Source organism: Sminthopsis crassicaudata, chromosome 2, assembly GCF_048593235.1.
Source record: "Sminthopsis crassicaudata isolate SCR6 chromosome 2, ASM4859323v1, whole genome shotgun sequence".
Classification (NCBI taxonomy): domain Eukaryota; kingdom Metazoa; phylum Chordata; class Mammalia; order Dasyuromorphia; family Dasyuridae; genus Sminthopsis; species Sminthopsis crassicaudata.
This window is the reverse complement of record NC_133618.1, coordinates 261,028,932-261,100,643: the sequence shown is the minus strand read 5'-3', so window position 1 is coordinate 261,100,643 and position 71,712 is coordinate 261,028,932. Positions and strand designations below refer to the sequence as shown.

General features: G+C 33.5%; 3 protein-coding genes and 1 pseudogene across 3 annotated transcripts in view; all 4 read left to right on the top strand.

Annotated features, from left to right (window-relative positions):
- Nucleotides 1-32,003: 32,003 nt before the first annotated feature.
- Nucleotides 32,004-32,945, top strand: LOC141553425 (olfactory receptor 4K13-like). The gene has a single exon (XM_074285090.1). The coding sequence runs from the start codon at nt 32,004-32,006 to the stop codon at nt 32,943-32,945; it is 942 nt and encodes a 313-aa protein (XP_074141191.1).
- Nucleotides 32,946-39,683: 6,738 nt separating this feature from the next.
- LOC141552781 (olfactory receptor 4L1-like) lies at nt 39,684-40,633 on the top strand (annotated as a pseudogene).
- Nucleotides 40,634-49,344: 8,711 nt separating this feature from the next.
- LOC141553424 (olfactory receptor 4K13-like) lies at nt 49,345-50,280 on the top strand. Its single transcript, XM_074285089.1, has one exon. The coding sequence runs from the start codon at nt 49,345-49,347 to the stop codon at nt 50,278-50,280; it is 936 nt and encodes a 311-aa protein (XP_074141190.1).
- Nucleotides 50,281-71,470: 21,190 nt separating this feature from the next.
- LOC141553423 (olfactory receptor 4L1-like) overlaps nt 71,471-71,712 on the top strand; it is a 930-nt gene continuing 688 nt past the window's right edge. The window contains exon 1 of the mRNA XM_074285088.1: nt 71,471-71,712. This exon is cut by the window's right edge and continues 688 nt beyond it. Coding sequence (XP_074141189.1) covers nt 71,471-71,712 — 242 coding nt within the window.

Genomic DNA, 71,712 nt, shown 5'->3' with positions numbered 1-71,712 from the left:
ACTTTTTCCATTTCACTATGTCTATTTTGTGTTGCTTTTTCCAAACTCTCTTACAAGGCTTTCATTTCTTTTTGACTCTAGCTCTCTTTTAAGATTCTTTCTAAATTCTTCTAGGAGAGCCTTGTGTGATGGGGACCAGATTATCTCACCCCTTAGAACTTCATCTGGAGACAATCTGCCTTTAGTCTCCTCAAGGTTTGAAATATGTTGTTCTCTTTCATCATAAAAGCTGTCATTTGCTGTGGGAAAACTGGGACACTGATGCATTGTTGGTGGAGTTCTGAAAGAATCCAACCATTCTGGAGAGCAATCTGGAATTATGCCCAAAAAGTTATCAAAATGTGCATACCCTTTAACCCAGCAGTGCTACTACTGGGCTTATATCCAAAGGAAATACTAAAGAAGGGAAAGGGACCTGTAGGTGCCAAAATGTTTGTGGCAGCCCTTTTTGTGGTGGCTAGAAAGTGGAACATGAATGGATGTCCATCAATTGGAGAATGATTGGGTAAATTATGATATATTAATGTTATGGAATATTATTGTTCTATAAGAAATGACCAACAGGAGGAATACAGAGCATCTTGGAGAGACTTACATCAACTGATGCTGAGTGAAATGAGCAGAACTAGGAGATCATTGTACACTTCAACAATGATACTGTATGAGGATGTATTCTGATGGAAGTGGATATCTTCAACATAGAGAAGAGCTAATCCAATTCCAATTGATCAATGATAGATAGAATCAGCTACACACAGAAAAGGAACACTGGGAAATTGTGAACTGTGAGCATTTTTTTTTGTTTGTTTTGTTTTTCTTTACAGATTATTTTTACCTTCAGAATACAAATCTTCCTTTGTAACAACAACAACAACAAAATTTGGTTCTGCCCATATATATTGTACCAAGCATATACTATAAGATATTTAATATGTACGGGAATGCCTGCCATCTAGGAGAGGGGGTGGAGGGAAGGAGGGGAAAAATTCAGAACAGAAGGGAGTACAAGGGATAATGTTGTAAAAAAAAATTACCTATGCATATGTACTGTCAAAAAAAAATGTTATAATTAAAAAAAAACTATCATTTGTTAGAGTCTTCTTTACTTTTTTACTCATTTTTTTTAAGTTAAGTTAATGTCTGCCTTTAGGGCAGTAGAGGTTTTCCAAGTGAATATAGCTGCACTGGGTTAATGCTGATTCACATCTTTTGGTTGGTCTGCCACATGGAATTGTTAGCAATGCTCCGGGCTCTGTGCTGTCCTCCCTGGTGTTTGTGGTTGGAATCTGCTCAGCCATCCTGAGACTGCACTGGTCTCAGACTCTGAGTTGTCTGTGCCCATGTTTGTGGTCAGCTGTCTAGGGCCTTTCTGTTTCTCTCCCACTTCTGATTTAAACAGACCTTCTTTGGTCTGCTTCCTCCAACAAACTCTCTGCCCTATGGAAGTCATGCTGCCACACTTGAGACTACTCTGTTCCTGGGCTCTGCTCTGTCTGTGCTGGCATTTGTGGTCAGCTTTTTGTGCTTCATTGCCTTTCTCCCACTTCTGACCAAAACAGAACAAAGAAACCATTGTACACAGACACAGCAAGATTGTGGGATGATCAGCTGTGATAGACTTAGTTTTTCTCAATAGTTCAGTAATCCAAGGCAATTCTAAAAATGTTAGATAGAAAATGCCATCTGCATCTAGAAAAAGAGCTGTGGAGATGGAATGTAAATCAAAATATGCAATGTTCACTTATTTCTTTTTTTTTTCCTTGTGCTTTTCTTATTTTGTTCTGATTTTTCTCTTCTGATATGGTATACACGGAACTATGTAAAAAATGTATGTATAATTATAATGGCAAGAAGAACAACACATTATTCCTCATATATTTTTCTAGGTGATTTGTTTTTCTGATAATATATTTCATATATTTTTCCTTCTTTTTGTTTCATAGTTTCTTTTTTTTAATTAAAAACAAAGTCACTTTATTATAAAAAATTTTTGACAGTATATATGCATGTAATTTTTTTATGACATTATCCCTTGTAATCATTTTCCCAAATTATCCCCTCTCTCCCTCTACTCCCTCCCCTAGATGATAGACAATCCCATACATTTTACATGTATTACCGTATAACCTAGATACAATATATGAGTGTAAATCCAATTTTCTTGTTTCACGTTAAGTATTAGATTCCGAAGGTATAAGTAACTTGGGTAGATAGACAGTAATGCTAACAATTTACATTCACTTCCCAGTGTTCCTTCTCTGGGTGTAGTTGTTTCTGTCCATCATTGATCAACTGGAAGTGAGTTGGATCTTCTTTATGTTGAAGATATCCACTTCCATCAGAATGACATCTTCATACAGCATTGAAGTGTACAGCAGTCTTCTGGTTCTATTCATTTCACTCAGCATCACTTGATGTAAGTCTTTCCAAACCTCTCTGTATTTGTTCTGCTGGTCATTTCTTACAGAGCAGTAAAATTCCATAACATTCATATACCATAATTTATCCAACCATTCTCCATTTGATGGACATCTATTCATCTTCCACTTTCTAGCCACTATGAAAGAGCTGCCACAAACATTTTGGCACATACAGGTCGCTTTCCCCTCTTTAGTATTTCTTTGGGATGTAAGCCCAATAGCAGCAATGCTGGATCAAAGGGTATACACAGTTTGATAACTTTTTGGGCACAGTTCCAAATTGCTCTCCAGAAAGGTTGGATTCTTTCACAACTCCACCAACAATGTATTAGTGTCCCAGTTTTCCCACATCCCATCCAACATTCATCATTATTTGTTCCTGTCATCTTAGCCAATCTGACAGGTGTGTAGTGGTATCTCAGAGTTGTCTTAATTTGCATTTCTCTGATCAGTAGTGATTTGGAACACTCTTTCATATGAGTGGATATAGTTTCAATTTCATCATCTGAGAATTGTCTGTTCGTATCCTTTGACCATTTATCAATTGGAGAATGGTTTGGTTTCCTATAAATTAGGATCAGTTCTCTATATATTTTGGAAATGAGACCTTTACCAGAACCTTTAACTGTAAAAATATTTTCCCAATTTGTTACTTCCCTTCTAAACTTGTTTGCATTAGTATTGTTTGTAAAGAAACTTTTTAGTTTGATGTAATCAAAATCTTCTATTTTGTGATCAATAATGATCTCTAGTTCTCCTCTGGTCATAAATTCCTTCCTCCTCCACAGGTCTGAGACGTAGACTATCCTCTGTTCCTCTAATCTGTTTATGATGTCATTCTTTATGCCTAAATCATGGATTCATTTTGATCTTATCTTGGTATATGGTGTTAAGTGTGGATCCATATTTAATTTCTGCCGTACTAATTTCTAGTTTTCCCAACAGTTTCTTCCAAATAATGAATTTTTGTCCCTAATGTTGGTATCTTTGGGTTTGTCAAAGATTAGATTGCTATAGATGTACCCTTTTTTGTCCTTTGTATCTAATCTGTTCCACTGATCTACTGTTCTATTTCTTAGCCAATACCAAATGTTTTTGGTGATTGCTGCTATATAATATAGCTTTAGATCAGGTACACCTAGACCACCTTCATCTGACTTTTTTTTCATTAGTTCCCTTGCAATTCTCGACCTTTTATTCTTCCATATGAATTTTGTTGTTATTTTTATAGGTCATTAAAATAGTTTCTTGGGAGTCTGATTGGTATAGCACTAAATACATAGAGTAGTTTGGGGAGTATTGTCATCTTTATTATATTTGCTTGGCCTATCCAAGAGCACTGAATATCTTTCCAATTATTTAAATCTGACTTTATTTATGTGGCAAGTGTTTCATAATTTTGCTCATATAATTCCTGACTTTTCATTGGTAGATGGATTCCCAAATATTTTATACAGTCAACATTTGTTTGGAATGGAATTTCTCTTTGTATCTCTTGCTGTTGCATTTTGTTGGTGATATATAAAAATGCTGAGGATTCATGTGGATTTATTTTGTATCCTGCAACTTTGCTAAAATTCTGAATTATTTCTAATAGCTTTTTAGCAGAGTCTTTGGGTTTCTCTAAGTATACCATCATGATATCTGCAAAGAGTGATAGTTTGATTTGCTCATTTCCTACTCTAATTCCTTGAATCTCTTTCTTGGCTCTTATTGCCGAGGCTAGTGTTTCTAGTACTATATTGAATAGTAATGGTTATAGTGGGCAACCTTTTCACTCCTGATCTTACTGGAAAAGGTTCCAGTTTATTTCTGTTGCATATTATGCTTACTGACGATTGTAAATATATGCTCCTGATTATTCTAAGGAATAGTCCATTTATTCCTATAATCTCAAGCGTTTTTAGTAGGAATGGATGTTGGATTTTATCAAATGCTTTTTCTGCATCTATTGAGATGGTCATATGGTTTTTATTAATTTGATTATTAATATGGTCAATTATACTAATAGTTTTCCTAATATTAAACCAGCCCTGCATTCCTGGTATAAATCCTACTTGATCATAGTGTATGATCCTGGGGATGATTTTCTGATGTCTTTTTGCTAATATCTTATTTAAGATTTTAGCATCAAAATTCATTAAGGAAAACTGGTCTATAGTTTTCTTTCTCAGTTTTTGATCTACCTGATTTAGGTATCAGTACCATGTCTGTGTCATAAAACGAGTTTGATAAGACTCCTTCATCCCCTATTTTTTCAAATAGTTTATATAACATTGGGGATAATTGTTCTTTAAATGTTTGGTAGAATTCACATGTAAATCCATCTGGTCCAGGGGATTTTTTCCTGGGGAGTTGGTTAATAGCTTGTTCTATTTCTTTTTTCTGAAATGGGACTATTTAAGCAATTTTTCTCCTCCTCTGTTAATCTAGGAAGCCTATATTTTTAGAGGAAGTCATCCATTTCATTTAAGTTATCAAATTTATTGGCATAAAGTTGGGAAAAGTAACTCCTTATTATTTCTCTAATTTCCTCTTCATTGGTGGAAAGATCCCCCTTTTCATTTGTAAGACTAACAATTTGATTTTCCTCTTTCCTTTTTCTGATCAGATATATCAAAGGTTTATCTATTTTATTGGCTTTTTCATAAAACCAATTCTTGGTTTTATTTATTAATTCAATAGCTTTTTTTTACTTTCAATATTATTGATTTCTCCTTTTAACTTTTGTATTTCAAGTTTGATTTTTGGTTGGGGTTTTTAAATTTGTTCTTTTTCTAGCTTTTTAAGCTGCAGGCCCAATTCGTTAATCTTCTCTTTCTCTATTTTGTTCAAATAAGCCTCTAAAGATATAAAATTTCCCCTTATTTCCACTTTAGCTGCATCCCACAGATTTTGGTATAATGTCTCATCATTGTCATTATCTTGGGTGAAATTATTAATTGTTTCTATAATTTGCTGTTTCACCCAGTCATTCTTCAATATGAGATTATTCAGTTTCCAATTACTTTTTTGTCTATTTACCCCTAACTTCTTATTGAATGTAGTTTTTATTGCATTGTGGTATGAGAATAAGGCATTTATTATTTCTGCCTTCCTACATTTAATTTTGAGATCTTTATGTCCTAATACATGGTCAATTTTTGTATAGGTTCCATGAATTTCTTAAAGAAAGTATATTCCTTTCTATCACCATTCAGTTTTCTCCAAATGTCTATCATATCTAGTTTTTCTAATGTTCTATTTACTTTTTAAATTTCTTTCTTATTTGTTTTGTGGTTTGATTTGTCTAAATCTGAGAGTGCAAAGTTGAGATCTCCCACTATTATAGTTTTACTGTCTATTTCTTCTTGCAGTTCTCTTAACTTTTCCTTTAGAAAGTTAGATGCTATACCACTTGGTGCATATATGTTTAGTATTGATATGGCTTCATTGTTTATGCTACCTTTTAGCAGCATACAGTTTCCTTCCTTATCTCTTTTAATTAGGTCAACTTCTGCTTTTGCTTGATCTGAGATAAGGATGGCTACCCCTGCTTTTTTGGCTTTACCTGAAGCATAATAGATTCTGCTCCAACCTTTTATCTTTACTCTGTATGTATCTCTCTGCTTTAGTGTGTTTCCTGTAAACAACATATTGTAGGGTTCTTACTTGATCCAGTCTGCTATCCGTCTCCATTTGATGGGAGAGTTCATCCCATTCATATTTACAGTTAAAATTATTAATTCTGTATTTCCTGCCATCATATTACACCCAGATTATGCTTTTTCCCTTTACACCCAGAACCCCTTCCCCAATATGTAATTTATACACCGCACTTGTGAGGTGCAGCCCTCCCTTTTTAGTATCCCTCCCCCCTCCTTCCAAATCCCTTCCCTTTTCTTGTACCTTTCCCTTATTCCCCTTTTCCTTTTTCCTTTTCCTCTCCCCCCTTTTAATGAGGTGAGAGAGAATTCTTTGAAAAACAAATATGTCAATTATTTACTCTTTAAGCCTAGTCTGATGAGAGTAAGATTCACACAATATTTCACACCCTCTCTAAATTCCCTCAGATGTGGTATAATTTTCTATGCCTCTTCCTGGGATGTAGTTTCCCTCTTTTTATCACTCCTTCCCCTTTTTCTGATATTACCCCCTTCCCTTTACTATTCCCCCCTTTTTATATCAGTAAAATCAAATTATCCATGTGGACTTTCTGTATATCCACAGCAGAGATACAGTTCTCAAGAGTTCTTTTTACCTTTTTCTGTTTCTCTTCAGTCTTGTGGATGTAGATCAATTTTTTTGTTTAAGTCTGTTTTTTTTTTCTTTCTTAGAAACAAATGGAATTCCTCTGTTTTATCTTCTTCCATGGAAGAAAAATGCTAGATTTAGCTGGATAGTTTATTCTTGGTTGTAATCCTTGATCTTTTGCCTTTTGGAATATCAGGTTCCAGGCCCTTCAATCTTTTAATGTAGAGGCAGCCAGATCTTGAGTGACCCTTATCATGGCCCTTTGATATTTGAATTGCTTTTTTCTAGCTGCTTGCAATATTTTTTCTTTTGTTTGGTAGTTCTGCAGCTTAGCCACAATATTCTGTGGAGGTCTTTTTTTAGGGTCTTTTTCAGAAGGAGTTCGATGAATTCTTTCAATGCCTATTTTCCCTTCTGTTTCTATTATCTCTGGACAGTTCTCTTTGATGATTTCCTGTAAAATAGAATCTAGGCTCTTTTTTTGGTCATAGTTTTCAGGAAGTCCAATGATCCTCAGATTTTCTCTCCTAGATCTATTTTCCAGGTCTATAGATTTTCCCAGTAAGTATTTGACGTTATTCTCCAGCTTTTCTTTTTTTTTGTTGTTTTTGGTTTTGTTTTGTTTTTTGGTTTTTTTTTTTTTTGTTTTTTGGTTTTTTTTTTTTTTTTTTTTTGTTTTGTTTTGTTTGACTGATTTTTGGGTTCTCAGTGAATCATTCATTTCTATTTGTTCCATCCTGATTTTCAATGAGTTATTTTCTTCCTTCACATTTTTTAGTTCTTTTTGTATATGCCCAATTGAGTTTTTAAATGAATTATTTTGCTCTACTGAATTTTTTTCCATTTCCCTAATTTTTTTAGAGAATTATTTTCTTTTTCTAATTCAGAAATCCTACTTTCTTGAGACTTTTTTTTATCCATTCCAATTCAAAAATCCTACTTTCTTGAGAATTTTTTATCTTTTCCAATTCAGAAATCCTACTTTCTTGTGATTTTTTTACCTTTTTAAATTCATAAATTTTGTTTCCCTGCATCTTCTGTGAATTCTTTATTTTTTTCCCACTCAAATTTCAGAACGTTGTTATTCTCTATCATAGCTTCTCTTTCCTTTCCTCATTTTTCTTCAAACTGTCTTAACTTTTTATTAGTCTCTTCTAAGAGAGAGTTATGTGATGGGGGGGCAGGTATCGTTCCCCTTTAGAGTGTTATCTGCTGACTCTCTGCTGTTAACTTTCTCAGGGTTGGATACTCACTCTTTCTCTGTGTAGAAGGAATCAATAGTTCTCTTCAGCTTTTTACTCATGGTTAAAAATCTTTTGGAGTCTGTCCTTGGGGTAAGAAGTTTATTCATTTATTTCTTTACCCGCTTCCTCCCAGACCAGATGGATGCAGCGGCTCCTATGTCTGAGCTAAGAGATAGCTCTGGGAGAGAGTTCCCCTCCCCTTCCCTGGAAGTGCCTCAGAGGTGATTAGTATGACTGCGCTGTGAGTGTTGCCCAGTGAAGGAACCTGCTGTGTGTCCTAGCAACTTCCCAGAGTGTAGCGAGCTGTCGTCTCTAGAAGCTGCCGGATCACTCTCTGGGAAGAGATCTGCTCTGTCTTCTACTCAAATCTCTCCAACAGATTCTTCTTCCTGTACCGAACCGTTGTCTCCAGGAAGTTGCTGTTAACTCTTGTCCAGAGAAGTGACTTCCCTTCCTGCAGAGAGCCCCGTCAAGCCTGATGCAATGCAGAGTCTTCTTCTATCTCTGGGTGTCCTCTCTTTTATTCTCCCAGAGAATGGGCATAGGATAATGCAAGGGCTTCTGGGAAGAACCACTTCAGCCAATGAGCTTGCTCCTTCTATCAAGTCAACCTGAGTTCTCACCTTGTAATTGTCCAACCTGAATTCTCACCTTGTCACTATCCAGACAACCTGAGTTCTCACCTAGTAATCCTAACATCTCCCCCTTTCTTTTGATTTAGAACATAGGACAGTCATGATCTTGAAACATAAATCCATCAATATGGGAAGTATTACAGATAATTACATAAATGACCTTGAAACATAAATCCATCAATATGGGAAGTATTATAGATAATTACATAAATTACATAAGCACATAGTAACATAACACATGCTAGAAGTATATAACATAATCAAATAATCATAAATTGAAAATTTATAAATGTCCATAAGTCCATTGTCCATTAGTTTCATCTTGTGTGAGGAAGTCCAATGATTCCTGCTGGTTTTTAAAGTTCTTTAACAGTCTTCTTATCCATGCTCTTTCAGTGTCAGATGTTTCTTAGATCTTCTCCTTTATTTTGAGGTCTTTCTCTTTTTCTGTCTCTCTCTGATGTACAAGACGAATATGACTCATTGGCACCCATCTGATTCCTTCTCCTGCTGAAGAAATACAAGCAAACCCTCTCCCCCAGGCAGTTAACCTATCTGGTCCCTTCCATTCACCACTTTCTGGATCTCTCCACATCACCTGGCGATTATCTAAGGACAGTGGAGATGCTCGCACTGGACACTGCCCTTCTGTTGGGTTATAAAACCTGTCTGCCGGAGCCAGTGCATCTTTGTCAAAAATTAGAAAATTAATGGTATAGAGAACTAAATTTAGAAGTTCCCTAGGGCTACCTGTGGCTCCCCGTTTCTTTTGTTTTTGGAGGAGTGTCTTAATATCTCTGTTTCTTCTCTCTACTATTGCCTGCCCTTGAGGATTAAAGGGTATGCCCGTGGTATGTAAAATCTTATACTATGCACAAAAGTGTGTAAAATGTTTGGACGTATATGCAGGTCCATTGTCTGTTTTTATTGCTTGTGGCACACCCATAATTGCAAAAGCTTGTATAAGGAATTCAGTGACCACTTGGGCTGTCTCTTTTGCTGCTGGCATTGCAAATGTGAATCCTGAAAAGGTGTCTACCACGACATGAATAAAAGATAGACGACCAAAAGATTTATAATGGGTCACATCCATTTGCCAAATTTCATTGGGTCTCAAACCACGAGGATTCTTCCCTGGAGGGAGTGTAGGAACTGGGGCCATGATTAAGAGGGACGGCCGGGGGCATTCGTATTGTGCTGCTAGAGGTGAAATTCTTGGACCGGCGCAAGACGGACCAGAGCGAAAGCATTTGCCAAGAATGTTTTCATTAATCAAGAACGAAAGTCGGAGGTTCGAAGACGATCAGATACCATCGTAGTTCCGACCATAAACGATGCCGACTAGTGATCCGGCGGCGTTATTCCCATGACCCGCCAGGCAGCTTCCGGGAAACCAAAGTCTTTGGGTTCCGGGGGGAGTATGGTTGCAAAGCTGAAACTTAAAGGAATTGACGGAAGGGCACTACCAGGAGTGGAGCCTGTCTTTCCACATTCATCATTGTCTGGGTGTAAAAAGCATTTGTTCCCACTGTAGCACAGCGTCTTATGATCTCCTCTAAAGGAGCATCTTTGTCTAATCCCCATATAATTCTTTTGCAAATCTCATTGGCATTTTCCTTAGCCAGATGTCTGGTCATTATTTCTGTAGCTGAATTTTCTCCAATAGTTCTTTTGACAGCAGTTTGCAAACGTCCCACAAAATCTGCAAAAGGTTCATTGGGACCTTGCTGTATTTTAGTGAAAGCCTCTCCACGATCTTTCTGTCCAGGAAGGACACCCCAAGCTTTTATTGCAGCCTTAGCAATTTGTTCATATATTGTCATGGTATAATTAATCTGTTCCGAATTCTCTCCATACTGACCTTCACCAGCTAAGTGCTCAAAAGTGAATTGTGTGTTAATTCCTATTTCCAAATTGCATCTGACTTGAATTTTACATAATTCATGAGTCAATCTCTTCAATCACAGGATATGCATGTATAAAATCACTTATATCCTGTCCTTCTCTCTTAGCTTTAACCAATGCTTTTTCTAATCTTGTCATAGGCTTAGGCTGCTTCACAGGCAATTCTGTTTGTGTTTCTGCCTCTTCCCCTCTTTCTTCCTCCATCTCTGAAGGTGGGGTTGATGTGGGCCTGTCAATAATCTGTTCTCTAGGCAGGGTTGAAGCTTCTTCAAGAGAATCATACCATAATTCCTCATTTAAATCCTCTTGCTCTAGGGAAAGATCTTGATCTTTCCTTTTTTCCTCACACTTCCTCCTCTGTTCATTTTTAGAACTTTTCCTTCTCCTACAACTTGCTTGATAGTTTAAGGCTAATTGAACTATGTTGTAGATATAAAATACTTCTGCAGAAATTGAACGAGGCCCATTTTTTGCCTGAAATTTTTTCATTTCATATCCCACTAGCTTCCATTTATCTACATCTATCTTTTCTTCCTCTAAGAACCAAGGGGATGTGCGTCTTAATGCAGCCAAGAGTTTAGCAATCTGTACCCAGGTTACAAGTAAACTTTGCTCCTCAATTATGTTGATTATACTCTCTATAGTACCACTCCTGAATGGGGGTGGAGCTGAGGTTGCTTCTGGGGCTGGAGTTGAGTCAGCTGAGGTCCAGGGATTGAATTTAGCTAACATCTGCCCCATTTCAGCTATAAGAGATTCCTGGTTTTGCCCTTAACAAGTTAAGTTCCTTATTTATCTATTAGCACGCTCACTTAATCTTTAACAAAGTTTCCTCGTTACTCACGGTTCTGGGTTAGAGAGACTGAGATCTGGATGGGAGGCTTTTCCACTGGAATCAGGACCGTGTCTGTCCCTGTTCGGGCGCCAAATTGCAAAGGTCTGGTCTAGCTCCTCTTGTCAGGATAAGCAAAAGTCCTTGCCCCACGTTGGGCGCCAAATGTAGCGAGCTGTCGTCTCTAGAAGCTGCCGGATCACTCTCTGGGAAGAGATCTGCTGTGTCTTCTACTCAAATCTCTCCAACAGATTCTTCTTCCTGTAACGAACCGTTGTCTCCAGGCAGTTGCTGTTAACTCTTGTCCAGAGAAGTGACTTCCCTTCCTGCAGAGAGCCCCGTCAAGCCTGATGCAATGCAGAGTCTTCTTCTATCTCTGGGTGTCCTCTCTTTTATTCTCCCAGAGAATGGGCGTGGGATAATGCAAGGGCTTCTGGGAAGAACCACTTCAGCCAATGAGCTTGCTCCTTCTATCAAGTCAACCTGAGTTCTCACCTTGTAATTGTCCAACCTGAATTCTCACCTTGTCACTATCCAGACAACCTGAGTTCTCACCTAGTAATCCTAACACCAGAGGTTTAAGACTGAACAGTAAAGTCGACACAAAGCTCAGCCAATGCGTCCCGTTGGAGCGTGGATATCAGCAGCTGACATGAAAAGCCCCTGCGCTCAAACTGTAAGTGTCTGCCCGGAAACCGTGGTTCCTATTTCAAAGGTTCCACTTCTCTGGGACTTCTGAGGCTGAGTTCTACAGCCTTGGCCAAGGCCAGCACTATGTGGATTAGATATTGCCTCAGGCTGTGTCCCTGTTGTTCAGGCTCTTAACTGCCCCAAGGTGAAGCCTGGACAGCAGAAAGTGGCTGCACAGCCATGCCGAGATCTGTTAGGTCACTTCCGGATTGGGGTGGTTCTAGTATCTGGCTTTATATCTTAAAGTGGCTTGATTCCTCTTCTGAACTGCTGTTTTATAAGCAGAGAAGAGCTAACTAACAGCCTGTGCCAAATTCCACTATCTCAGTGGCTTCTCTTATCCCAGAGTTCTCTCCAGCCTGATCAGCACAATGTGCTAGCAACTAACCCTATCTGTGCTGGCCTTTTTTCTTCCTCCCCTTGGCACTTTTCTGTTGAAATTCCAGATTCTCTTCAGCTGGTACATTGTGCTTCCAATCCTTGTGGTTTCTATCAGTTCAGTGTTATTTTTGAGGCTGATTTAACTAATTGCTAATGAAGGAAGAAGGGAGCTTACAGATTTGCGTGTATCTTCTCCGCCATCTTGGCTCCACCCCCCCCCCATTGTTTCTTGATATAATTAGGAAAGTAGGTTGCATTTGACTCATTCTAATTTTTAAGGAATTATTTTCTTTGCTTCGCTTTTGTACTTCTTTTCCCACCAGGCTAATTCTAATTTTAAGAAGTTATTTTATTTATTTTTTTTAATTAAAGTTTTTTTTTATTTTCAAAACATATACATATTCAACATTCACCCTTGAAAAATCCTGTGTTCCAATTTTTTTCTTGCTCTTCCTTCCATCCCCTCTCTTAGATAGAAAATAATCAAATATATGTTAACATGTTCAGTTCTTCTATACATATTTCAACAAATATGCTGCACAAGAAAAGTGAGATCATAAAGAAAAAAAATGAGAAAGAAAACAAGTTGCAAAGCAAACAACAACAAAAATAGTGAAAATACTATATTGTCATCAGTTTTCAAAGTTCTCTCTCTCTGGGTGCAGATGGCTCTCTTCATTACAAGACCATTGGAATTGGCCTGAATCATCTCATTGTTGAAGAAAGCCACTTCCATCAGAATTAATCATCATATAATCTTGCTGTTGATGTATATAATGATCTGGTTCTACTCATTTCATTTTTTATCAGTTCATGTAAGTCTCTCCAAACTTCTTTGAAATCATCCTACTAATATTTCTTATAGTGTAAAAATATTCCATAACATTCACATGCCAAAACTTATTCTACCATTCTCTAATTGATGGGCTTCTACTCAGTTTCCACTAAGGAGTTCTTTCTTTTCTTTGGTGAATTTTATACATTTTTATTCCCTTTTTTTGTGCTTCCTTTACTAAAGTGCTGACTCTTTTATGATCCTTGGATATATTCTTAATTATTTTCTCACTTTTTCTTCTACTACTCTTATTTGATTTTGAAGGGTTTTTTGGTGCTCTTCCAGTTATTTTTGGATTTCACAACAATTCATATTTTTCTTTGAAGCTTTACATGTAGCTATTTTGATATGTTTGTCCTCTTCTGAGGTTGCATTTTGAACTTCCCTGTCACCACAGTAACTTTCTCCAGTCAAATTTTCTTCCTCCTCCTCTTTGTTCTTGTTCTTCTTTTCCTCCTCTTCCTCCTTCTTCTCCTCCTCCTTCTTTTTTCTCCCTATTTATTGACTTTCAATTTTGTGCTGAAATAGGGATATATTTCTCTCATTTGTAAATTAATTCAAGTCAAAATGTGTTTAAGAAACATTTCTTAAGTTTCTCTTCTAGTCTGTAGTAGTTGAAACAAAATGAATAATAACATAAAGGGAAAGGATAAGGAAAATAGGTCTTTAGCACATAAAAATATTCCATATTTTCTATTAGCACCCTAAATTGCCGTGCCTCTGTACTTTTGCTCGGGTCTTTATTAATGACAAAAAGTACTTCCATTTACATATAACAACTGATAATCAGGCTATCTTTTCAGCTTCTTTGACTGGGAAACACAGTTATAATTCTGGTACATTCTGATTCTTTTTGACTGCCTTTCCTAGATTTAATTCAATTAGGTACCAATTTCAGGTGGTTCTCCTTTCTCAACATCACTCCAAACTTATCCCTTCTCTCCATTCCCTCAGCCACTAACTTAATTCATACCCTATTCACCTTTCCTTTTTTTGTGAATTGTGAATTTATGAATCAAACTGAATTGAATGAAAATGAACTATAGCAGACATAATTTCTCTTATTTATTGTACTTATTCACATCTCCAATCCAGACAATAACCACAAACTTGCTAAAATCACCTCAATTAATAATAATTATGGGCAAGTCATTCCATGGCTCACCATCCTCTAATATTTTCTTGTTGAAAATTCCAAATCAAATTCCAAACTCTATGTTAGAAACCAAAGAGGTAATCATTTGCTGACTGATTGATCTTAATTTCTGTCTGTTAGCCTTTACACAGGCTATTGTCATATCTGAGTCATACTGGTCACACTCATTCATCATTCCTATCTCTTAAGCCAATCCTAGTGCCACTTCTTCCATAAAGCTTGTCCTGATCCAACCACTGGAAAATGATTTCTCCCTCCTCATATTTTATTCTACTATATTGTATTCTTTCCATGCTGTAAATTTTCTACTTGAATCTTATTTATTTGTGCAAATAGGAAACAGCCTGTTATAATATAAATAGCCTTTATGTAGTGTCATGAAAAGTTTTTGAATTAAATGTACTTCTGTCATTTTTAAGAATTGAGTAATTATGGTTAAGTTGTAAAACTGTGTCCCAATTTACATTTGAAAAATTCAAATAATAATAGTTATAGTGATTGCTTCATAGAATTTTAAGAAATCATAAAATACAATGACAGTTGCAACCATTATTCTTATGGAAGTTCAATAACCCTGCCCTCTGTCATTGTTAACTCTTCTAGAACCCAATCCATAAAAGTTTCCTTCTTGGTGCTCTCAGTGACAAAAATGAAGTTAAGAACAAATAATAAGACTAATAAGTACTTGCAGAGTTGAACATAAATTTGATATTTTGATCAGAAAAAGAGTACATAAACACATTAGTTCTTCTAATTGTGTGGTACAGGGGATAATCACTCAGGTACTGGCAAAAATTATCCTGACTCCATAAATTATTAGGCCATTGAAGTGAAACTGGAATGAACCTCTGAGGCAATCTAGGACCAACCACTTGTTTTATAGCTGAGAAAATTGAGGCCCAAAGAGATTAAACTATATTTATGCCTCCAGTAGAAAGATAGTATATTTCTTCATTTTATTTTATTTTTTCAATTTCATTTCATTACAACATATATTTAGAAATCTGTTGAGGAGTTATTTCATAGGAATTCCAGCATATTAGTATTGCCCATCCAGGAACCAAGATGTCAGAGTAAAGTCAGGAAGTTTCTTGAACTCTCCCAACTTTCCATCAAAAACCACATAATATCAAGTCTCTTAACAGTCTGATTGAATGAAATCACTCTTCATCTCAAGATAGACTGAAAAAACTTCAAGAAGTTCATTCTCACTGGGGTGAAAAAGATGGGAAAGCTGGTGAGAGGGTCTTTATCATAGCAAATCAGCAACTAAGACCCTCAATCTTGCATCAGTAGTGGAGCAAATCAGTGGGACATCTTCCAGTCTTAGTTCAAAAGGCAAATTTTGGGAAACCAGGCTGTTTCCTGAAAAGAACATGCAAAATTTCCCCCTTTCAAACACAAAGGGTCTCTGTGCTCAAAGCCAAAGCTCAGAGTTACACAAGGAGCTTGGGACAGTGCCCCTTTTTCCCCATGAGCAGAGCTAAAACTTAAAAATTTTAAAAAAAAGCAAATACTAAAAGAAAATGAGTAAGAAACAGAAAAGAAACTTGACAATAGAAAGCTATTACAGTGACAGGGTAGACTAGAATACAGACTCATATGAAGACAGAATTTCCACAAAAGAAATCTCAAAGAGTGATATAAATTGGTCTCAAGTCCAAAGAGGCTTTGTGAAAATTCACATAAAAGACTTTAAAGGGCAAATAAGAGAGGTAGAAAAAAAATGAGAAAGGAAATGAAAGGTATGCATGAGAAAGTCAACAGCTTAGAAAAGGAAAGAAAGAAAATTGTCTGAAGAAAGCAATTCCTTAAACAGTATAATTAATCAAATCGGAAAAAGATATACAAAAGCTAACAGAAGAATATTACTTATTAAAAATTAGAACAGGGCAAATGAAAGCTAATGACTTTGTGAGATAGCAAGAATCAGTCAATCAAACTAAATAAATAAATAAATGGTAGAAAGTGTGAAATACTTCATTGGCTAAACAGCCAACCTGAAATATAGATCCAGAAGAGACAATTTAAACATTATTGGCCTACCCAAAGGCCATTACCAAAAAAAAAAAAAAAAAAAAAAAAATATTTCTATAAGAGATCATTAAGGAAAACAGTATTCTGGAAACAGAGAGAGAAATACTCACTAAAAAAATCCATCAATCAATCTCATTTGGAAAGAGATCCCACAAAGAAAACCCTAAGAAACATCATTGCAAAACTCCAAAACTATAATCTCAAGGTAAAAATACTGCAAGCTGCTAGATGAAAACAATTCAGATGCTAAAGAGCAAAAGTCAGGATTACCTAGGATTTGGCACTTCTTCAATTAAGGTTCAAAGGCCCTGAAACACCATATTCTGGAAGGCAAATGACCTGGTGTTACAACCGAGAATTAACTACCCAGTGAGAATCAGCATCATCTTTCAGGGGAGGTAATAGAGCTTTCCATCATTTCTAGTGAAAAAAATACAGAACTAAACAGAAAATTTAATCTACAATCACAGGGCTCAAGAAAAGCATAGAAACACAAACAGGGGAAAATATATATTATTTAAAGGTTTAACTGTTTACATCCTGAGATGGGAAAACAATATCTGTAACTCTTGAGAACTGTATCTTTCACTGAAGGGGGCATCACATAGACTGAAGGGGGCATCACATGTGATTGTGAATGGACTCTGATATAATGACATCAAAAATTTAAAAAAATAAAGACATTAAAACATGGATTAAGGTCTATATTGGAAAAAGAGGAAAGGAGATGTGTAATGGAAAAATTAGCTCACATGAAGAGGTGCAAAAGACCTATTACAAAAAAAAAAAAAAAAAAAAAAAAAAAAAAAAGAAAAGAAAAAGAAAAGAAAAGAAGGGAGGGGAACCAACATTGTCTGAAGCTTGATCTAATTAGTTTTGGCTCCAAAAGGGAATAACTTAATTATTCATTTGGGTATTGAAATTTAGTTAACTCTGTAAAGAAGTAGGAGAAAGAGGAAAAGAAAAGGGAGGGACATGATAGAAAGAAGAGCAGAAATACTAGAGAAAGGGTAAAAGAAGGGTGGAAAGGCTAATAGAAGATAATGTAATGGATATAGTGGGTTAAATGTTACTAAGAAAAGGGGATAGAGGTAATAGGAGATAAGGTAGTGGGTGGGGTGGGTAAAAAAACACATGACTGAGGATAGCATAGAAAGAGATAACAAAAGTGTATAAGGGGAGAGAATATGATGGAGGGAAATTTAGAATGGTAATCATAACTATTACCATAATTAACCATATCAATAACAAAATCCAACAGAAACTATATGATAATCTCAATAGATGCAAAAAAAGCCCATTCCTACTAAAAACACTAGAAAGCATAGGAGCTTTCCTTAAAGTATCTTTTTTAAAACTTTATAGCAAGCATTGTTTGTAATGGAGAGAAGCTGGATACATTCCCAATAAGGGCTGAAACAACGATGTTCATTATCACCACTATTATTTAACATTGTAATAGAAATGCTGGCTTTAGCAAGAAGAAAAGAAAAAGAAATTAAATGAATTAAAATAGGCAGTGAGAAAATAAAACTATTTTTGAAGATGATATGATGCTATACTTAGAGAATCCTAATAATTATCCAAAAACCTCCTGGAAATAATTCATAGTTTAGCAAAGTTGTAAGATATGAAATAAACCCAAAGAAATCACCAGCATTTCTCTATATTACTGAAAAAGCCCATCAGCAAGAGATAGAAAGAGAAAGTTCATCTAAAATTATGTTAGATAAAATTAATACTTGAGGGTCTATCTGCCAAGACAAACCCAAGAACTATATGAACACAATTACAAAACACTTGTTACATAAATAAAATCAAATCTGAACAGATCTAGACCAATATCCATTGTTTAAGGCTGGGCCCAGTTAATAAAATAAAAATGGCAATTCTGACTAAATTGATCTACTTGTTCTGTTCCTTATGCACATCATCCCACTCTAATGTGGGCACTCAACATTAGAAAGGAAAACAGTCCAGCATCATCTGGAGACAGCTTTGCTCATTTTAGAGCCATTGTCAACCATGAGATCAGCAATATAATTTATTCATGGTGAACTTTGAAATGGCAAGCTTAAACCTTTAAGCGAGAAAGGAAGTGCTGCCACATCTGGAGGCAGGGGGAGGCAAATGTACACTGGATAGAAGAGCTCACAGGAACATCTAAATTTTCCAAATACATGGAAACATAATTATTTTAGAGCATTGCTTATTTTGGTTCTTTCAAAGATGTTCCATCAAGATTATTCTCTTAGAAAATTATTTTTTTAATTTTACTTATAAATTTTTTGGCAGTATATATGTGTGAGTAATTTTTTAAAAAAACATTATCCCTTGTATTCATTTTTCCACATTATCCCCTCCCTCCCTCTACTCCCTCCCCTTGATGGCAATCTCATACATTTTACATGTGTTACAATATAACCTAGATACAATATATGTGTGCAAATACCATTTTTTTATTGCACATTAAGTATTAGATTCTGAAGGTATAAGTAACCTGGGTAGAGAGACAGTAATACTAACAATTTACATTCACTTCCCAGTGTTCCTTCTCTGGGTATAGTTGTTTCTGTCCATCATTGATCAACTGGAAGTGAGTTGGATCTTTTTTATGTTGAAGATATCCACTTCCAACAGAATATATCTTCATACAGCATTGTTGTTGAAGTGTACAGTGATCTTCTGGTTCTGCTCATTTCACTCAGCAACAGTTGATGTAAGTCTCTCCAAGCCTCTCTGTATTCCTTCTGCTGGTCATTTCTTACAGAGCAGTAATATTCCATAACCTTCATATACCATAATTTACCCAACCATTCTCCAATTGATGGACATCCATTCATCTTCCACTTTCTAGCCACTACGAAAAGAGCTGCCACAAATGAATGCCACAAATGTGCCATTTTTTTTTGGGCACATACACGTTCCTTTCTCCTCTTTAGTATTTCTTTGGGATGTAAGCCCAATAGCAGCAATGCTGGATCAAAGGGTATGCACAGTTGATAACTTTTTGGGCATAGTTCCAAATTGCTCTCCAGAATGGTTGGATTCTTTCACAACTCCACCAACAATGTATTAGTGTCCCAGTTTTCCCACATCCCCTCCAACATTCATCATTATTTGTTCCTGTCATCTTAGCCAATCTGACAGGTGTGTAGTGGTATCTCAGAGTTGTCTTAATTTGCATTTCTCTGATCAGTAGTGATTTGGAACACTCTTTCATATGAGTGGAAATAGTTTCAATTTCATCATCTGAGAATTGTCTGTTCGTATCCTTTGACCATTTATCAATTGGAGAATGGTTTGATTTCTTATAAATTAGGATCAGTTCTCTATATATTTTGGAAATGAGATCTTTATCAGAACCTTTAACTATAAAAATATTTTCCCAATTTGTTACTTCCTTTCTAATCTTGTTTGCATTAGTATTGTTTGTACAGAAACTTTTTAGTTTGATGAAATCAAAATCTTCTATTTTGTGATCAATAATGATCTCTAGTTCTCCTCTGGTCATAAATTCCTTCCTCCTCCACAGGTCTGGGAGGTAGACTATCAGCTGTTTCTCTAATCTATTTATGATCTCATTCTTTATGCCTAAATCATGGACCCATTTTGATCTTATCTTGGTGTATGGTGTTAAGTGTGGATCCATATTTAATTTCTGCCATACTAATTTCCAGTTTTCCCAACAGTTTTTTCAAGATATTGAATTTTTATCCCTAATGTTGGTATCTTTGGGTTTGTCAAAGACTAGATTGTTATAGATGTACCCATTTCATTTAAGTTATCAAATTTCTTGGCATAAAGTTGGGCAGAGTAACTCATTATTATTAACTCTAATTTCCTCTTCATTGGTGGAAAGATCCCCCTTTTCATTTGTAAGACTAACAACTAATTTTTCTAATGTTCTATTTACTTTTTAAAATTTATTTCTTTTTTTTTGTGGTTTGATTTGTCTAAATCTGAGAGTGCAAGGTTGAGATCTCCCACTATTATAGTTTTACTGTCTATTTCTTCTCATCCCATTCACATTTACAGTTAAAATGACCAATTCTGTATTTCCTGCCATCATATCAGATTATGCTTTTTCCCTTGACCCCCCTGAACCCCTTCACCCTGTCTGTGTTGGCCTTTTTTTTTCCTCCCCTTGGAACCGACCTTTTCTGTTGAAACTCCAGATTCTCTTCAGCTGGTAAGTCGTGCTTCCAGTTCTTGTGGTTTCTATCAGTCCAGCGTTATTTTTGAGGCTGATTTAACTAATTGGTAATGAGGGAAGAATGGAGCTCACAAAATCGAGTGTATCTTCTCCTCCATCTTGGTTCTGCCCTATAACCTCTCTTAGAAAATTTAATATGCTCTGAATCCACATGCATATATTACAGTGGACAAAGAGTAGAAATTTATCTAGATTCTTATCCTTTCTATACTTCTCTTGAGCACTGTGTTTGAAGATTAGATTTTTTTGTCTTCTGTTTTTTTATTCAATAGAAATGATTTAAAGTCCCTTACTTCATTGAAGATCCATCACCTCCTCTGAAAGATGATGCTCAGTCTCTCTGGGTTTTTAATTCTTGGTTGTAACCCCAGGTCTTTTGTCTTCTGGAATTTAGTCTTGGAGGCCCTCTAATTCTTTCTCGTAGAAGCTGCCAGATCTTGGATAATCCTGACTGTTCCTCCTTGATAATTTAATTTTTTTTTTCTGGAAGTTTGTAGTATTTGTTTCTTTTGGATTATAATTCTGAAGTTTTACAACAATGTTCCTTGAGATTTTCTTTCTGAGATGTCTTTCTGAAGGTGATCAGTGGATTCTTTCAGTAACTATTTCTCCCCTCTGTTTCTAGAAGGTAGGGGCAGTTTTCCTTGATGATCTCTTGAAAAAATGCTATCCAGGCTCTTTTTTGTTTGATCACGACCTTCAGGCAGACCAATAAGGTAATTATTTTCTTTGTGTCATTAATCTTAATTTATGCTTGGTCAGTTAGTAGATATTCATTAGACAAATTCCTTTCCATATTTTATTCAGTTATCACTCCTCTCTTATTTATTTTTTTTCTTTTCTGAGGCTGGGGTTAAGTGACTTGCCCAGGGTCACACAGCTAGGAAGTGTTAAGTGTCTGAGACCAGATTTGAACTCTGGTTCTCTTGAATTCAGGGGTGGTGCTCTATCCACTGCACCACCCAGCCCCCATCACTCCTCTCTTAAATCCAAGAGTCTATAGCTTGAGGAATAAGCAAATGAAAACAGCCATTGTTAGACTGAGAAGCCAGTATATCTTCAAAACAAATTCCTAAATGATGATAAAATTTATGATTATAGAAAAGAGAATAATTCTTAAAATGGCCAATTATACACATGCACACACATATGTTTGTTTGTGTATGTATTTTACAAGTAAAAATAATTCTTATTTGCAAAACAATTTATAAACAGTATTCAAGAAATTTGTTGGTATTTCTGCTTTGTATATCTCTGAGTTTCTCTTAATTTTCAGACTCTTATATCTAGAATTAAATACATTTGTGGAATTATAAGTTGGAGATGACTTCAGGAAAGATCTGTATAAAAAAATTATCAATCAATTAGATTATTACTAGCAATGGAATGTGTGTGCCTAGCAATGGAATCTCTAGGATCCCAGGACATGGATATTTTAGTTGCATTGTCTACATTGTTACAAAATAGTTTCCATAACATTTGCCCTAACATACATTTCTACAAATATATGAAGTCAAAAAGCATTTATTTTTATTTTGTATTCTTTTTATTTATTTATTTTAACACATATTGCTTTATGAATCATCTTGGGAGAGAAAATTCACAGTAAAAGACAAAAACCATGGAAGAAATAAATAAAAAATAAGAAATGAATATAGTATGTGTTGAATTACATTCAGACTTGTTGGTCCTTTTTCTGGAATCAATTGGCATTTTCTGTTGAAAGACTCTTGGCATTGCTTTAGAACATTGAACTACTGAGAAAAAAAACAAGTCTTTCATGCCTGATCATTGCACATTCTTCCTTTAATTGTGTACAATGTATTCCTGGTTCTGCTTGTTTCACTTAGCATCAGTTCATTTAAACTTTCCATGCCTTTCTAAAATCAGCTTGTTCATTATTTTGATAGAACAATAATATTCCATTACCTTCATATACCATAACTCGTATAGCCATTCCCCAATCGATGGATATCTACTCATTTTCCAATCCCTTACTACCACAAGAAGAGCTGCTACAAGCATTTTTGCACATGTGGGTCTTTTTCCCTTCTTTATGATTTCCTGGAGATACAGTCCAGTAATGGCACTGATGGGGTCAAAGGATAGCACAGTTTGATAGATCTTTGGGCATAGTTCCAGATTGCTCTTTAGAATGGTTGGATCATTTCACAACTCCACCAACAATTCATTAGTGTCCAAGTTTTCCACATCCTCTTCAATATTGATCATTATCTTTTTCTGTCAGCTTAGTCAGTCTGAAAGATGTGAGATAGTACCTCAGAGTTGTATTAATTTGTATTTCTCTAATCAATAAAGATTTAGAGCATTTTTTTCATATAACTATAGATGAATTTACTTTTGTCATTTGAAAATTATTTCTTCATATCCTTTGACCATTTATCAATTGAGAATGTGTATTATTCCTATAAATTTAATACAATTCTTTATGTATTTTGGAAATGAGACCTTTATCAGAAACACGGGCTGGAAAATTTTCAATAAGCTTTGTACTTCCCTTTTAATCTTGTTTCTGTTGGCTTTTGCTAACACTTTTAAATTTAATGTAATCAAAGTTGTCTATTTTATCTTTCATAATCTTCTCTAATTCTTCTTTAGTCATAAATTCCTCCCTTCTCCAGAGATCTGATAATTAAAATTGTCCCTTGTCCTACTAAATTGTTTATGGTATCATCATTTATGCCAAATTCATGTATTCATTTTGATATTATTTTGGTATGGTATATAAAATGTAGGTCTACATCGAGTTTTTGACATATTCAAATATTGAGTTCATATTCCAAAAACTAAAATTGAGGGTTTATCAAATATGAGATTATAATGGGTCTTGATTATTGTATCATGCATATCTAATCTATTTTGCTGATCTATCCCTCTATCTTTTAACCAGTACCAAATGGTTTTGATGACTGCTGCTTTATAATATAATTTTAGATGTGGTGCTGCTAAGCTACCATCTTTTGTAATTTTTTTCCATTAATTCCATTGATATTCTTGATTATTTGTTCTTCCAGATGAATGTTGTTATTATTATTTTAGTTTTATAAAATAATGTTTTGGTAGTTTGATTGCTATTGCACTGAACAAGTAGACCAATTTAGGCAAAATTGTCATTTTTCTTATATTAACTTGGCCCAAGCCTTGAACAATTTATATTTTCCAAATTATTTAGATCTGACTTTATTTGTGTGAGAAGTATTTTGTACTTTTGTTCATAGTTTGGTTTCTCTTGGCAGGTAGACAACCAAGCATTTTATTTTGTCTATCAAAATTTCTAATGGAATTACTCTTTCTAAATCTTGCTGCTGGGCTTTGTCAGTAATATATAGAAAGGATGATTATTTGTGTGTTTATTTAATATCCTTAAATTTGCTAAACCTGTGAATTATTTTTAGTAGATTATTGAATGATTTTATAGAATTATCTAAGTATATCATCCTATCATCTACAAAGTGATAATTTTATTTCCTCAATGCCTATTCTTATTCCTTTATTTTTTTCTTATTAGCAAAGCCAAAATTTCTAGTACAATGTTGAATAATATTGGTGATAATGGGCATCCTTGTTTCATTCCTGATCTTATTGGATATACTCAATTCTCTTCATTACAAATAATATTTGCTATAGATTTTAGATTGGTATTGCTTATTATCTTAAGAAAAGTTCCTTTTATCCCTATGCTCTATAATGTTTTTAATCTGAATAGATGTTTTATTTTTTCAAAATCTTTTTGTGCACCTATTGAGATTATCATATGATTTCTATTGATTTTATTATTGGTATGGTTGATTGTGGTAATAGTTTTCCTGATATCAAACCGCCCTGCATTCCTGGTATAAATTCCCACTTGGTTATTGTCTATTATCCTGCTAATAAGTTGCTGCAATATCTTTGCTAATATTTTATTTTTTAAAAATTTGCATCAATATTCATTAGGGAGATTGGGCTATAATATTCTTTTTATGTTTTTGCTCTTCCAGGTTTAGGCGTCAGTGCCATATTTGTATCATAGAAGGAATTTGGCAATACTGCTCCTTTATCTATTTTTCCAAATAGTTTACAGAGTATTGGAATTATTTGTTATTTAAATGTTTGGTAGAATTCACTTGTGAATCCATCTGGTCCTGGAGATTTTTTCTTAGGGAGTTCATTAATGACTTGTTCAATTTATTTTGCTTAAATGATACTATTTAAGTATTCCTCTTTTGTTAACTTGGTTATTTTATATTTTTGTAAATATTCATCCATTTCAGTCACATTGTGTTAGGATTACTAGGTGAGAACTCAGGTTGTCTGGACGGTGACAAGGTGAGAATTCAGGTTGTCTGGACAATTACAAGGTGAGAACTCAGGTTGACTTGATAGAAGGAGCAAGCTCATTGGCTGAAGTGGTTCTTCCCAGAAGCCCTTGCATTATCTGACGCCCATTCTCTGGGAGGATAAAAGAGACAACATTGGGCCCAGAGAACAGATTGGACTGGAGAAGGACAAGAGTTAAAGAGGAGAAGATTGCACTACATCTGGCTTGACGCAGCTCTCTGCAGGAAGGGAAGTCACTTCTCTGGACAAGAGTTAACAGCAACTGCCTGGAGACAACGGTTCACTACAGGAAGAAGAATCTGTCTGAAAGATTTGAGTAGACACAGCAGATCTCTTCCCAGAGAGCGATCTGGCAGCTTCTGGAGACAACAGCTCGCTACAACATTGTTAGACTTTCTGCCATACACTTGGGTTAAATAGCTCCTAATTATTGCTTTTGATTTCTTTGTCATTGGTGGTATGTTCATTTTTTTCATTTTTGATGCTGATGATTTTTTTTCTTTTCTTTTTTCTGATAAAATTAACCAAAGATTTACCTATTTATTGCTTTTTTCATAAAACCAATTCTTAGTTTTAGTTATTAATTCAAAGATTAGTTTTCTTAGTTTCTATTTTATGAATCTCTCCTTTGAGTTTCAGAATTTTCAATTTGGTATTTAATTGAGGGTTTTTAATTTGTTTTTTTTTTTCTGATTTTTTAATTGCACACCTAATTAATTGATATGCTCTTTCTCTATTTTATTCATGTAGCTATTTAGAAAATTTCCCCTAACAACTTCTTTGACTGCATCCCATAGGTTTTGGTATCTTGTCTCATTGTTGTCATTTTCTTGAATGAAATTATAGATTGTTTCTGTGATTAGTTGTTTGACCCGCTTATTATTTAAACTTAGATTATTTCATTTCCAAATGGTTTTTAGTCTATCTTTCCTTTCTCCTTTATTTAATATAATTTTATTGCATTGTAATCTCAAAAGGAAGTATTTACTATTTCTGCCTTTCTGAACTTGATTGTGAGGTTTTTATGCCCAAATATATGGTAAATTTTTTGTAAGTGCAATGCATTGCAGAGAAAAAGGTGCATTCCTTTCTCTCCCTACTCAATTTTCTCCAAAGGTTTATTAGATCTAGGTTTTCTAGGATCCTATTAACCTCCCTAGATTCTTATTTATTTTGTGGTTAGATTTATCTGATTCTGAAAGAAGAAGATTGAGGTCCCCCACTAGAATAGTTTTGCCATCTATTTCTTCTTGTAACTAGCTTGAAATCTTCTCTAGGAATTTTCCTGCTCTACCATTTGGTGCATATATATTGAATATCATTGCTACTTTATTAGTTGTGGTATCCTTTATCAAGATATACTTTCCTTCCTTGTTACTTTTATAAAGATCTATTTTTACTTTTGCTTTATCTAGGATCAGAATTGCTACCCCTTTTTTTTTTCTTCAGCTGAAGCATAATAAATTCTGTTCCAGCCTTTTGTCTTTGTTTTGTCTTTATTTTATTCCAGTGGCTGCTGGAGATCCAAACCAGACCTGCAGAATAAATCTCCTAGTGTGAGAGGATGATCCAAGGAGACTGAGAGGCAGTTGCTGTTCTCTGACCTCTCTGACTGAGAGGCCGTTGCGTTGTCTGACTTCTCTCCTCTTCCCTCTGCCTCCAATTTATTTCATTCCCAGTCTGTAACACCTGTGTCAGTAAAGGCTGCCCTGCAACTCCTTCAGATGTTATGATCCACAGCTGTGGAGGCTCTCAGAGAATTGACCTGCACCTTAATAATTTTGTATGTGTCTCTCTGTGTCAAATATTTTTCTTATAAACAATATATTGTAGGATTCTTTTTTTTTAAATCCATTCTGCTATTCACTATTCACTTTTTATGGGAGAGTTCATCCCATTTACATTCACAGTTATGATTACCAGTTCTGTGTTTCCCCCCATCATATTTTCTCCTCTGTATATACTTTTGTTCTCTCCATCCTATTCGCAGTCATGTGTTTTTTTCCTTGAGATTATAGTTGTTACAAATGTTTTCCTTGGGGTTTTCCTTGTGAGAGATCTCTATCTGAAGGTGATCACTGGATTCTTTCATTCAATAATTCCCTCTCTTTTATAGAATTGTGGGGAAATTTCCTAATGATTTCTTGTAGAATGCCATCTAGGCTCTTTTTTTTTTGGCCATGGTCTTCAGCTACTCCAATAAATTTTAAATTGTCTCTTCGGAATCTATTTTTCAGATCAACTGTTTTTTTTTTTTTTTTTTTTCCCAATGAGGTATTTCACATTTTCTTCTATGTTAGAGTAAAGGGCAGATCTCAAGGGTAGAGTATAAGAGGCATTCAGAGGCTTATTCTGCCTGAGCCTGACAAACAAGGCAATGATAGTATTGAGTAAACCTCATTAACAAGGGAAAGCCTCCTCACTCTCATTGATCATGCACCTGACTCTTACACTCTCAGCTGGGGACTATAAAAAGGGGGTTGAAGAAGATCAAGGGAGGAAACTTCAAAAAGAGGAGGGAACTCCGGAAGGGGAACTCCAGAAGGGAAGAACTCTGAAGGGAACACTAGAGGGAACATCAGGGAATACTATGTAAAGTATAGAATAAAGACCTACTGCTGCATACTTGAGTGACTTGGATGTTCTGTGGGGAACCTCTAAAGAGGTAGCTTTCTAATTGAGACAATTAAAGCTGAAGACATCCAAAGACGTGGGAAAGATAAGAAACCAGTCGGCCCTTGCTGAGGTGAGCAGCAGGGAGTTAACACTTCAATTTTTAAATTATTTTTAGTTTGTTTGACTGATTCTTGCAGTCTCACAATATCATTATCTTCCATTTGCTCAGTTCTAGTTTTTAATGTGTGATTTTCTTTAATAGCCTTTTGTATGTCTTTTTCCGATTAGTTACTTCTACTGTTTAAAGAGTTGTTTTCTTCAAACAATGTTTTTCTTTTCTTTTCTAAGCAGTTGACTCTGTCATACATACTTCTCATTTTCTTTCTCATTTTTCTTATTTGCCTTTTATAGTGTTTTATGAGCACTTCCAAGAAGCCTCTTTTGGCTTGAGAGCAATGCATATAACTTTTTAAGATTTTTTCTGTGGACATTCTGTCCTCATTTGAGTTTGTGTTTTCATTTGGCAGCCTTCTATGATCAAGATTCTTTTCTGTTTCTTGCTCATTTTCTTTCCTTTTGGAATTTCCTTTTTTGTTACTTTTTAGCTCGGGCTCTTCTCCTAGGAAAAAGGGGGAACTGATCCAAGCTTCCCGTACAGCTCTAAACCTTGGCTTTGAACACCAGGGTCTCTTGTGTTTGCAAGGGCTAGCTTTGTCTACTCTGTTCAAGAAGAAACAGCCTGGTTTTACAGAGTTTGCCTTCTGAACTGGGACTGGAAGCTGCCCCATTGATTTGCTTCTCTACTGAGGCAGGACTGAAAATCTTTATAGAGGGCTGCAGATAGGGGGAACTCAGTGTGAGGTATAAGACCCTTTAGCCCAAAGGGACCTGCTGACAGTCAATGTCTGGTTTTGTTCTTTATCTCCCTTTCCTTCCTCTCACCCTTCTGGAGAAGTCAAGGAGGGCATGACCACCTGTGTTCTACTTGAAGCAAGGGATACTTACTGTAAAGAAGAATTTGCATATCAATTGCAGCAGGGTGCTTATATTAACATTTGCCCAGTATGCTGTGGTGGATGTGGTGATATAATAGTTCTATATTTGGCACATGCTCAGTGTGCTGTAGTGATGTAATAGTTCTAAGGTATTTAGGGGCTGAAATAAATGGACTCCTTCTTTGACCATCTTAGTGGGTCCCCTGCCTTCATCACTCTTCCACTAAGACCAAGGACTTGGGCTGGTCCAGAGATCTTCCAGAGAGGTGGTCAGGATGGAATATTTTGGCACCCCAGCATAAAGACTCTAGAAATCATAGTACATTTTGGCACCCCAATTTAGGGGCTCTAGAAAGCACACTACAATCTTAATTGCTTCTTTTAAGACCTTATCATCATCTTTCCTAGAGTCCATGTGAGTAGGGTTGAACAATCTTTTCACCTCGGGATAATGATGTTTCTTGAAGTTTTTTCACTCTGTTTGGAGTTGGAAAGTGGTTTCTTTCCATCACACTCGGCTCAGAGGCTTGGTTTCATGTGGTTTTTAAAGGGAAAATGGGAGAGCTCAAGAACCTTCCTGATTTTACTCTGCCATCTTGGCCTACCTCTTTAAAGTTCAAAAAGCATTTATTAAGCACTTTGTTCAATACTGATGATCTGGAATATGATAAAAACAATCACTCTGTCACTCTTCTCTTGGACTTCACTGAAAAAATATGGAGAAAATGTATAAGCAATTATGTATAAATATACTATATTAAGTTGAATAATATTGAAGATATTATGAGAAAAAGATATTAACATTAAGCAAGCTCAAGAAAGGTTTTTTATTTCTTTTGAATGGAGTTTAAAATGAAACTTGAAGGAAAATCAAGGCAACTAGGAGAAGATGATGATAAGGAAAAAATTTCCAGATATTGAACATAAGCAGTGAAAATTCCTGATGTTGGAAAATGGATTGTACTCTTCAAGGAGCAGCAAGGAGGCCAGTGTCACTGTATCATAGTGAAAAGCTTCTTAAACTATGACCCATGACACTATAGGTAATTGTATAACTGAATATGGAGGTTATGCAATTATGACTTATTATCAGTAAATATTTGAGTTGTATATCTAATTTATATAAATATATGCCCATGGTTGTGTAAAAATTTATTGGTAAAAGAGGTCACAGGTGGAAAAAGTTGAAGAAGAAGACCTGTGATAGAGTACATGGTGGGCAGTAAGGTAACCTAACAATCAATAAAGATTTGTAAATGCCTGCTGCATGCTGTGTGCTTTGAAAGGTACTGGAGATACTCCTCAAAAGACAAATGACAGCCCACCTTTAAAGAACCCCAAATCTAGTAGCAGAGACAATATATGAACACCTATGTACATGCAAAGTTTCTTCTATTTGGAGGATAATATACAGGAATATAAATACATGCAAAATTGACAGATAAAAATGGGTATGGATTGAAAAAGGTTTTATTTTTTGAAAAAATTAATGAAAAAGAGTCTGAATTATTTTTCATTTCCTAAGTATTTATTGCTCCAATAGAAATTTATTGGTGTTGAATTTCTCTCTTACAACTTTTATAACTGAACCAGGACCTTGTATTTGGTATTTAAAAAGATGTTGGGGAAGAAGACAAATTCTGGCAGAGAGACAGGAAGAGAAGAGTCTTCAGTGACTATATATGTACTTAGACTCTTAGTTGATGCTCCATCAGTAGTTTTTCTCTTCTTTCATGTGACATACAGGAGAATATTTTTAAAAGCAAGTTTAAATGTGCAATTTCTGCCCTTTTGCAAAATTCACCAAAGACCTTAATGACAAGGGAACTAATCTTTCTCATGTGGCTTAAGGGAAAATATGGCTCTCTAAAACTCCCATGGGATTTTGCTCTTCTGATTTTTACCTCATTATTACATAAAAGTTTTTTTCATAATTCCCACACATACACACACCTGACTATGTATATAAAGCTTTTCCCATGAATGCAGAGAAAAATATTCAGGAGGATCAAAGTCTCAATATGTTGATATCTCTTTGAAAACTTTGTCCAGTGATGGTAAGTTGAATTACCAATGCTAATATATTGGGATTTTTATGTAACAACTATCTAATAGACTTAAGAAAAAATGTATGGTGACTTCTGAGTATGGATTGAATGCAGGTCATTTTGACTCCATGACAAGATCTCTATCCATCATGCTAACTAGTTGGTTATTTATGAGCAATAAAAACAGGAAACTTTAGTGAAGGGCATTTTAACCATTGAAGATAACACGAGTAAAAGTATAGAGACAAACTATTCAGGATGAGATTAGATTATAGAGAATCATTTTTATGTGCTCTGTACAGGTACCTTGACCTTTTCCTGTAGTTTAGCTTCTAAACTTCTTATAAGGACATTGTTATTTTTCATCTTGGCAACTGCCTCATTTAATATAGCACATACAGAGTGTACAAATTGCTTATTTAATGTTTTTTTTTTTTACTTGATCAGAAATTCATCACCATCAACAAGAAGACAAGTGATAGAAATTGATCCATGACATGTCTTTGAACAAGTTGAGTTTCAGGAACTTAACAGATTATTCTGGTAGAAATCATCAGTTTTTTAGATAGACTTATTAGGACATTAGAACCAACAGGAATTTGCAAGAGATTAGTCAGGGATAAAGTAAGTCAATGGTTTAGGAAAACACACAAGACAAAAATGTTTTAAACTATTATAAAGGAAAATCTTAAAGCTGAAGGGGGAATCCAAGAGAGTAATCCTGATAACTAGAGTATGCAAATTTTTTAAAAAATGATTTATCATGTCATATCTGGATTCAATCTAATAAATACCAGAGCTTTTAAATAGGAAGAAAAGCAGGAACAATATGGAGCTACTCATTAAACCAGGATTATTTTTCATTTTTGTTTCTACTTCTGGTAGTTTAATTCTGATCCGAAAAGGTTTATTGAATACACAGTGAACTTTTTGGTGGCCTGATTCTTCATGATATCCAAATCATAATGGTCATTCCTGTTTGGGAAATTTTATTTCCCATTGGTCAGTGTTATAGGGCCTATCTAATGTTTTCCTGTTTTTGTTTCTAAATTGTATCCTTTGTCATAGATGGATAACCTCACCTAGAACATATTTATAGTAGATATAGAAATTTGCTACATATGTCTCACATTACATTATTCAGTAAAATCTTTTATTTATTGGTAAATAATTTCATGACAACTCTTTGTATTCTATCTATGATTAGGATATGTAAGGATATTTCTGAGGAAACAGTAGTTGTTAAAAATTAAATAATTTACACAAGAGTTTCACAGAGGTTTTTGTATTCAATATCAGGTTTTTGATGTGTATTTTTTTCCTTTTCCAGATACCTAAGGAAACTTACCTAAAATTGTGACTCATTTCAAATTGTCTTTCCTACAAAGATTTTCTGGATGCTTGATATATAATGAGTTGATGAAGATGAAGAACAATTCTGTGCTAAATGAATTCATTTTGTTAGGTCTTTCCAATTCTTGGGAGCTTGAGATTTTCTTTTTTGTGATCTTTTTCCTTGCCTATGCATCAATCTTAGCTGGAAATTGTCTCATTATACTTTTGGTATTTCTGGACTCCCACTTGCACTCAACCCCCATGTACTTCCTCCTGGCCAACCTCTCCTTTCTTGACATGACTCTTTCCACTGTTACTGTCCCCAAGATGATTGTTGACTTTTTTAGGGAAAGAAAAACTATTTCTTTGTGGGGCTGCATGGCACAGATGTTTCTGGCTCATCTCTTGGGAGGTAGTGAGATGACTCTTCTCATTGTGATGGCTATTGACAGATATATTGCAATATGTAAGCCCCTCCATTATATGACTATTATGAACCATGGAATTCTGGTAGGAAGTGTGCTGCTTTCATGGACAGTTGGCTTTGTGCATACTATGAGCCAAATGGTCTTTATGGTGAGTCTGCCTTTCTGTGGACCTAATGTGATTGATGATGTTTTTTGTGATCTTCCTCTGGTGTTGAAACTTGCCTGTACTGACACTTATGTCCTAGAGCTGCTTGTGGTTGCATTCAGTGGGCTGCTTTCTCTGATCTCCTTCATTCTTTTGATCATCTCCTATACTGTGATATTAGTTACTGTCCGGCGTCGCTCTCCTTTTGGTCTATCTAAGGCTCTGTCCACATTAACTGCTCATATTACTGTGGTAACACTCTTCTTTGGACCAGTAATCTTAATCTATGCTTGGCCAGTTAGTAGTTATTCATTAGATAAATTTTTCTCAGTGTTTTATTCAGTTATCACTCCTCTCCTAAATCCAATTATCTATAGTTTGAGGAATAAGGAGATGAAAGCAGCCATGATTAGATTGAGAAACCGTCATATCAGCTCCAATCCAACCTTTTAAAATTATGATGTAATTCAACTTTTTATTGGACTCAGAGGATAACTCTCAAAATGGTCAATTATGCACACACATATGCATGCATACACATATTCATATAAATGTAGACTTTATAAATAAAAATTCTTCTTTTTTTTTTTTTTGCAAAATAGTGCATAACTAATTTACCAGAAATGCTTTTCACTTGTATTTCTGCTAATTTTTGTGCATCAGAATTTTTTCCCTTGATTTGGAGATCTTCAAAACTGCAATTAATTTCAATTTTAAAATCAAAATTATAGAAGACTTCAGGAAAATCTATATAGAAAATTGTACTTTGAATTTGATTTTACATTTTTAGTGTGGTGATTTTTTGCTATCCATTGAAACATGACTTAGTTTTAGTTTGATAATCACTTGGGAGAAAGATTTGAAATGTATAATGCTTTAGATTTTCAGTCTCAAATGAATTTATCAAATTCCCATGAATGTTTGAAAAGATTTTAGGTGCTAAAACCAAACACTGCTCAATACTTTTACAAAGAGAAACTGGGTAATAACCAGCCATTGATTCATATTATACAGTTTAAAGATGAATCTACAGGGCATAGCTGGACCCCTATGAGAGGGTTGTTCAGATGGGGACATATTGCACGTATCGACAAGCACTTATTCATGTGAAATACATAAACACATCTACACATTTTATTCTAAAAGAAACAGAAATCCTAAGTATTTAAGGGAAAAATAACCACCTCTGGAGGCAGCTTTCAGGTTATCTTTCCCCTCCACCCCTACAATGCCTGATGTCATTATAGCCAATAGAAAAGGAGGGAAGAAACTCATTCTAAAATGATCATTGAATATATATATCAAAAGCTATATTTTAGAAGTATCAATGGATCTTTATTTCTTTTTTTTCCTTTTTTTTTTAAATTAAAGCTTTTTAGTTAAAAAACATACATGGGTAATTTTTCAACACTGATCCTTACAAAACCTTCTGATCCAAATTTTCTCCTCCTTGCCCTCATCCCCTCCCCTAGATGGCAGGTAGTCTAATACATGTTCAATATGTTAAATATATATGTTAAATCTAATATATGTATGCATATTTATACAGTTATCTTGCAGCACAAGAAAAATCAGATCAAGAAGGCAGAAAAAAAAAACCGTGAAAGAAAACAAAATGCAAGCAAATGACCACAGAGAGAGTGAGAATGCTATGTTGTGTTTTGTATTCAGTTCCCATGGTCCTTTCTCTGTGTGTAGATGGCTCTCTTCATCATTGAAGAAGTGGAACTGGTTTGAATCATCTCATTATTGAAGAAAACCATGTAATGAGTTTTTATTTCTAAATAGATTTTATTCATACTTTTACTTTTACATTGCCTAGATTTTTCCTCTGCATTTTACTTCCATCCCTTCCTAGAGCACTTAAAACAGGAAATGATTTTTAACAGGAAGAAAAAAGGAAATATCATCAGGTGAAAACAATCTGATATTATCTGTAATATACAATACATATCCACCCCATAAAAATGTGGCAGTATATGCCTTCTCATATCTGTTCTTTTCACATCCATCAATTTGGGGAAAAAAATTCACAATACCCAGTTTCATTTCTTTGATGGTTCCAAACAAATTCCATTGACATGTGTCTATTTGCCATGGTTGTCATTAACATGAATATTATATTCCTGGTTCTGCTCATTTTCCTTTGCATTCATTCCTAGAAATTTTACCAAATTTCTGTTTAGTCTTATAACTCATTGTTTCTTATGGTATGTTAATATTTGGTTATATTTATGTACCCCACATTTTTAAATAATTCCTCAATCAATGCTCATATAATTTGTTTGTGGTTCTTTGCTACAAGAGCATCAAAGGAGATACTGCTATAAATATTTTGGTGTACTGATATATGAAATCTCTTTTTAATTAGTGCTCCTCTGAAAGCATATACCTAGCAGAAAAGTCTCTAGTTCAAAGGGCATAGATATTTTAGTCTTTCTTTTTAAATAATTCCAAAATAATTTCCATAATATTTGCAACAATACACATCTCCAAAATTGTCTCAAATTAATCCAACAAAATTTCTAAGAAATTGGAGCATATCTGTATAGAACTACAGCTTTAGTACTGGGTCACTGGTTACTGGTTACAGAAATAACTTTGGCAACTTTGTGGATTATAAACTGGACAAAGAAAAGACTTAAAGGTGATATAAAAGTTAGTAAATGATATAATGCTCTTGTAAATCAATATCTGAACAAGGGTGATAATAGTGTGAATAAGCAGAAAGGAAGAAAGACAACAGTTAGTATAAATAAAGAACCACCTTGTAGTATGAGAGAGAGAGAGAGAGAGAGAGAGAGAGAGAGAGAGAGAGAGAGAGAGAGAGAGAGAAATGAATAAAAAATGAGTTCAAAATCTGGATCCTAGGTGAGAAGGAAAATGGTGTTGCTATTGACAGAAATAGGGCAGTGATGAAGAAGAATTTAGTAGAGATTTATATGCATCTATTAAAACATATTAATTTTACAAGGCATTTACTTTTTTAAATTTCTATTTATTTATTTATGTCATCTATATATATATATATATATATATATCTCAAAGGTTTCACTATATATGTCAATAATAAAAAAAGAATGATTGCCATTTAAAATGAATTTTAGGGTTTAAAAGGAACCACACACACTATCCTATTTGATTTTCCACACAGTCTTGTAAAGTAGATATTGTGCACTTATTCTTGTTTTACAGATGACCAAACTGAGATTTAGAAATGTTTAATTATTTGCCTATCAACACAAGGCTATTAAGGACCAGAAGAAGGTTTTGAATTTAACTCTATCCTGACCTCAAGATTAAAAGCATATAATGAAAACATGTGTAGAAGGTAAAGAAACACAAAAAAGCAATAGGGACAATAAATAGTGAGGAAGGAGAAATTACTTTCAATTGTATAGCTTAAAGGAGGCTTTTGAGTAAAGTAGCACTTGAGTTTTGTAAACATGAATAAAAACAAAGATCTCAACAGGCATTGACAATCAACAACTGTATTGCAAACATCTGGACCATTCCTGAAAATGTGCAGAGGAGAGAGAAGAGTAAACAAGATTAGCAAAAAAGTTCTTTATTCTTTTTGAGTGCAACATAAGGCATTCACAGAGCTTTCAATGCCAAAATAAAGAATTTTCATTTGTTCTTTTTGGGAAGCAAATGAAAAGAATAAGCTGTTAAAAACTATCACTAGCAGTGGGAAAATTATTTTAGCAACTATGTCAGTATTGGATGGGAGATAGGAAAGACTGGAAATAAACCAATTTGGAAGCTATTTTAAAAGTCTCAATTATTGCATTTTAGTTCAGCTCCATTAAAAATTGTCAAAATACACTTCCTAGCTGTGTGACCCTGGGCAAGTCACTTAACCCCAGCCTCAGGAAAAAAAAAATTGTCAAAATAAATAGATTAGCATCTAAAGCCAGGAAAGCAACCATGTGAAAAGAAAGGACCAATTCATAAGATGTTTTGGTAGTATAACTAAAATGATTTGGGAACTGATTTGATTTGAGGATGAAGGTAAGATAGAGTGAGAGAGAGAAGAAAATTCTCCAAGTTTTCTTTCTTTCTAGATGACTGAAAATATGACAGCAATAAAAATATGGTAGTTTAAGGAAGTGACAAATTTTGAGATCAAAGTCCAGAAGGAGATTAAAAAATGGAGAATAAAATTTAAATTTGCTATACATTAATCTCATCATCACTTCTTTTGACTGCACATTACATTGTAGGTTCTTTAAACTCAGGGTCTTTGTTAATCTTTATCCCTGTATTTAAGTCATCTATTAAAGTGCCTAGAATATTGTTGTTATGTGATAATTGTGGATTTAATTGATTGTTTATCATGGTAAACATAGGGAAAAATGGTTAAAATCAGTTAGTGGACATATTATGTGCAGGTAAAGCATCCAGGTAAAATTTTTAAGAAAATACTTAGAAATGTGAAGTTCAGAAGACCCACAGAGGAAATAAACATTTATAATTAGGATTTATCAACATATCAGTGACAATCAGGTATATGAAAGTGAATGATCAGCAAAGGAACAAATGATAGAGATATTAGAAGACTAGTGATAGAATTCTGGGTGTCATGTTCTTTAGCCCACATGGATCACTACCTTCTTAAAACTAATAGTTCTTTTCAATTATTTTCTAAAGTAATAGTTCTTTAACATGTTTCAGTCATTAATTGCTTTTGGTGCTAATATGATATCCTCTTTCATATTACTCTGTCCTTGAGTTCAGAGATCTTGTTATATGCTTTTGTATTACCAACAAATGCTTACCACAGCAATTGGGTACAATGAGATACCCAATAAATGTTTAAGTAATTAAGCTAATTACTAAGCTGACTTATTTGTCAGCTGTTTCAATATTCTCATCATAATTCTTTGTATATTTAGAAATGGTTTTGTGTTATCTTCCTCTGCTGCAGAACATAATTATTAATTCTATATATTTCGAGTAGAGTAGAGGTGAGAAGAGTCAGACTGACAGGTTGTTTGAAAACTAGAGTGGGGAAAATGTTTTTTGATGACAATTTCATCATTTTTCAATGAGTTGCTTTTTTTGTTCAGTGTTTTGGTAAGACAAAAGTTATAATGAAGGCAACAAATACAACAAAAACCTAAATGTTTTAAGCACTTACTCTGTTCCTACATTGAACTGTGGACTCAAGGAGTGAAGAAAGGCAAAACAAGCATTTCTGCTCTCAAGAAACTCACATTTATTTTGCTTTATTTAAAATTTATGGATAAAATAAGCATTTCCCTAACATAATGTAATAAAAAACAAAACAAAAATGAACATTGAACATAAAACTGCAAATTAGTTCTTTTAAATATATAACAAAGTTATCATGTAATTTTTTTCCTTCTCTACCCCCATCTTAGAGATGGCTATCCTTAGACACATTCTTTTAGCATAATAGTATTTTATCACAATCATACACCACAACTTTTTCCACCATTCCTCAACTGATGGGCATCCTGTAATTTCCAGTTCTTTGACACACCACAGAGAGAACTGCTATAAACATTTTAGAACATATTTATTCTTTTTCTTTTTTTTCTAATCATTTTTGGATATAAACTTAATAGTGATATAATATGTTCAAAGAATATAGACTGCTTAATAACTCTTTGGACATAATTTCAGATTGTTTTCCCAAATTGTTTGGTTGGTTCACAATTTCACTAACATTGAATGTGTCCTACTTTTTTCACATGCCATGCAGAATTTGTTGCTTTTCTCTTTTTTTAATTTTAGGCAATTTGACAAGTATGAGATGATATTTTGTTTCAATTCACATTTCTTTAAACAACAGTGATTGAGAGCTTTTAAAATCATATGAAAATTCTTTTTATTTGTATTTTTTTTACCAACAATGAATTCACATTCCAAATTCTTAAGTCTTTACACTTGTCAAATGCAAAATTATTAGGTTTATTCCCTGCTATAAGTTGTATGTCTACTGTAGTCTATTTATCTACCTTTTTATCTATTAAAGATATAGTTTTAATAATTACTGCCTTATAATATAAATTATGATCTGATACTGTTAACCTCCTTCCTTTACATTTTTTTCATTATTTCCCCTGATAGTTTAACTTTTTATTCTTACAAAGGAATTTTATTATTACTTTTTCTAATTTAATAAATTAATGTTTTGGTAATTTAATTAGGAAAGTTTTTGATATGTAAATTAGCTTAAATAGCTCACAGTTTAATGGAGAAGACAATATATAAATAACTATATACCTATAAAATGTATACAGAGTAGATGGTAGATAATAAAGTAAAACACCTAAGAAATGGCTGAAACAATAAGTGTAACATATTCCACTTATACATATTACTATATGAATTCACTTAGCATGTAAGTGCTTTCTAAGTTCTAGAAACCATGAGAGTGCTGAGAATTCAAACAAAAAAAAATGTGAGTAGATAATTATTTGAAATTATATAGAACATTTAAGTAATTAATATAAATTGTCTTTTATTTGATAACTAATTAATAAAATTAGTGATGAGTTTAATTTTGAGCATTGAAAATGAAGTGAAATTGTTATTGGTGCTTTCAGCTCTTTGGTGTAAAAAACCAATATACTAGATACTAGATGTATAGAAAAAATGCTTCTCAACTTTTTAAGCGTGAAGACTCTTTCTGAAGATAAGAATATTGCTCATACTCCATGTGCTAGAGCTGAATTAAGATCAAGCTTATAATGTTTGGTATCCATATTTACTTGAACATTTTGCGTAATAATGCTCAGTGTACCAAAGGAACTATGCAAAACACTTTAAAAAAGCAAATAATTTTTAAGTGATCATTAAGATCAGAAAATCATAGCTCTAGGTCTCAAAGCCATCTTAAATATATCATCTAGTCCAAAGAAATCATGTGACCATATGACTTGTGATTAGTAAGTTCAATCACAATGTATGAAGATATGATTTTACTAAGCAAAAATTTATCTGTTATATTTTTAGGCCAAATTATGTTTTAAAACATAGCACCTTATGTATTTCTTGAATTAATTATCATCTGAGATATATTTCAAAAAATTTTCAACCTTCAGTATTAATCATATGGAATATAAGTTTACTTTTCACTATTTATTCTCAACAACATTCATTTGAAAGTGGAATTTATTTTCCAACTGCCAGATCTGGACATTTAAAGTATGTGAATAAATGAAGACAAATCACTCTGTGATATATGAGTTTATTTTATTAAGACTTACCAGTTCTTGGGAACTTGAAATTTTCTTCTTTGGAATCTTCCTTTTGGCCTATACATCAGTAATGTCAGGAAACATTCTCATTGTAGTTATGGTGATCTTTGACTCACACCTGCATTTCACCCCCATGTATGTCCTCCTTGCTATCTTTTCCTATATTGACATGACTATTTACACTGTCACTGTCCCCAAGAGGATCACAGATTTCTTCAGAGAGAGAAAAAACATTTCTTTATGGGGTTGTATGGTACAGATGTTTCTACTTCATTTCTTAAGGGGAAGTGAAATGACTCTACTCATAATCGTGGCTATTGATAGAGATGTTGCAATATGTAAACCTTTCCACTATACATTTATTATGAATCACCAGATGATTATAGGATAGCTGGTACTCTATTGGGTTGTTGGATTCATCCATAGTGTCAACCAGATGGTTTTTATTGTGAATCTACCCTTCTGTGGTCTCAATGTAATTGATAATATATTTTGTGATATTCCCTTTGTGGTCAAATTTGCCTGCACTGACACCTATGTTCCAGATCTACTGGTTGTGATTTTTCAGTGGGCTACTCATTGACATGCTTCATCCTTTTGCTTGTGTCCTACATTGTCATCTTGGTTACTGTACAACATCATTCCTCTCAAGGGCTCTTTAAAGCTTTGTCTACATTGTCTGCTCACATCACAGTAGTAATTCTCTTCTATGGTCCAATTATCTTTATCTATGCTTGGTCATTTGGCAATTTTTCAGTGAACAAATTTCTCTCAGTTTTTTACTCTATTATCACCCCCCTTCTAAATTCAATCATCTACACTTTGAGGAATCGAGAAATGAAAGCATCTATGATTAAACTCATAAGCATACGCATCAGTTCCAGGCAGTACTTCTACATAAGATTTTAGGTTAGGCTTATATTACAAAAAACAAAATAAAGGTTTCTCAGAATAACAAGTTATTTAGTCAATATATTTTAAATTTTACATTTGTGAATAAATAAAAATATGTATAATACTGTTTATTCTTTATAATGTAGAAAATATTCACATACATTTATTTAAATAAAGAGCAATTATTTTAGTAAATACCAGTAAATAACATTTTGGAGTGGCATAATATTGTGAATTTCAGGAATAATATAAGTGGAAAACAGCCCACTTTGATGTGTATCATGTTTTATGTACAGTGACGTCCACTAGTCCAAGGGGGAATCTTTGTCTTGCATTAAGTGGCATGTACTAATCGGAGTCAAGTCTAAGAATATTGATAAAGAAGCTTCTATGATTTTCTGTTCATAAAGAAGAAATGGGAAAACTCATACTTGCAAACTAACTTTAGGATTATTATTTAGCAAAAATTTTTAAGAATCCACTTTGTACAAGATAATGAAAGGAGATACAAAGGACAAAAAATTAGTCCCTGCTTTCAAAGCCTACATTTCACTGACATAAATAGAGTGTTTACAAAGCTTCTTTTTCATATACCTGTTTCAGCACTTAGTAAAGATTACATGGAATCATGTATCCACAATAATTTGTAAATTGAAGTTTTAAAGGAGCAGAAAGCCTCAAGGTCAGATAGGACTTGAGAGTCATGTTTCTAATAAAGGAACTGCATATGAATGAGGATTTACTTACACATTTGGGCTTAAAGTTAATAAAGCAAAGTTTTTTTTTAATTTCTCTCCTTTTAGTTAAAATATAGATGTAATTTATATATGTATATAATATATATTCTACATGAACAGTCATGAAAGATCTATTACACTGGAGGGAAATGTGGAAGGGTGGGCAAAGAGCATCACTTGAACTTTACTGTCATCTGTATTGGCTCAAAAAGAGAATGATATACAAAATCAATTAAATGTAGAAATCTATTTCACCTGACAGAGAAGTAGGAGGGGAAGATATTAAGTAAAGGGGAAGTGAATAGAGAATATGGATAGTACATCAGGGGAAGTGGTAGACAGAAACAAAACACTGTCAAGGACAGAAAGAATAAAAGGAGAGATAACAAATGGGAAGAAAAATAGTATGAAGGGGAATACACATGTATTAATAATATCTGTGAATGTGAATTAAATGAATTCTCCCATAAAACAGAAGCAGATAACAAAATGGATCAAAACCCAGAATCTTACAATATGTTGTTTACAAGAAACACAATTGAAAGAAAAAAATGAACATAGAGTAAAGCTAAGGGGCTAGAACAGATTTTATTATGCTTCAGCTGAAGAAAACAATAACAATAATAACAACAGCAACAGCAAACCAGGGGTACTCTATCCCTCGCAGACAAACCTCAGTCAGAGCAAAAGCAAAAATAATTCCAATTAAATGAGATAAAGAAGGAAAGTACATCTAATTAAAAGATAACATAGACAATGAAGCAATATAAGTCAGTACTAAACACATACCTACCGAGTAGTATAACATCTAATTCTTAAAGAAGTTAAATGAATTACAGGAAGAAATAGACAACAAAACTATGCTAGTGGTGTATCTCAACTGGCCCCTCTCTAAACTTGCAAAAATCCATCCAAAAAGTACAGAAGAAAGAAACTAAGGAGATAAATTGAATATTAAAAAGTTAGAGATGACAGATCTTTGGAAAAAAATAAATGGGAATAGAAATGAATATAACTTTTTGTCATCAGTACATGGCACCTACATAAAAATCAACCCTGTAAAAGGCCATAAAAACCTCAATGTCAAATGTAAATGGGAAGAAATATTAAATGTATTCGTTTCAAATCATATTGTAATAAAAGTACATTGGAATGGAAAGATAGATTAAAATTAATTGTAAACTAAATAATCTAATTCTAAATAATAAGTGAGACAGATAAAATCATAGAAACAATCAATAAGTTCCTTAAATGGAATGAGAACAATGCTAAAACATACCAAAATTTATATGATGCAGCCAAAGCAGTTCATAGAGGAAACTTTATTTCCCTAAATTCTTATGTCAACAAAATGGGGGGAATCGAATTAAAGAATTATATGTGTAACTAAAAAACTTGAAAAAGAACAAATTAAAAATCCCCATTTGTGCACTAAACTGGAAATTCTGAAAAAGAAAGGTGGGATTACTAAATTTGAAAACAAAAGAGACAAACAAGAAACAACAAAACCATAACAAAGCTGGTCAGCTAATAAGCAAATCTAGGAGCTGGTTTTATGAAAAAAAAAAATCCTAGTAAGACAGATAAGTTATAGGTTACTTCGATTAAGAAGAAAAACAAATATCTAGTACCAAAAATAAAAAGTGTGAAATCATGACCAACAAAGAAGAAATTAAAGCAATCATTAGGAATTATATGCCAATAAATATGACAATGTGATTGAAATCAATGAATAATATGAATATAAAAATTACTTTGGTAAACAGATCAGGTAATCAAACCCCCCAAATAACTCCATCTTTGAAAAAAAAGAAATTGAACAACTCATTAATAAACTCTATAGGAAACATTTTATAAGACTAAAAGCCATTTCCCAGCTGATAAACAGTCAAAAGATATAAACAGGAAATTTTCAGATGAAGAAGTCAAAGCTATCTATAAATCTATGAAGAAATGCTTTAAATCTCTTTCCATCAAGGGATGGAGCCAAGATAGCAGAGAATATACACATGAATTTCTAAGCTTTCTCTTCCCCTCAATACCAACTATTTAATTCAGCCTCAAAAATAACACTGGACTGGTAAAAACCACGTAGATTAGAAACCCAATTTACCAGTCAAAGGGAATCTGGAATTTCATCAGAAAAGGTCTGTACTGACGGGTGGAGAAAAAGACTAGCAGCAGACAGTAATAGACTAAAGGTTAGCATATTGTGCTGATCAGACTGGAGAGGCCTTTGGGGTTAGAAAAGCTACTGAGACAGAGGACTCTGGCATAGGCTGATAGCTCTATTCTGTTTGCAAAACAGCAGATCAGCAGAGAAATCAAGCCACTTAAAAAAAATGCCAGAAACTTCCTATAGCTACCCCAAACTGGAAGTGACTCAGCACAAACCACAGCATGGCTGTGCAGCCACCTTCTGCTGTCCATGGCTTTTCCTTGGGATACTTAAGAACCTGCAAGGCAGTGGGACACAGCCTGGGGCAGCCTCTAATCTCACAGTGCTGGGCTTGGCCCTGTGCTTCCAGAGACACTTCCATTCTGTGTGCCAGGGCTATTAGCTGGTCAGCTGCTAATATCCACACAGCATGGGGGCTTTAGCCTGGGGTTGTGACACTTGCGCTGTTCAGCCTCTAGCCTCAGGGCAGTCACTAGACCACACAGGAGGGGTTCTTCACTGGACACTCCTGCAGCCCAGCTGTGCTAACCAGCTCTGAATCACATTAAGTGCTCTTGGATAGGCTGAGTGAATATAATAAAGATGACAATACTCCGAAAACTAATCTATTTATTTAGTGCTATACCATTCAGACTCCCAAGAAACGATTTTAATGACCTAGAAAAAAATAACAACAAAATTCATGTGGAAGAACAAAAGGTTAAGAATTTCAAGGGAATTAATGGGAAAAAAAATCAAATGAAGGTGGCCTAGCTATACCTGATCTAAAACTATATTATAAAGCAACAGTCATCAAGAAATAAGGCTAAGAAATAGACTACTTGTACTAGTGTACAACTATAGCAGTCTAGTGTATGACAAGTCCAAAGATCTCAATTTTTGGGATAAGAATTCATTATTTGACAAAAACTGCTGGGAAAACTGGAAATTAGTATGGTAGAAACTAGGCATGGACCCACACTTATACCAAGATAAGATCAAAATGGGTCCATGATTTAGGCATAAAAAAATGAGATCATAAATAGATTAGAGGAACAGAGAATAGTCTACCTCTCAGACCTGTGGAGGATGAAGGAATTTATGACCAGAGGAGAACTAGAGATTATTACTGATCACAAAATAGAAGAATGGGATGGTTTACCTCTCAGACTTGTGGAGGAGGAAGGAATTTGTGACCAAAGGAGAATTAGAGATCATTATTGATCACAAAATGGAAAATTTTGATGACATCAAATTAAAAAGCTTTTGTACAGGAAGTGGATATCTTAAATATAGAGAAGAGCTAATACAATTCCAATTGATCAATGATGGACAGAATCAATTACACCCAGAAAAGGAACACTGGGAAATGAGGGTAAACTGTTAGCATTATTTTTGTTTTTCTCCCTAGGTTATTTTTACCTTCTGAATCCAATTCTTCCTTTGCAACAACAACAACAACAACAGAATTCAGTTATGCACACATATATTGTACACAGGATATACTATAACATATTTAATATGTATGGGAATGCCTGCCATCTAGGGGAGGGGGTGGAGGGAAGGAGGGGAAAATTCGGAACAGAAGGAGTACAAGGGATAATGTTGTAAAAAAATTACCTATACATATATATACTGTCAAAAAATGTTATAATTATAAAATTTAAAAAAAAAAGAAAAAAAAAACAAATTAACTACATTGAAAATGAAAAGAAAAAAAAAGCTTTTGCACAAAGCTGATGCAAACAAAATCAGAAGAGAAGTAACAAATTGGGAAAATATTTTTACAGTTAAAGGTTCTGGTAAAGGCCTCATTTCCAAAATATATAGAGAACTGACTCTAATTTACAAGAAATCAAGCCATTCTCCAATTGATAAATGGTCAAAGGATATGAACAGACAATTTTCAGATGATGAAATTGAAACTATTTGCATTCATATGAAAGAGTGTTCCAAATCACTACTGATCAGAAAAATGCAAATTAAGACAATTCTGAGATACCACTACACACCTGTCAGATTGGCTAAGATGACAAGAAAAAAATAATGATGAATGTTGGAGGGGATGTGGGAAAACTGAGACACTGATGCATTGTTGGTGGAGTTGTGAAAGAATCCAACCATTCTGAAGAGCAATTTGGAACTATGCCCAAAAAGTTATCAAACTGTTCCTACCCTTTGATCCAGCAGTGCTACTACTGGGCTTATATACCAAAGAAATATTAAAGAAGGGAAAGGGACCTGTGTGTGCCAAAATGTTTGTGGCAGCCCTTTTTGTAGTGGCTAGAAACTGGAAAATGAATGGATGCCCATCAATTGGAGAATGGTTGGGTAAATTATGGTATGTGAATGTTATGGAATATTATTGCTCTATAAGAAGAAATGACCAGCAGGATGAATACAGAGAGCCTTGGAGAGACCTACATGGACTGATGCTAAGTGAAATGAGCAGAACCAGGAGATCATTATACACTTCAACAATGATACTGTATGAATATGTATTCGGATTGAAGTGGATATCTTCAACATAGAGAAGATCTAATTCAGTTCCAGTTGATCAATGATGGACAGAATCAGTTACACTCAGAGAATGAACTCTTGGAATTGAGTGTAAACTGTTTACACTATTGTCTTTCTACCCAGGTTACTTTTACCTTCTGAATCCAATTCTTACTGTGCAACAAGAAATTTGGTTTTACACACATATATTGTATCTAGGATATACTGTAACACATGTAACATGTATGGGATTGCCTGTCATCTAGGGGAGGGGGTAGAGGGAGGGAGGAGAAAATTCAGAAAAGAAGTGAGTACAAGGCATAATGCTGTAAAAAAAATTACCCATGCATATGTAATGTCAAAAAATTATAATTATAAAATTAATAAAAAAAGAGAGATAGGAGGGAAAGAAACCCATCATGTACATATCCACTGAGAGTAATATGTTAACCTATCCTTTATTGGTGGTCCATTTCTTCTTCTATGTAATTTATAGGAAAATATTTTCTAAAGTTAGCTCAAATAGTTAACTAGTCTGTCCTTTGCTAAAAATTAACCAAAACCTTATTGACCAGGGAATCAAACTTTCTCATGAGCTTAGGGGAAAAACAAAAGTGAATTAAAAAAAAAACCTTTAAAAATGTGGTTCTGTAATAACTCCCATGGGGATTTGCTATTCTGATTTTAAATGCATTACACAATGATTTTTTTTAGTATTTTCCTTTCTTGAAAGTATATATAAATCCTTCTTCCAAAAGTCTAACCAAATAACCGAGAATCAGAATTTCAATGTGTTCATATTTCTTTGAAAAGGTTGCTCCCTGAGATCTTTGTATAGAACTGGTAGGTTGAATAACCAATATTAGTATAATAGGATTCCTGAATAATAATTATCCAGCAAATTTCTATATAGATTTGGTACATAAATTTGAAAAGATGTATTATTTCCACTGAAGAGATGAATATAGCAATTCTACAGAAGTCAGTTTCCTCTTCTATAAAATAAGTGGGTGATACTAGACGATGTTGAATCATGGCATTCCATGCCAAGTTCCATTATTTAGGAAGATTATATTGACAAATGTGTGTATTCTGAATTGGAGATGTTAATGAATAGAATAAATAACTTATGAGGCCACTTAAATCGTCCATTTTTATTTCTTTCAATTAATTTAGCAAGGGGAAAGATGAATTACATTAGAATCTGGGTGAAGAGGAAAAATTAAGATTCAAATAATAATTAGAAGACAGAAGTACCTGGAGTTTCCAAATTATTGAACTGAGGCTGGGTGGAAGAAAAGCAAAAAGTGGCATAGTTTTTTATTCTAGGTAGATGGGGGGAAATGGGGGGGAAAGGAATCAAAGAATAGGTATATATATGGCAATTACTCTATTATGGGACCTTTAGAAATAGATTCTTATTTTTTTCTCAGATAACCACACACGATAGATAGTGTTATTATCTTTATCATGCAGTTGAGAATAGAGACAAACTGAATTCAAGTGACTTGCCATTGATGACATAGCTATTAAGTATCTGAGAATGGATTTGAATGCTGGTCTTCCTGACTCTGTGCCCAGCTCTCTATCCACTGTTTCTTATAGCTGCCTATTTACAAGCCATAAACTTAGGTATATTTAGTTAAAGGGATTTATATCCTAAAAGTTAATGTGAGCTAAAGTATAGAGGCAAGATATTTAGGAGGAGATAAGGAAATAAATAATTATTTTTCTATGTCCCTGGGCACATACTTTGCCATTTCACCCTATTTTGCCATCTAGATTCCTTATAGGAAGGGGCTTTGTTGTTTTTCATCTTTGCAACTGCACAATTTAAGAAAAACAAACAGAGCACATGTGTTTTCATTTGATCTGAAACTCATTTTCCTGGCATGTCTTTGGACAAGTTGAATTTAAGATATTTTGAAAGTCATTTTGATAGAGATACGTCATATGAAGAAAAATGCTAGCTGCATCCAGAGGGAAGAACTGATAAATAAAAGTATGTATAGCATGATCTCATACACATATCTATATGTGTCTAATGGTAGCTGTTTCTACAACAGGGGTTGGGGAGACTGAATTTTAAAAAAGGAAATTTACATTATAATTTTGTTGCATATTTGAAAGGAATAGCAAGTGGTGCACAGTGGATTAGCAGTTTCATATACAATCATCTTTTTTATTGTATTGTTATGGAAAATATTTTATGTCATATCATAACTTAAAATAAAATAAACAAAAAAAGATAGCCAGTTTCCAGATAGAAATGTGAAATAAGTTCAGGATAAAGATAGTAGGTGAATATGTTAATTTTATATGCACATGCATAGTGATAAAAATTGACCTTATAGGAGAGAATTAGAAGAGAACTTTGGAAATTAAAGCTGGAATAAGCTAACACAATATGTGAAACATTTTATTCCTTTTCCAAGCATAAGAAAATGAATTGCATTTAATTAAGGTGACTTCATCACACTTCCTATTATTTAAGAAAATGTGGGTTTTTTGCTAGATGTGAGAAGAATAGATTGTAGTTGGGAATGATTAGTATAAATAATGTTTTAGAAGATCTTTAAAATAATCCAATCACTTCAACAAATATTTGTCAAAGTGAAAGATAATGAGGGATTCAATTAAATAGATGTGTAAGTAGATACAGATAACAAAGTATTCTAGGAAGTTAGAGCCAATAAGAATGATTAGACAGGGAGAGAAATGATCAGTGCTTTAAAAGAGTGACATACAGGGCAAATGTCTAGGGAATTAATTTAAGAAAGATCCAAATCTTGGTCCTACCAATCTTATAACCATCATGACCAAGTGTTGTATTCATAGAAAAGTATAACACCTGAAGCAAAGTTTACATCAACCATACCAACAGATACATTAGCTAGGCATATTCTTAATATTCAGTTCAACACAGGTTTTTTGAAAACATAATATTTGTGTGGAATTGAAAGAGTTGACTGTGAAAAGAGTTGAGAATGCAAAGACAGTGAATTGAAAGTGAGGAAGCACTTATTAAAATCTACTAGATATCAGGCATTGGGCTAACATTTTTACAATTATCTTATTTGATGCTCAAAACAATGCTGGGAAAGGTGATATTATTTCCATTTTATTGATGAAGAAACAAGTTTAGAGAGATTAAATGACTTACAAAAGGTGTAACAAAAAGTTCTTAGTATTCAATATCATCTATTTTTGATGTGTAATATTTTTTACTATTTCCATGTACTAAAGGATTTTCACTTGAAATTATTACTTCTTTCAAATTGTCTTTTGTACAGAGAACTTCTGGATGTTTGAAATATATAATTAAGAAGGAGATGAAGAATAATTCTATGATAAATGAATTCATTTTGCTAGGACTCACTAATTCTTGGGAACTTGAGATTTTCTTTTTTGTGATCTTCTTCCTTGCCTATGCATCAATATTGGCTGGAAACTGTCTCATTATATTTATGGTGACTCTGGATTCCCATCTGCACTCAACCCCCATGTATTTCCTCCTGGCCAACCTCTCCTTTCTTGATATAATTCTTTCTACTGTAACTGTTCCTAAGATGATCATAGACTTCTTCAGGGAAAGGAAAACCATCTCCTTTTGGGGCTGCATGGCACAAATATTTCTGGCTCATCTCTTAGGAGGTAGTGAGATGACTCTTCTCATAGTAATGGCTATTGACAGATATATTGCAATATGTAAGCCTCTCCATTATATGACTATCATGAACCATCGAATTTTGGTAGGAAGTGTGTTGCTGTCATGGATGATTGGCTTTGTGCACACTGTGAGCCAAATGGTCTTTATGGTGAATCTGCCCTTTTGTGGACCTAATGAGATTGATGATGTATTTTGTGACCTTCCCTTGGTGTTGAAACTTGCCTGCACAGACACTTATGTCCTGGAATTGCTTGTTGTTGCATTCAGTGGGCTACTTTCCCTGATTTCCTTTATTCTTTTGCTTGTCTCTTATATTGTTATATTAGCCACTGTCTGGCATCGCTCTTCTAGTGGACTGTCTAAGGCTTTGTCTACACTGTCTGCTCATATCACAGTAGTAATTCTTTTCTTTGGGTCACTAATCTTAATTTATGCTTGGCCAGTTAGTAGTTATTCATTAGACAAATTCCTTTCAGTATTTTACTCAGTTATCACTCCTCTCTTAAATCCAATTATCTATAGCTTGAGGAATAAGGAAATGAAAGCAGCCATGATTAGACTGAGAAGCAGACACATCTCCTTCAAGACAAACTTCTAAATAACAATAACATTTTTTTTATTTTAGATAAGAGAATAATTCTTAAAATGGCCAGTTCTATGTATGTGTGTGTAAATACTCTAGAAATAAATATCATCCTTAGTTGGAAAACAATTTATAAATCATATTCTAGAAATAATTTTGCTGGTGTTTCTGTTTTGTATGTTTCTGAATTTCTCTTAATTTTGAGACCTTCATATCTGGAATTAAATTGAATTTTGGAATTATAAATTGGAGATAACTTCAGGAAAGATCTTTATAGAAAATTATCATTGAGGTATATTGTTACTAAAATGTTTCCTGTTTTTTGACCCTATGATCTTTTGTTATTATTTGCAACACAGCTGAATTTCAGCTTGACAATCAATGCAGGAAAAATTTGAATAGTTGAATGCTTTAAAAATTTAGTCCAAGAATGTCAAAAGTAGTTTCAGGTATTGCAACCAACAATTGCTAAATCCCTTTATGAAAAAAAATAATCTAGTTAATAGCTATGCCACTGATTCATGTTATATAGAGTTAACATGTCTATTGAATTTATCCCAACAAAGGTCATGGATGAATAATTATGAGAGTGTGATTCTAATTATGCCACATTGCACAAATTTCAAGCACCTTTTAAAGTAAAACACCATACACAGAGACACACAGACACAGACACCCATACAGATGTAGATACAGACACACTCTGGTACCCACAACATTTTGAAAAAAAAAAAAAAAAACACCTAAAAATTCTAATTAATTAGAAAAGCCATTGAAGCAGCTCTCAGGTCATCTTACTTGTACAATGCATGATGGCATTATAGACAATTGAGATGGCAAAAAATTTGTCAAAATAGTTTTGCAGGTAGAAAGCAAACAAAAGTTTTTAATCAACATGCTTTTATATTTTAAAATATATTTTATTCATTTTTTGTACTTTGTCTAGATTTATCTCTATATTGCAATCCTTTTAATTTCAGAGATATTACTTTAAACAAGGAATTAAAGAAAAGAAAAGGAAGAAGAGAAAACAAATCAACATATAGAAAAATTTTCATTATTTATCATGTTATTTTATATATAATGAAATATGATCAATCCCATCTCCTCACTCTTGATTCCCTATAAAAGAGCAGAGTCATATGGCTTTTATTTCTTCATGAGGGTCAATTTTGTTTTGTTCTGATTTCATAGCTTTCAGTTTTATTTGGTGGTTAATTTTGTTTCCAATTTTTTTTTTGTTTTTTTTTTTTGTTATTTTTTTGTTACTTTTTGTTATTGTGAATATAATTTTGGGGAATCAGCATATTTCCCTTTGTATCAGCTCCTGGAAACCATTTCATATTTCTATGTATTCATCAAGCTCACAATATTTTTTGATACATTTTCCTATTATATCAAATCAATCCCCAATCAGTGGGCATTGTTTACAATTCTTTGCTATATCACCAGTATAAAATACTGCTATAAGTATTTTGATGTACACTATGTAAGATCTCTTTTTGGTAACTGGCATTCTGAAAGAATATGGCTAGTAATAGAAACTTTGAATTACAGGACATGAACATTTTAGTCATTTTGCCTAGTTACAAAAAATTTCTATAATACTTGCACTAATATGCATTTCTATGAATAAATCAAGTCTAAAAGCATTTATTAAACACTTTGTTCAACACTGATTATCTAGAATATGGTTAGAACAGATAATAATTTCTGGGACTTCACTGAAAAAATGGAGAAAATATATAAAAATTATGTATAAACTTACTATCTATAAAATTGAATTATATTGAAGATTGTATGAGAAGGAAGGCATTTACATTGAGGAAGCTCAGGAAAGTTTTTTTTTTTTCTTTTGAATGTGGAATTTTAAATGCAACTTTAAGGAAATGCAAGGAAACTAGGAGAAGGTGATGAGGAAGGAGAAAATTTCAGAAATGGGACATAACCAGTGAAAATTCATGATGTTTGGAAATGGAGTGTGCTGTTCAAAAAACAACAAGAAGTCCATTGTATCATAGTTAAAAGCTTCTTGAACTATAAATCATGACTCTATATGGAGTTGTGTAACTAACTGAATGTGAGGGTTATGAAGTTATGATTAATAAATCATAATTAATAAATAATTGAGTTGTGTATCTATTTTATACACCTTTATATACAAGATTGTGTAAAATTTTGGGGGGTGAAAGAAGTCATGAGTGAAAAAAGTTTAAGAAGCCCTGACAGAATACATGGGGGCAACAGGGTTATTTAATAATCAATAAAGATTTGTAAATGTCTGCTTCGTGCTATGTACTGTGAAAGGCACTGGGGATACTCTCCAAAAGACAAAAGATAGTCTTTGCTTTTAAACAATCCCCTCCCCAATCTAATGGTAGAGACAATATATAGACAGCCATGCATATGCAAAGTTTCTTTCAGTTGGAGGATAACATATAGAACTTGGTAATTTTACATGCAAAATTGACAATAAAATGGAGGTGGTAATAGTGGCTAAAAAAGATCTTATTTCTTGAAAAAATATTGAAAAACAGTCTGAATTTCTAACTACTTTCTGGGTATTCATTAGTCCCCTGGAAATTTGTTGGTATTGATAATGGCTTACAACTTTTATAATTGAAATAGGATCCTCTATTTGGTATACTCAAACTATTAGTTGATGCTATATCAGTGGTCTTTCTCTTCCATGTGACATACAAGAGAATATTTTTAAAGAAGTTTTAGATGTACAATTTCTGTTCTTTGAAAAAATTCAACAAAGACCTTAGTGACCAGGGAACTAATCTTTCTAATGTAACTTAGGGGAAAAATAAGAGTTTCTAATAATTCACTGGGGGATTTGCTCTTTTAATTTTTAGGTCATTGTTACATAAAGATTTTTCACAAATCTCCCTTCCCACTGTGCTTGATAATGCACATAAGGTTTTTTGACTTCAGTCAGAGGAAAATAATCAAGAGAATCAAAATCTCATTATGTTCACATATTTTTGATGTATTTGTTCAATTCTGGTAGATTGAATAACCAAAGCTAATATACTGGGATTTCTCTATCATAACCATGTAATTGATTTTTATATTGATTTGATGACTTTAGAAAATAATGTATTCTCCACTGAAGGAATGAATACAATATAATCTTCCCAGGTCTGCTTCCTCATATATTAAACAAGTTGATTTCAGATATCTATTCCAACTGTACTTCAATGATGTGATTTTAAGAAGAATGAGTCATTTCTAGCCAATATCTGAGTGAATTTTTTCCACATACCATAAAATCAGAAGATCTAATGTGTTTCCCATTCATTTTCCTGATCCAGTTCAAATTTCTGTTCAATTCTAGTTTATATTCTTGACAGAACCCTTGACATTGGGAGCACAAAAAGGAAAATTGTATAGACTGTGCACTGAAATAGGTAGAATTTAATAATGCAAAGCTACTGAATGCAATAATACTAATTGTTGTTATTAATATTGTTAAGACTTTTACATGCAATAATTATTATTCTTTCAAAAATTCTGCAATGTATTCATTAGAATCATAATTAACCCCATTTATCAAATGCAAAAATAGATAACTGCTATATAACTTGATCATTGTTAGTCAAATATCAGGAATGCCAGAGATAGCATTAAGGTTTCTTTCACCACATATTTTGCTCTTTCTACATCAATATGCTGCCTTTCATGTATATAAATACAGTACAAATAGAGAGGACTCAGCATAAGGAGAAAATATAGGAGATTAAGATGTAAGGAGAGAAAAATCACTGGGTTATGTGGATAAAACTTTGTGGAAAAAGTGGTATGGGGACAGGTTTGAAAAGGTTGTAGTGATGAATGAGAATGTTCAATACATGGAAGCCAGTCTGCAAAAGGAGAGAGAAGAGGGAAAAATGATATCAGTACACAGATAAAATCATCCCTGTTAGCTACAGTTTGTACCATATTCTACTTGTGACATTAAGGAATCAGAGGATATTTATCGTGAAATGACCTGCCCATCTTATCATTTATGGAGATTATTTTGGCAAGTGTTTGAAGTATTTAAATATAGGAAAGAGTTAAAAATATATTTCAAGTGAATTTAGATTGCCCATTTTTATTTATTTCAATTAAATTAACAAACTTCTCAAGAGGAAAGGTGATCAGGGTCTGAATTAAATTAAGAGTTGGGTGGATAGAGGAAATTAAAATTGGAATAATGATAGGAATAGAGAAGCATCTGGAATTTACAAATGATTGAATTGAGGCTGGATAAAAGAGGAGAAAATAATGAAGGGCAGAAAAAAATCAGTATAGAGTTAGGTGGCATAGGATGTAAGTTGGAGGAAGGAAACCGAGAAATAAGTATACATATTGCACTTACATATGCAAGTAAGGCACTTTAGAAATATGACCTTATTTAATCTTCACAACAACTTTGCTGCAAGGTAAAAAATGCCATTATACCCATCTTATAGTGTTATGGGCTAGAACTGTGTACTTGAAACAAGGATTCTTACAAGGTGCTAACTCAGTGGAATTGATAATACAATGGTTATCTAGTTTAGCATGGGGATTAATAGTTCTCTAGTTGAGTACATGTACTTAGTACTTAATATAGTTCCACAAGATTGACACTTATTCTATAAGATTCACACCTGTAGTAATGTAATTAGAATAGAGCATATAAACTGGGACAAACAGTCAGATTCATTCCATCCTCCATCTTTGTGGTGGCTGGAGGTTGAAGCACAAGCCCTCAGACTCAGAGAAAGATTCATTTCATCTCACACTACTATGGTGGCTGGCCTCCAGCATTTCTCCACTGAAACCAAGGCCGGTCTGAAAGGCTCTCAAGAAAGCTGGCCCAGGCCCCAGGCAAGGAAGCTAGATTATGAAGGAGATAATAAAGGATTTGGACTTTAATGCCTGGCTGATTACTAAGCTGAAACAAAGAATTGCCAGAGATGTCCAGAAAAACAAAAGAACAATTACAATATAGTTTAGGATTCTGAGGCAAACTGGAGTGAAGTGACTTGCCCTTGGTGATCCAGTCAGTAAGTGTCTGAGGGTGGATTGAATGTGGGTCCTTCTGATTCCATATCTGGATCTCCATACACTGTGCCATCTAGATGGTTATTTTAAGTAATAAAAATATGGATTTTTAGAGAATGGTATTTCAAGCATTGAAAATGATGTGAGTAAAAGTACATAGATAAGATATTCGTGATGAGATTATATTATAAAGAATTATTTTTCTATGTGCTCTGTCCATATACCGTGGCTTTTCCCTCTAATCTAGCATCTAAACTTCTTATAGGGACATAGTTATTTTTTCATATTTACAACTTCACAATTTAATATAGCATACAAAGCCTACTGCTTACTTATGTAATGAAAGGAAATTCATCACCTTCAAGAAGAAGAGAAGTGATAGAAATTGATCCTTGGCATGTCTTTGAACAAGTTGAGTTTCAGATGATTTGAAGATCATTGTGGTAGAGATAGCCAGTATTTTAAAAATAGAAATTTAGAACTGGAGTTCAAAAGAAAGATAGTGGGCGGATATTTTGGTTTGGTAAGTATCTGCATAGTACTGATAATTGAGTAATTGAGACCATAAAAGAGAATGGAACCAACTTTGCAGAGAGCACTGGAATAAAAACCTGAAATAGGCTAACATTCATTATATAAGACCTTTTATTCCTTTTCTTACAACTAGTTACTGGAGTGCATTGAGTGAGTTGGTAACATATCTTACCTCATAGGAAGATTATTTTGCTATTTGGGTATTATTAATAACAATGACACAAGTCAGAAGATTTTTAACACAATTCAATTAAGTTAAACAAATATCTAATAAGATAAAAGGTGAAAAGGGTCTAGATTGTTAGGTCACTGTGTGAGGAAAGAAGAGGAAAAAAGATTGAAGAGATATCCGGAAGTTAGGACCAACAGGAATTTTCAAGATATTAGTCAGGGATAGCAGAAGTTAATGATTTAGAATAATATACAAGACAAAAATGTTTTGAAATATTATAAAGGAAAATCTCAAAGGTAAAGTGAGAATCCAAGAGAGTAATCCTGATGACTAGAATAAAAAAAAAGATTTATCATGTCATATCTGAATTCAAATTACTAAAAATTGAAGCATATAAAAACAAGAAAAGCAACAATGATTCAGATTTAATGATTGTCAGAATTTTTTTTTTTTGTTTCTTCTGGTGATAGCTTAATTCAGAAAGGGTTTATTGAATATATACTGAATTTCTTTGTAGCCTGATTCTTCATGGTCTCCAAATTATTATGGTCATTTCTGTTTATGAACTGTTGCTTCTCATTGGTCAATGTTACATTGTCTATCAAATGTTTGATAATTGTTTTTAAATTGTATCATTTGTCATGGATGTATAACCTAGAACATATTTACAGTAGATATAGAGATTTGCATGTATGTTCCACACTAACTTATTACATTGCTGTGTTTACTAAAGTCTTTCATTTATTGATAAGTACTTTCATGACAACTCCTGGTGTTCTAACTATAATTATTGAGGATATGTCTGAGAAAACAAGAAGAGCTTCAAAAAGGTTTTTGTATTCAATATTATGTTTTTTGGTGTATATATTTTTCCTTTTCCATATATTCAAGAACATTTACCTAAAATTGTGACTCTTTTAAAATTGTTTTTCCTACAGAGAACTTTTGGATGCCTGAAATATATCAAGTTGGTGAAGATGAAGAGCAATTCTATGAAATGAATTTGTGTTTTTAAATCTAACCAATACTTAGGAGCTTGAGATTTTCTTTTTTTGTGATCTTTTTCCTTGCCTATACATCGATATTGGCTGGAAACTGTCTCACCTGCACACAACTCTTATGGACTTCCTCCTGTTGAACCTCTCCTTTCTTGACATAATTATTTCCACTGTTACTGTCCCTAAAATGAACACTGACTTCTTCAGGGAGAGAAAAACTATTTCTTTGTGGGACTGCATGGCACAGACATTTCTAATTTATCTTTTGGGAGGTAGTGAGATGACTCTTTTCATAATGATAGCTGTTGACATATTGTAATATGTAAGCTTTGTGCACATTGTGAGCCAAATGGTCTTTATGGTGAATTTGCCCTTCTATGGACCTAATGTGATTGATAATGTTTTTTGTGACCTTCTTTTGGTGTTGAAACTTGCCTGTATTGACACATGTCCTAGAGCTGCTTGTTATTGCATTCAGTGGGATGCTTTCTCTGATCTTCTTTAATCTTTTGATCATCTCCTATATGATGATATTAGTTACTGTTTGGCATCACTCTCCTTTTGGGCTAAGACTTTGCCCACATTAACTGCTCAAATTACAGTGGTGCTACTATTCTTTGGATCAGTCATCTTAATCTATGCTTGGCCAGTTAGTAGTTATTCATTAGACAAATTTTTTCTCAGTTTTTCATTCAGTTATCACTCCTCTCCTAAATTCAATTATATAATTTGAGAAATAAGGAGATCAAAGCAGCCAAAATTAGACTGAGAAGCTGGCATACCAGCTCCAATCCAAAATTCTAAAATGATAATGTGGTCATCAAATTTTTATTGTACTCCAGAGGATAACTTTTAGAATGGCCAGTTCCACACACACACACACACACACACACACACACACACACACACACACACACAAAAAGAAATAAGCATTTAGAGGCATTGCATTTTCAAGTGAAAATTCATCTTATTTGCAAAAAAAGTTTGTAATGTACCAGAAATGCTTTTCACTTGTGTTTCTGCCTACTTTTGAAGGAGTATCTGAAATTTTCCCTTGATCTTCAAAACTGCATTTCAATTAAATCTTAAAATCAGAAATTATAGAAGACTTCAAGAAAATCCCTCTAGAAAAATATTTCTAAAAAATTCTTATATGCTCTAATCATGTGATCTTTTCCTATTCTTACATTTTCCTTTTCCTATTCATTGAAACATAGCTTAGTTTTAATTTGATAATCAGTTGGGGGAAAGATTTTAATATTTTAATATTTTAGATTTTCAGTCCCCAAATGGAGTTTATCAAATTCCCCATAAAGGTCAAAAAAGATTTCTGGTGGTAGCACCAAAGACTGCTTAATACTTTTACAAAGAGCAACTGAGTAATAACCAGCCACTGATTTTAAGTATGACTCTACAGAGTTTAGATGGACCTCTATGAAAGTGATATTCAGATAAGCAGATATTGCACATAATTATAAGCACCAATTTATATGAAATACATATACACATTTAATTCTAAAAGAAGCAGAAATCCTAAGTAATTAAAAGAAAAACAAGAAGCTCTGAAGAAGCTATAAGTTCATTTTTTTTTTTCCTTCTGGCGCCTAATATTGTTATAGCCCATTGAAATGGAGGAAAACTTAGTCTAAAATAGTCATTAAATATATATGGAAAGCTAAATTCTGGAAGTATAAATGGGTCTTTACTTTTAAAATAGATTTTGTTAATTCCATGACTTTCATGTTTAATTTTGTAAAGCCTATCACTTCTAGAACATAATATTAAGAGTCTGAGAAAATCATGAAACTGGTTTTCTCTTTCATGCAGGCAATTCTTTTTTTTTAATTTTTTTTTAATTTTAATAGTTTTTATTTACCAGATATATGCATGGGTAATTTTACAACATTGACAATTGCCAAACCTTTTGTTCTAATTTTTCTCCTCCTTCCCCCGCCCCAGATGGCAGGTTGACCAATACATGTTGAATATGTTAATGTATAAATTAAATATAATATATGTATACATGTCCAAACAGTTGTTTTGTTGTACAAAAAGAATAGGACTTTGAAATAGCATACAATTAGCCTGTGAAGGAAATCCAAAGTGCAGGTGGACAAAATTAGAGGGACTGGGAATTCTATGTAGTGGTTCATAGTCATCTAGGATCCTAGAGTTCTTTTGCTGCATGTAGCTGGTTCAGTTCATTACTGCTCTATTGGAACTGATTTGGTTCATATCATTGTTGAAAATGGCCACATCCATCATAATTGATCATCATATAGTATTGTTGTTGAAGTATACAATGATCTCCTGGTCCTACTCATTTCACTAAGCATCAGTAAGTCTCTCCAGGCCTTTCTGAAATCGTCCTGTTGGTCATTTCTTACAGAACAATAATATTGATATTGATATACCACAATTTTTATTCAACCAATCTCTAATTGATGGGCATCCAAGTATTTTCCAGTTTCTGGCCACCAAAAAGAGGGCTTCATGCAGGCAATTCTTGATCCCCATTTATCTATGGAAATCTTGAAAAAATTGTAAGAACAAAGTGGCTTCCTCATGGAAGTTAGCATGGTTTTTGATCACTTGTTTTAATGTGTGCTCAATACATATTCGTCAAATTAAAATACGATTGGGGTGTCAGACTCTAAAAAATATCCAAAGCCAAATGGAGGAAATTGTTGCCCTTTTCATTCTTTTTATTACTTATTCCATAATTTCCTTCTTTGGCCCAGATAACTGAAAGTTGATTGTAAAATAAAATTCTAAAATAAAAGAAATTCACTTGTTTCATTGAGTGTCTATCTTTCCCCCTGAAAAATAATGCTTAATTTTGCTGGATAGTTTATTCTTGGATGCAATCCAAGTTCCTTCACCTTCAGGGATATCAGATTTCATTTCCTTTCATTTTTTAAAATTGAAGCTGCTATCTTCTGGGTAATCCTGACTATTGCTCCTCAATATTTGATTTTTTTTTTCCTGGATGATCGCAATAATTTCCCCTTGATCCAATAATACTGAAATTTAGCTATGATATTCCTTAGAGTTCTTATTTTGTGGTTTCTTTCAGAAGGTGATTGGTAAATTATTTCTATGGTTATTTTACCCTCTGTTCTAGGCCATCAGGGCAATTTTTCATGATGACTTCCTGAAATATGAAGTTTAGGCTCTTGCTTTCATCATGGTTTCCAGGAAATCCCAAAATTCTTAGATTGTCTCTCTTAGAAGAAAGGGATAGAGGGGTAGAGCCAAGATGGCAGAGAGGACACATGCTTCATTCTGAGTTCCCCTACTACCATCAATACTGATTACAAAATTCAGCCCATATGAAAGTGCTTGACTGGAAGAATCCATTAATATTGGGAGCACAAAAAAGCAGCAGAAGATAATTTGGAAGATCACCAGAAAAGCTCTGTCTTGATTGGGCACAGAAAGAGGCCAGTACAGCTAGGGAGACAGAACATGGAGGCCAGTACATCTGAGAGGACAGGGGCAGGGTGCAGTCTCCACAGGGTGGAGAATTTGAGAGGAGGACTTTACTACAGTGTTGGCTGCTATGCTTTGGCTGGAAAGGTGTAGAACTACAGAGAAGTTACACAAACGCAAAAGGTAGAGTGTACCCCAAAATGCCAGTGTTTCTTCACAGGACCTGGCCACACCCACCCAATACTGGGACTGACTCAGTATGATCACAGCACGGCTTCTCTCCACAGCACAGCCGCTCTCCAAAGCATGGTTGCTCTCCTCAGGGCAATCACTCTTCTTAGCCTATTCACAATCTGTTCACAGGGCAACCACTGAACATCCCTGTTCTGAATAGAAAGATTGCCCTAAAAGCAGACCCCAAGGGTTTAAAAAAAATGAGTAAAAAAGCAAAGCGAGTTCTAACAATAGATAGCTTCTATACTGAATGAGAACAGATTTCCAACCTTGAGGAGACTAATAGCAGACATTCTCCAGACAAAACCCAAAAGGGGATATAACCTGGTCCTTATCACATGAGGCTCTCCTAGAAGAAATTAAAAAGGATCTTAAAAGAGAACTAGAGGGGAAATGGGGAAAGGAAAGGGAAGCACTGCAAGAAAGCATGGAAAAGGCATATAATTCATTAAAAGAAAGATTTGAAAAAGAAAGCAACTGCCTGAAATGTGAAATGGAAAAGGTAAAGAACTCTCAGGGAAACAGAATTTGTGAATTGGAAAAGATCAAAAACTCCCAGGAAAGCAGGATTTGTGAATTGGAAAAGAGAAAATAATTCCTTAAAAGGAAAAATTTGTGAAATGGAAAAAAAAAATTCATAGAACGAAACAACTGACTTAAAAACTCAATTGGACATATACAAAAAGAAGTTAAAAAAAGTAAATGAAGAAAATAACTCATTAAAAATCATAACTGAACAAATGGAAATGAATGATTTGATGAGACATCAAGAATCAGTCAAGCAAAACCAAAATAAAAGAAAAAATAGAAAAAAATGTTAAATATATACTTGGAAAAACAACAGACTTGGAAATATAGATCTAGGAGAGATAAGGTAAGGATTATTGGATTCCCTGAAAATCATGATGAAAAAAAGAACATAGACACCATTTTCCAGGAAATCATCAAAGACAACTGTCCAGATGTTATAGAATCAGACAATAAAATAGGCACTGAAAGAATTCATTGAACACCTTCTGAAAGAGACCACAAAATAAAAACTCCAAGGAATATTGTAGTGAAATTTCAGAACTATCAGACTAAAGAAAATATATTACAAGCAGCCAGGAAAAAAACAAAAAAAAATTCAAATACCAAGGAGCCACAATAAAGATCATCCAGGATCTAGAAGCTTCCACATTAAATTTAGGATCAAAGGGCCTGGAATCTGATATTTCAAAAGACAAAGGAAGTTGGAATTCAGCCAAGAATAAACTACCCAGCTAAGCAGAGCATTTTCTTCCAGGGAAGAAGATAAACATTGAATGTAACAGGTGAATTCCATTTCTTTCTAATGAAAAAAACAAACAAAAACAGAGCTATATTTTTTTGACCTGCAAATAAAGAACTCAAGAGAAGCATAAAAAGGTAAAAAGAATTCTTGATAACTGTATTTCTGTTATGGGCATACATAAAGAGCACATGTATAATTGATTTTACTGTTATAATATAAAAAAATGAATTAGAAGTGGAAAGGAGATTGTATAAGAAAAAGGGAAAAGTGGAGTTAAAAAGAGGGAAATTACATCTCATGAAGAGGCAAAGGAAGCCTATCATATCTGAGGGAATTAAGAGAGGGGGAGGAACATTGTGTGAATCTTACTCTTATCAGATTTGGCTCAAAGAAAAAATAGACATATTTGTATTACAGAGAAACTTGTCTCACCTCATTGAAAAGTATGAGGAGAAAAGTGACAAAAGGAAGGGATAGGCTAAATAGAAGGGAATACAGAAATAGTAAAGGAAAGCTATGATAAAGGGGGAAGGGACTCTAAAGGGAAGAGAGGGAGTCTAAAGAGGGAGAGCTGCATGAGCCAAGGGGTGCTCATAAGTTTAATACTGGGGAGAGAGATAAGGGGGAAAGGAAAGACAAATATATAATCTGGGGATAATAAGATGGCAGGAAATACAGAATTAGTAGTTTTAACCATAAATTTGAATGCGATGAACTTTAGCATAAAGTGGAAGGAGGACTGGATCAAAAGCCAGAATCCTACAATAGGTTGTTTACAAGAAACACATTTAAAGCAGGGTGATACATATAGAATAAATGTAAAAGGCTGGAGAAGAATCTATTCTGCTTCAGGTGAAGTTAAAAAAAACAAACAAAAAAACCAAAAAAACCAAAAAAACAGGGATAGCCATCCTTATCTCAGATCAAGCAAAAACGAAAATTGATTTAGTTAAAAGAGACAAGGAAAGAAACTGTATTTTGCTAAAAGAAAGGATAAATAATGAAGCAATATCAATACTAAATATATATGCAGAAAGTGGTATAGCACCTAAATTCCTAAAGGAGAAATTAAGAGAGTTGCAAGAAGAAATAGACAATAAAACTATAATTGTGGGAGATCTCAACCTTGCACTCTCAGAATTAGGTAAATCAAACCACAAAACAAATAAGAAAGAAGATAAAGAGGTAAATAGAATATTAGAAAAGTTAGGTATGATAGATATGTGGAAAAAACTTAATGGAGACAGAAAGGAGTACACTTTCTTCTTAGCAATTCATGGAATCTATACAAAAATTGACCATATTTTTAGTACATAAAGACCTCAAATTCAAATGCAGAAAGGCAGAAATAGTAAATGCATTTTTTCAGCTCATGATGCAATAAAAACTACATTCAACAAAAAGTCAGAGGAAAATAAACCAAAAAGTAATTGGAAATGAATAATTGCATCTTAAAGAATGAATGGTGAAACAGCAAATCAAATCATAGACACAACTAATAATTTCACCCAAGAGAATCACAATAATGAGACGTCATACCAAAATGTGTTGGATGCAGCCAAAGTTGTAATAAGGGGGAAATTTTATATCTTTAGAGGCATAGCTGCATACAATAGAGAAAGAGAATATCAATGAATTGGACTTGCAACTTAAAAAGCTAGAAAAAGAGCAAATTAAAAAACCCCAATTAAATACTAAACTTGAAATGCTAAAAATAAAAGGAGAAATTAATAAAATTGAAAGTTAAAAAAAAACTATTGAGTTAATAAATAAAACTAAGAGTTAGTTTTATGAAAAAAACAACAAAATAGATAAAGCTTTGGCAAATTTGATTAGAAAAAGAAAAAAAGAAAATCAAATTGTTATTCTTAAAAATGAAAAGGGAGAACTCACTACTAATGAAGAGGAAATTAGAGCAATAATTAGGAATTAACTTTATACCAATAAATTTGATAAGCTAAGTGAAATAGATGAATACCTTCAAAAATATAGGTTGCCCAGATTAACAGAAAAGGAAGTAAATTGATTTAACAGTCCCATTTAAAATTAAAAAAAAAAATTTTATATTTATAACTTTTTTTTTGACAGTACATTTCATGGGTAATTTTTTTTTAATTTTTTATTTTTTTGAACTTTTAGTTACTTTATTTGCATAATTCCCAGAATTTCTTTTTTTAAAAAAATTATTTATTTATTTATTATTATTTTTTTAATTTTTATTTTATTTTATAATTATAACATTTTTGACAGTACATATGCATGGGTAATTTTTTACAACATTATCCCTTGCACTTACTTCTATTCAGATTTTTTCCTTTCCTTCCCCAACCCCCTCCCCCAGATGGCAAGCAGTCTTATATATGTTAAATATATTACAGTATATTCTAGATACAATATATGTGTGTAGAACCGAATTTTTTGTTGCACAGGAAGAATTGGATTCAGAAGGTAAAAATAACAGTTTACATTCATTTCCCAGTGTTCCTTTTCTGGATGTAGCTGGTTCTGTCCATCATTAATCAATTGGAATTGGATTAGCTCTTCTCTATGTTGAAGAAATCCACTTCCATCAGCATACATCCTCGTACAGTATCATTGTTGAAGTGTATAATGATCTTCTGGTTCTGCTCGTTTCACTCAGCATCAGTTCATGTAAGTCTCTCCAAGCCTCTCTGTATTTCTCCTGTTGGTCATTTCTTATAGAACAATAATATTCCATAACATTCATATACCATAATTTACCCAACCATTCTCCAATTGATGGACATCCATTCATCTTCCAGCTTCTAGCCACTATGAAAAGGCTGCCACAAACATTTTGGCACATACAGGTCCCTTTCCCTTCTTTAGTATTTCCTTGGGATATAAGCCCAGGAGTAGCACTGCTGGGTCAAAGGGTATGCACATTTTGATAACTTTTTGGGCATAATTCCAGGTTGCTCTCCAGAATGGTTGGATTCTTTCACAACTCCACCAACAATGCATCAGTGTCCCAGTTTTCCCACAGCCCCTCCAACATTGGTTTTTTTCTTCCTTTCTCATAGACTTTCCTTTTTATTCTGATTCTTCTTTCAAACATCACTAACATGGAAATATATTTTTAAAGAATTCCCTAAATACTCCTTTTAAATTGGTTAAAATATTTACAATTCTTTAGAAAGAAAACTAGATTTAGGGAATAATTCTTTACTTAAATGACTGAAGGCTTTGGTTCTGAGGACAATAGAGTGAGATTAAGTGGAGAAGTCATAAAATGTCATAAAATAGAGATAGTAAAAAAGTAGATTATCATTATATTACACAACATTTTAAAATTCACAAATAACTTTCCAGACATGAACATATTTGATCTTCAGAGCAATCCTGTGAGAAAGGTAGCAGCATAGATATTGGCTCTTCATTTTATGAATGAAGAATATTGAGTCTTAGAGGGGTCACATGAGTCATCACATGGCATGTGTCAGAAACAAAATAAAAACCCAGGTCATATCACATCCACCATATTTTCCATTGCATTTTTTCACATGATTATTGTGAGGAGAATTTTTGACAGTTGTAATGAGTACTAATGAGTAATATGTCTAATTTCCAATTTAGTATAGTTTATTTTTCCCTTAGAGTGTTGCTTCTTCTGTAAGATGCTCTTTCGAGTTCTGCCTCTAAAATTCTTTAATGTGTATTACTTCTTTATTTTAAAACTTCTGTGATTTTGGCACAGGCAGATCTATTCTCTCCATGAAATCAAGACACAATCATATCTCATCTTAGGAGATGATTTCCTAGTTTGCTTTGTTAAAACAAAACAAAATATATTATGAATCAGGTAAATTCTCCCAACTTGGACATATATGGCATGTATAAACATAGTCAAGTACCTTATTCTCTCATGGTCTCAGTTTTGAGGCATTACTAAAAGTTATTTGGAAGAATCATGGGGAGAGCTCAGGGAAGTCGCTGCCTTCCTTTTCTCTGCTAATCTTGACTCCCCTTATATGTGTGTTTTGTTTAAATAAATGATGTAGTGAATAGAGCATAAATTAATTACAAAGTGTAAAGAAGTGCTGTCTCTACTATTATTAAAGTATCATCCTAGGTAAGCTATTTTACCACATTTAACCTCAGTTTATTCATCTGCTAATGAGGGAATTGGACTCTTCAACCTTTAAACCTTGAATTGTACAAAAAATTCAATTTTGAAACGCATTTTTAAGTATTTACCAAAATTATAAAAATCCCATATCTATTCCCAGGATCACCCTACTAACAGAGACGTTCAATACACTCTTGGTTCTTAAAAAGAATGGTCATTCCTGGAGTTAAATCCTCTCCTCTTCTTATTTTTTTCTTCTATGCTATTTTGTCCTCTCATTTTCCCAACGCACTACTTATACAACTAATCTGTTAGAAATCCACACCAAGTGCCTAGAAGCAAAAAGGAAATGAGAGCAGAGTTAATTATCTGAATGACTCTAGCAATTCTGTGGGATTTTATTCTTGATTTTCTGGATGTTTGTTGCCACATGTTTCTGTCTCTGTCTATTTCACAGAAATTTCCTTTCCTTCTAAATTTTCTCTTCTTTCTCTTAATAGCTAAGTCCTTTCCATTTCTAATACTCTAAACAATCATTCTTTTTGCAGAAAATAAAATAGTATATTTGGAGAATTAACTAAAAACTCATTGAAATAATTGACAATTTCAGGAAAGTTGCAGGAGAAGCCCATATAAATCACCAGCATTTCTATCTATTAACAACAAAGTAGAATAGGAAGACTCAGATTCAGTGACCTAAGACAATTCTGAGGACTTATGTTGAAAAATTCAATTCATTTCCAGAGAAAGAACTGATGAAATCTGAATGCAGATGAAGAATGCTTTGTTTTATTGTCTTTATTTTTGTTGTGTGTTTTTTCCTCTGTATTTTTTAAAGATAAGGCTAATATGGAAATATTTTTGTATGATTTCACATGGATCCATCTAAAATCTATATCAAATTATTTGATTTATGAATGAGAGGGTAGGTAGAGAATTTTTAAACTTAAATTTTAAAAATATAACTTTGAAATTTTTGCATGTATTGGAAAAAAGTGTTAGATAAAAAAGACAAGAGTTCAAATTCTGGCTTGGTTATTTACTCTGTGACTTTGAGTATATTATTGGCAAATTGGATATCCATTGGTATCTATAAAATGGGACATGGAGTAGAATTGAATTAGGTTATCTCTAAAGGCCTTCCAAGCTTTAAATCTACTATTCCAATATTAATGTTAATAATTGAAATCTGTGTTCCTTGTCCTTGGCTACAAAGAGCTAAACTCTTTTCAAGAACTACCAAAAGGAGCTAATTGAAGCTGGTTAGAGTTTTAATAAATCCCAAAGCTGTTTAAATTCTCAAGGCTGTACCATATATATTAGTATTCATTCAATTGTCCAAAACAGCTTTTTTTTTCTTTTTACCTTAAAGAAAGGAATGTCTTGAAGATAGGGGGTGGAAATAAGGTTTGCTTGTCTGTTTGTCTGTCTCTGTCTCTGTCTTCCCCTTTCACTCCCTCTCTCTTTGTCTCTCCCTCTCTTTTTCTCTCTTCTTTGTGTCTGTCTGTTCATACACATATGTGTTCAGTATATTAATAATGATTGAGAAGCAAAAATACTCACGTTCAACATATTGCTATGTCTCTGATTTTGCCTTTACATAGGTAGGTGAGCAAAATTATATTCATAAGTTGAAATGAAAAGATAGCATTAAAGTTATATTCTAATGGATTCAGAGGGACATGTCAACATGTCCCTCATGTTTACATGAGGTCTAAAATCTTCACAAAGAAGATATTACATTAAGTGTTATTAATACTGGCTGAGCACATGCTCTTGCTTGTCAATATATCCATAATTTGATATTTCACTGTGCTTACTTATATCTTATAAAGAAATTAAACAAGAAAAATTATTTTACTTTTTCTACATACAAAAGCATTTTTACCTGACAGTGTATAAATATTTTAAAATCCTTTTTAATTCAATGAATTATACTTTTAGACTATTTGATTTCAAATAATTATATTGGTTGAATTTTATTTTAGTTTTCAAACAATTGACTTATCAAAACATCAATTATCAGAGGTTTCTAAGGTCAGAAGAGCAGATTCTGTTACAAAAGTAAAGTCATTAAAGCAAAAAAATAAATAAATAAAAATAGTTAAAAGCAGAATCAGTATAGTTATAATAAAAGAAGTATTCAAGAAAAAAAAAAGAAGCATCATCTTGGAGGTGGACAAAATGAACAGAAATGATTCAATAGCTAATGGAGATCTATAGCAAATTCTGGAATTTGTGAGTGAAGTTCATATTGTGGTGTCTTCTGAAAGATGACTGTAATAACTATGGGTTGAGAATGTCCAGGGACTAGAAACAGAGAAATCAACTAGCAGGCAGTTGGAATAATACAGTTCTACAATAGTAGCAGATAAAATATAAGGGTAAGCTGGAATGCACAATCAGTTGAAAGAGGAAGAAGTGATAGTAAGTGGTGACTAAATGGTTTTTGGCAATAAACAAAAGAAAGAAAGAAAATGAAACTAACTTCAAGTTTATGGGAGTGAGGGGAAAAAAATGAAAAGGGAAATAAATTATAAAATAGTCTTCTCTATGTAGGTAAAGCATTTCCAGTCATTCATAATGTCTTCAAATGTAAGTGATAAATTCTTAGGGTTAGTATAGAAAGGATTTCTAACCAGTTACCTGAGATGTCATTTCCAACTTGTATATTCTATGACAAAATTATATCCTTGTATGTTTCAAAGGAAAAGATTTGGGGCTTCAAAATAAGTACTGGAGAGATAACCTTGGGTTCAAATTATAATAGACATAATTTGAAGATATGAAAGTCTATTAACTGACCATCTTTTGATGCATTTTATTGCTTTGGGGTAAAATGGACAAAGAATGGATCCCCAAATAATGTGAAACTCTCTCTCCTAGTGCAGATTTACTTTCTTTGAAACAGCTTATCATTTTGAAAAGTTATCTAAGGGCTAAGTGAAGTGAGGAGGCCAAGAGAACATTGTCTACAGTAACAAGATTATATGATGATCAACTGTGATGGACATGGCTCTTTTCAACAATAATGTGATCTGAGACAATTTCAATAGCCTTGTGATGAAAAATACCATCTGCATCCATAGAGAAAACTGCAGAAACTGAATATAGTTCAAAGTATATTATTTTCACATTTTATTGTTGTTCTTTGTTTGCTTGGGTTTTTTCCCATTCACTTTTTTTCCCTTTTTGATTTCGTTTTTCTTGTGCAGCATGACAAATATGGAAATATTTTTAGAAGAATTGCACATGTTTAATTTATATTAGATTGCTTACTCTCTTGGGGAGGGAGGAAGGAAGAAGAAAAAAAAGAAAATTTTAGAAGGGAAGGCTTTTTTAAAAATGAGAAAACTATCTTTGCATGTATTTGGAAAAATAAAATGGCATTTAAAAAAAAAAGAAAGCTATTTGAGAAGATTAAGAGTTTAAATGGCTTAAAATCACATAGTCAGAAGATGTCAGAGGCAGAAGTTATATATTGATGGGTTTGAATATTTGAGGTAAAATTATATGATAAAATTTGATAGGAGTAATGGTCAAATAAATTGTGACCAAATTGATATGGTATATAAGGGAAAGAGGAAATGAAGCTAAATCCAAGCTTATTGGAAATGAGGGAAGATGACCAAGAAAGAAAAGATACCAATAGGAGTTCTGCATTTAAAAAATCAATAGTGAAAGTATAATGTAACTGTCACTAGATAACAGTTCATCTGAAATAGATCTAAAATTTTAATAATACAAATGGATAAAAATATTCAAAAGTGTGATATGATAGCATTTTAGATTGCACTGAGAGGCACAGTGTTCACAAATGAAGTGACAGTCTTACTGTATTCTGTCCTTGTTAGACCACATCTGAAGCACTGGCTTCTATCCTGAATGCTAATTTTTAGGAATACCTTTTGTACTCAAGAGCATATCTAAATGAGAGGGACTAAATTATTGAAAGAGCTTAAAAGTATGGTTTATTGAGCATTAATTTCAGGAATTATGGATGTTTAGCATGGGGTAGAGAAGATGAGAGAGGAAAGGTTATGATTGATATCTTTGAGTGCTTGTAAACTTATGAAAGAAAATATGCTTATTCTCCAAATCTCTAGATATCCCCAAATAGAGTCAATAAGATAAATTTTCAAAAATGACAGATTTTGGATGTGATATGGGGGGAAAGGTCAAATAAATAAATTTTTTCTAGATTTGGGATGAGTTAGTCCTTATATAGCCATCTCCAGGGAAAAGATATAATACTGCTGATCACTTATGTGAGAAGGAGCATTACTCAGATACGGGTGTAGGTGATTCATAAAATTCCCTTTTTTTCTCATATTTTGTGAATGTATGGATAAGCCTATATAATGTACTTTAATATTTATAAAAAAGTAAAAATGAGAATATTTTCCACTTTTAGACAAATTGTTAGAAGTAAATTATCAACTTATGAATATATTTCTTCTACTATTATGTTTCTTGAACTTCAAAATAATTGTTATATAGTATTTGAATCCTCCCTGATGTTTTGCTGGGTGTGTGACAATGTTTTGCTTTGTTTTGTCTTATTTTGTTCTGTATTCCTTTTCCATTTTTTCCCTTTATTTTGCTTTTTAGTAAAATAAATTTTAAAAATGTAAAAAGTGGTAAATTATCTCATATTTCTAGAGGAACATTAGAAAAATATTATAGAATAAATTGGAAGCAAATCATTTCTCACTATTTGAAAATATTACTGAAAAATAGAATAATAGCATTTTGAAAATCTGGTGTGCTTATCCTGAAAACAAACAAACAAAAAAAAATAGCAGGCAATTTTGTTGCTTTTTATTTTTTTTTAAATAAGAGAAGAAAATTGATAAGAGTAAAAGACAATGATAAAAGTAATACTTTTTAATCCCTAATATTAAGAGGGCATGTGGAGTAATAACTAGATTGCAGATTTCAGAATCAGAAGGATCTAGGTTCAAGTTCTGCCTCCAACATGTGCTGGTTATGTGTCCTTAAGCCATTTAAACTCTCAGCATTCTCAAGTAATTTCCTATCCTTAAAATGTGTTGGACAGAAAATGAATCTGCATTGGTAAAGAGTGTTTCCCAGAATCAATAACAAGTCTGATAAAACTAACAAAACAGCATTATTGACCATTTATAGGCATTTAATCAATAGAGTCTGTTGTTAGACTATTTAAAAGGTTATTTACTTAGAAAAGTACCAAATTGTCTTTCTAAGGCTTCTTAATCTACAACATAATACCATTTTAGGGACTCTTAAAACAGTTCATGGTTCGAGATATTTTAATGATATACTATTTTAAAAACTAGCTATGTATTATTGTAACAGTAAATAATAATGATTAAAATATATACTAACTAAAATTGAGTTCTGATTCTTTTTTTTCCTTTAAAGGACATCTGCAACACCTATTAGTTGGATTAATGGATCAAATGAACAAATCTACAATTTCTGAATTTATTTTAGTAGGTCTCTCTGGATCATGGACACTTCAGATTCTCTATTTTATGTTCTTTTTTGTGCTTTATGGTGCCACTGTTGTGGGCAACCTCCTTATTATCCTCACAGTGACATTTAGTTCCCATCTGAACTCTCCAATGTACTTTCTCCTTGGAAATCTCTCCTTTTTTGACATGTGTCTATCTACTGTCACTACACCCAAGAT

Bases quoted from the DNA above. Each gene is read 5' to 3' on its own strand.
- LOC141553424 (XM_074285089.1), top strand. From the start codon at position 49,345: ATGAAGAATAATTCTATGATAAATGAATTCATTTTGCTAGGACTCACT.
- LOC141553425 (XM_074285090.1), top strand. From the start codon at position 32,004: ATGAAGATGAAGAACAATTCTGTGCTAAATGAATTCATTTTGTTAGGT.